This window comes from Hyperolius riggenbachi, chromosome 8 (assembly GCF_040937935.1).
Source record: "Hyperolius riggenbachi isolate aHypRig1 chromosome 8, aHypRig1.pri, whole genome shotgun sequence".
Lineage (NCBI taxonomy): Eukaryota > Metazoa > Chordata > Amphibia > Anura > Hyperoliidae > Hyperolius > Hyperolius riggenbachi.
In genome coordinates, this window is record NC_090653.1 from 32,546,550 (window position 1) to 32,611,258 (window position 64,709).

The 64,709-nt window shown below is 46.7% G+C and overlaps 2 protein-coding genes across 3 annotated transcripts; one reads left to right on the forward strand and one right to left on the reverse strand.

Moving 5' to 3' along the window:
• Positions 1-4,721: 4,721 nt before the first annotated feature.
• VPS52 (VPS52 subunit of GARP complex) lies at positions 4,722-44,335 on the reverse strand. Its single transcript, XM_068250177.1, has 20 exons — positions 44,230-44,335; positions 41,850-41,922; positions 40,782-40,834; positions 40,377-40,452; positions 39,026-39,093; positions 36,150-36,325; positions 34,521-34,671; positions 33,220-33,320; positions 31,145-31,277; positions 29,422-29,479; positions 26,899-27,032; positions 25,421-25,576; positions 25,212-25,330; positions 21,932-22,055; positions 17,277-17,372; positions 15,936-16,043; positions 15,783-15,848; positions 14,405-14,516; positions 7,678-7,796; positions 4,722-5,601 (listed from the first exon to the last, which is right to left on the reverse strand). The coding sequence occupies exons 1-20, from the start codon at positions 44,236-44,238 to the stop codon at positions 5,455-5,457; spliced, it is 2,079 nt and encodes a 692-aa protein (XP_068106278.1). The 5' UTR covers positions 44,239-44,335; the 3' UTR covers positions 4,722-5,454.
• Positions 44,327-57,544, forward strand: RPS18 (ribosomal protein S18). 2 transcript variants are annotated; one of them, XM_068250178.1, is made up of 6 exons: positions 44,336-44,422; positions 47,352-47,450; positions 49,620-49,706; positions 49,784-49,885; positions 52,108-52,199; positions 57,421-57,544. In XM_068250178.1, exons 1-6 carry the CDS (start codon positions 44,420-44,422, stop codon positions 57,494-57,496), a joined length of 459 nt encoding a protein of 152 aa, XP_068106279.1. In that variant the 5' UTR covers positions 44,336-44,419; the 3' UTR covers positions 57,497-57,544. The 2 variants fall into 2 exon arrangements, with proteins under 2 accessions (XP_068106281.1, XP_068106279.1); XM_068250180.1 differs by lacking the exon at positions 57,421-57,544 and having other exon boundaries at positions 44,327-44,422; positions 49,784-49,941; positions 52,108-52,195.
• Positions 57,545-64,709: the final 7,165 nt, after the last annotated feature.

Genomic DNA, 64,709 nt, shown 5'->3' on the forward strand with positions numbered 1-64,709 from the left:
CAGATTAGACCCCTATCTGCCCCTAGGGCACTCAATCACCCGCCCATACCCTCAGAATGCCCTCAGACCCCAGCCCTGATCACCTCGCCAGTGCATTGCTTGCATCTACTCCCCCCTCTAATCACACCTTGAGACACCCATCAATCACCACCTGTCACCCCTTAGCACACCTACCCATCAGATCAGGCCCTAATTTGCCCCGTGTGGGCTCCTGATCACTCGGACAAGCCCTCAGATCCCCCTCAGACCCCCTTCCGATCACCTCCCCAGTGCATTCATTGCATCTATTTTCCCCTCATACCACCCCCTGAGACACCCATCAATCACCTCCTGTCACCCCCTAGCACTCCTATCCATCAGATCAGGCCCAATACAACCTGTCATCTAAAAGGCCACCCTGCTTATGACCGGTTCCACAAAATTCGCCCCCTCATAGACCACCTGTCATCAAAATTTTCAGATGCTTATAGCCCTGAACAGTCATTTTGAGACATTTGGTTTCCAGACTACTCACGGTTTTGGGCCCGTAAAATGCCAGGGCGGTATAGGAACCCCACAAGTGACCCCATTTTAGAAAAAGACACCCCAAGGTATTCTGTTAGGTGTATGACGAGTTCATAGAAGATTTTATTTTTTGTCAAAAGTTAGCGGAAATTGATTTTTATTGTTTTTTTTTTTCACAAAGTGTCATTTTTCACTAACTTGTGACATAAAATGAAATCTTCTATGAACACACCATACTCCTAACGGAATACCTTGGGGTGTCTTCTTTCTAAAATGGGGTCACTTGTGGGGTTCCTATACTGCCCTGGCATTTTAGGGGCCCTAAACCGTGAGGAGTAGTCTACAAAACAAATGCCTCGAAATGACCTGTGAATAGGACGTTGGGCCCCTTAACGCACCTAGGCTGCAAAAAAGTGTCACACATGTGGTATCGCCGTACTCAGGACAAGTAGTATAATGTGTTTTGGGGTGTATTTTTACACATACCCATGCTGGGTGGGAGAAATCTCTCTGTAAATGGACAATTGTGTGTAAAAAAAAAAATCAAAAGATTGTCATTTACAGAGATATTTCTCCCACCCAGCATGGGTATGTGTAAAAATACACCACAAAACACATTATACTACTTCTCCTGAGTACGGCGGTACCACATGTGTGGCACTTTTTTTACACCCTAAGTGCGCTAAGGGGCCCAAAGTCCAATGAGTACCTTTAGGATTTCACAGGTCATTTTGCAACATTTGGTTTCAAGACTACTCCTCACGGTTTAGGGCCCCTAAAATGCCAGGGCAGTATAGGAACCCCACAAATGACCCCATTCTAGAAAGAAGACACCCCAAGGTATTCTGTTAGGTGTATGATGAGTTCATAGAAGATTTTATTTTTTGTCACAAGTTAGCGGAAAATGACACTTTGTGAAAAAAAAACAATTAAAATCAATTTCCGCTAACTTGTGACAAAAATAAAATCTTCTATGAACTCACCATACTCCTAACAGAATACCTTGGGGTGTCTTCTTTCTAAAATAGGGTCATTAGTGGGGTTCCTATACTGCCCTGGCATTTTAGGGGCCCTAAACCGCGAGGAGTAGTCTTGAAACAAAAATGACCTGTGAAAGCCTAAAGGTACTCATTGGACTTTGGGCCCCTTAGCGCAGTTAGGGTGCAAAAAAGTGCCACACATGTGGTATGGGGTGTTTTGGGGTGTATTTTTACACATACCCATGCTGGGTGGGAGAAATACCTCTGTAAATGACAATCTTTTGATTTTTTTACACACAATTGTCCATTTACAGAGATCTTTCTCCCACTCAGCATGGGTATGTGTAAAAATACACCCCGAAACACATTGTACTACTTCTACTGAGTAGGGCGATACCACATGTGTGACACTTTGGGCCCCTTAGCACAGTTAGGGTGCAAAAAAGTCCAATGAGTTTCTTTAGGATTTCACAGGTCATTTTGCGGCATTTGATTTCCAGACTACTCCTCATGGTTTAGGGCCCCTAAAATGCCAGGGCAGTATAGGAACCCCACAAATGACCCCATTTTAGAAAGAAGACACCCCAAGGTATTCCGTTAGGACTATGGTGAGTTCATAGAAGATTTTATTTTTTGTCACGTGATGTCGACCATCTGATCGGAGAGGGATCTGTTTCCCGCCCACACACTGCATAGTGATTTCTAATAGATTTCAGCAAGAAATCTATTGATAATCTAGCAAGTGCTGACGCCTGCTGAGCACCCCGCCCCGTGCAATATGGCCCCGCCTCCAGGGATGATGGTGTGTGGAAGCAGCCCACCTATCCGCTGCACTCCTCCTCTTGCATCTCCTCCGAATTGCCAGACAGGGTTGTGGGGTACAGGTGCCACTGAAGGAGGCCCACGGTGGATATTTGAGCTGTACACACACTTGGCATGGGCCCAGAAGGTGGGGGGGGGGGGATGGGTTGAGACTGGCCGCTGTCCATCGATTGTGGGAATATCAAACGCCGTCACCTCTGCGCACCCTTTTGAGTGAGGTCGGTGGTTTTATTCTTCATACAGGTATCATTCGGCCACGTTGGGGCATCTGTCTCTGCCAGATTCTATTATCAAATCGGCCTGGTAACTATGCTGCAAATCAAGTGTATCAAATGTCTAATCAATCAAGGAAAAAAAAAAAGGCATACTGTGTGGCTTGCGTTAGTCTGCTGCTCTGTATGGTTATTGCTTTACGGAGTCACAGTCACATCAGTTGTTCGCTGTCATGTTAACGATTTGTCTCTTTTTGACAATGAATAATAAGAAAAGATTTTGACCAGTGTGAGTTTTTTTTTTTTTTTTAATTCCGTGAGAATGTTTTGATTGAACTGGTTGTTAAAAGAAACATCAGCCAAAATAAGCTTCCCCCTAATCTACTTACCTGGGGCTTCCTCCAGCCCCTGGAAGCCGATATGTCCTACACCGCAACTCTGCTCTTAACCGCTGGCTCCCGGTCCCCTCTGCTGCAGAGGTCGTCCTCCACTGCGCCAGCGCGAGCACCGTTGTCAATCAAGACCACGTTGTCCGGAGTGTACTGCGCAGAAGCTAAGCTGCAGCGCCGGACGTATCGGCTGCCAGGGGCTGGAGGAAGCCCCGGGTAAGTGGATCGGGGGGAAGCTTATTTTGGCTGAGGTTTCCTTTAACAGAGAATATTAACAGCAGAAATTGATCAATAAGATCTTTACAGAGGAAATTCCCCCGTCACGGAGAAAACGTTAATCCCATCCGATCAGCTCCATAAACTGCAAGGATGCGGCATCAGTCATTTTGGTCGCATTCACAGCGCAACGTTGTGGAGCTGCATTATAAAGTCTTAGAATGCAGCTTACCACACTGCGATGCTAATCCTGACTGAAACGGCGTAACGCTCAGGAGGTTAAACGCAATGTCGCACTGTGAACGGGACGTTCACAGTGCGACATTGCGTTTAACCTCCTGAGCGTTACGCCGTTTAGGAGGTATTGTTACCTTTTGCCCGATTCTAAAAGTATTGTCCCAAAAGACTGTAACCCTTTAGCTAGTACTAGGCTAGCTAGTAAAGGTGTTGGGCACCCCCCTATCCCTGCCACTCCCCCGTTTATACATTACCCAGTCTGGATCCAGCGATCAGCGCAGCCTCAACGCACAGCTCTGGTCTTCACTATGAGGAGGATCGCACATGACGTTGTGTGCAAACCCAATCGTCCCCAGGGAGGCTGCGCGATCGCTGGATCCAGGGGGAGTAATGTATAAACGGGGGGATCGCAGGGGAGCGGCGGGTGCCCGACACTTGTACTAGATAGCCTAGTGCTAAATATAGGGTTTACAGTCATTTGGGACAATAATTTTACTATGGGGGACTCCTGGGGCCACAGAGCGGTAAGCCCGACACAGTGTCGGCATACCGCTAAGGAGGTTAAATGTTGTGTTATGGTAACTTGCTGCTTGCAGTGCGTAACCTCTAAGCGCAGACGTGTTGTGATTTTAATGTTGCATTAAAACGCAACGTCCCCCTGTGAATATGCCCTAAATCTTGCTAATACAGGTGAAACTCGAAAACATTAGAATATCATGCACAAGTCACCTTTTAAGTTGAATTACTGAAATAAATTTATTTCAATAATTCAACTTAAAAGGTGACACTAATATATGAAATAGACTCTACGTGCGAAGGAACATATTTTTAAGCCTGTATTTGTTAGAATAGTGATGATTATGGGAGGGAGAGGGGGAGGGAGATGTCAGCACCTCACAGCACTGAGGTCCTGACATCACACTGTGGGAGCCTTGTTGCATTGTGGGAAATAACAGCTGTTTCCAACTGCCAAAAATACAAGCAGAATCTCCTTCCAGTGACATCACCTGCCAGCAGTAAAAATGTCACCATGTGATAAATGTCAGAATGTAAATCAGGGAGAGGAAAGATTTTACAATGGGCAAACACTGACATTCATTTATACATAATTATTGTAAATGGTTATATGAGGGACTACCTAAATTATCTGTTCAAAGTATATTTTCTCACTTGACCTATCTCCTAGTTGTGGCAAAATTGTAACATTAGTGGCCAACTTCAGGATGATGTCACACAAGTTACTGCTGCTGTTGCTTTTATCTAATGTGATGACAAACATGACAAACTAGAGCAGCAGCAAGTCTGTGGTGAAATTTTGCATGTTTTTTGAGTCGGTGATTATTAATAAGTCAGGTCCGATGTCTCCATAAAGCGACTTTATTACAACTGAAGGACAGAACACAAGACACACAGCACAGATGAGATCCCCATTACAGCATGTTAGTGTAGACTTTACACACATCAGCAGTAGTCCAGCAGCCCCTCTGTAATGTTGTGGTCCCAGCCCCCTCATTACAAAAGGCTGCCATGCTGGAGAGTAGTCTCTTAGAGTTTGAAGTTTTTGACGCTGTGAACTGGTAAGAAGTTCTTTGGCCCAGCTCACAGCAAAAGCCCAATATTTTAATATATAAGAAATATCTGTACTGTACAAGTAACATGAATACAACAGACTCGGGTTCTCTGGGAGGTGCTGAGGCCACTTGTGCAGAGTGACAGATGCCAGGCCACACCTCTAAGAATCCAGTTAGCTTCTGTGTGACTTTGCAGGGTTAATGCTTTGCGGTGGAATAGATGCAATGATGTCATTTCCTGATCATTTCCCGGCAGTACCAGTATTTCACTGCTACTATAGTGGTGGCCACTAATGATCCAATGTTTTCATCCAATTTTACCATTTCTGTGTAGTAGAAGAGCAAACTGAGTGAATATATTGAATGGATAATTTAGGCAGTTCCCTTATATTACATAGAAATAGTAAGATTGGATCATTAGTGGCCACCCTAATGCAATAAAAGGGAGCATTAGATCCACCCCCATTGACGCTACCTAGAGTGTGATCATGTGTCCATTAGTGATGACATCATCGCCTGCTCCTCAGAAGTTGGGTTTGTGCTTCTTCAGCTCCACCATCAGGTGATGCAGGTTGATCAGCTCGGAACAGACGGGGAGGTTGCGGAGAGGAGGCTGGGAGAGGATCTTGTGGAATCGGTGGTAGTACTGGATCAGCTGTGTCAGCGCCCCCTGCAGGAACACAATGCATAGGATTACATAATGAACCATGGCACAAATGTGAACTGCTACTTGTCTTGTATCCACTTTAAAGGGTACCCGAAGTGACGTGACATGATGAGATAGACGTGTATGTACAGTGCCTAGCACACAAATAACTATGCTGTGTTCCTTTTTTTCTTTCTCTGTCTGAAAGAGTTAAATATCAGGTATGTAAGTGGCTGACTCAGTCCCAACTCAGACAGGAAGTGACTACAAAAGCCATTTTCTGCTAGGAAAGTGTTTTATATTTGGAATTTCTTATCAGTGAGGGTCACATTGTACTCACTTGATGTCAGAGTCAGGAATGAGTCAGTCACTTACATACCTGATATTTAACTATTTCAGGCAGAGAAAGAAAAAAAGGAACACAGCATAGTTATTTGTGTGCTAGGCACTGTACATACACGTCTATCTCATCATGTCACTTCGGGTGTCCTTTAACTTCTTTACACGGAACATCTGCCATTATAGGAGTACAATCAGTAACCTATCGTATAGCTGCCATGAGCAGAGAGCGCCATGGACAAGCTACTGTAACACAAATTGCTGAAAAATCCAATGCTGGCCACTAGCTAGAGCTGTCAATACGGATAATGGGGTAGATAAGATGGCTAATATGGAGCACAGGGGAGCATTTGAGGCAATGGGGAGGAGGGGGGAATAGCGTTCCGACTTACAAATTCAGCTTAAAGTGGAACTGTCGTGAAAATCTTAAAATTTAAAACCCATACAAATAAGAAGTACATTTCTTCCAGAGTAAAATGAGCCATAAATTACTTTCCTCCTACATTGCTGTCACTTACAGTAGGTAGTAGAAATTTGACAGAAGTGACAGGTTTTGGGCTAGCCTAGTCCATCTCTCCATAGGGGATTCTCAGAATGGCCTTTATTCTTTATAAAGACACTTCCTGAAAAATATTAATACAAAGATGCTGGCTAGCCTCCCTGCTCGCTGCACACTTTTTTTGGCAGTTGGGCTGAGCAATTACCATTCACTAAGTGCTTTTATAAATAAAACCCTGAGACCCCCATGAGAAGATGGGCTAGTCCAAAATCTGTTGGAAATGTCAGATTTCTACTTCTTATTATAAGTGACAGCAACATAGGAGAAAAGTAATTTATAGCACATTTTATTCTGGAAGAAACGTACTTATTTGTATATGTTTACATTTATTTTACATTTTAAGATTTTCACGACAGAGGTCCTTTAAGATCTTACATTTCCGGTCTATCTAATGGTGGGTACACATGGTGCGTTCCTGCACTCGATTCCCGCCGATTCCCGGCCGCTCGATTATTTTCGACATGTCCGATTCGCGTTTTGATGGATTGTTAGGTCGATTTGGTATACTGTACATGTGAATCGACCTAACAATAATCGAAAGGAGTTCGAAAATGCTCAGAAATAATCGAGTGGCCGGGAATCGAGCGGGGCATCGAGTGCGGGAACGCACCGTGTGTATCCAGCATAAGGCTACCTGTATATGGCATTAAAGAGATACTGAAGCAAAAAAAAATTATGATATTATGATTTGTATGTGTAGTACAGCTTAGAAATAAAACATTAAGATCAGATACATCAGTCTAATTGGTTCCAGTACAGGAAGATTTAAGAAACTCCAGTTGTTATCTCTATGCAAAAAAGCCATTAAGCTCTACGACTTTGAAAGTGGTGGAGAGGGCTGTTATCTGACTTTTATTATCTCAACTGTTTTCTTTTTCTCTGCCAGAGGAGAGGTCATTAGTTCACAGACTGCTCTGAAAGACTCATTTTGAATGCTGAGTGTTGTGTAATCTGCACATATTATAGAATGATGCAATGTTAGAAAAAACACTATATACCTGAAAATAAAAGTATGAGAATATTTTCTTTGCTGCTAATCTTCTAGTAATTATTCATAGTACACAACCAATTCACTATATCATATTTTTTTTTCCGCTTCAGTGTCTCTTTAAGTAGGTCCACTAAAAAAGGCAACCCATCCCTCCAATGCATCAGCATCTTACATTCTTACATTCTCCTATATTAGTATTTAATTCTCTTACCTGTATGATGCTGGTTCCGTTTTTGAAGTTTGTGAATGACCTCATGACATCTTGGCTGAGATTCTCTACAGCCTGTTTCCAAGTCGCGGAGAATCCTCGCACCAGCTGAGCCACTCGTGCTGCATAGAAAGGAGAGGTGAGCGCAAAATATACACAGGACACGCGTAACACTGCTGCACAGAGAGGAGTGCTAAATATACATAGGACACGCGTAACACTGCTGTACAGAGAGGAGAGGGGAGCACTAAATATACATAGGAACTGCTGTACAGAGAGAAGCGCTAAATATACATAGGACACGCGTGGCACTGCTGTACAGAGAGGAGAGCGCTAAATATACATAGGACACGCGTGGCACTGCTGTACAGAGAGGAGAGCGCTAAATATACATAGGACACGCGTGGCACTGCTGTACAGAGAGGAGAGCGCTAAATATACATAGGACACGCGTGGCACTGCTGTACAGAGAGGAGAGCGCTAAATATACATAGGACACCCATGGCACTGCTGTACAGAGAGGAGAGCGCTAAATATACATAGGACACCCATGGCACTGCTGTACAGAGAGGAGAGCGCTAAATATACATAGGACACGCATGGCACTGCTGTACAGAGAGGAGAGCGCTAAATATACATAGGACACGCATGGCACTGCTGTACAGAGAGGAGAGCGCTAAATATACATAGGACACGCATGGCACTGCTGTACAGAGAGGAGAGCGCTAAATATACATAGGACATGCGTGGCACTGCTGTACAGAGAGGAGAGCGCTAAATATACATAGGACATGCGTGGCACTGCTGTACAGAGGGGATTGCTAAACATACTTAGGACACACGTGGCACTGCTGTACAGAGGGGAGCACTAAATATACATAGGACACGCGTGGCACTGCTGTACAGAGAGGAGAGCGCTAAATATACATAGGACACGCGTGGCACTGCTGTACAGAGAGGAGAGCGCTAAATATACATAGGACATGCGTGGCACTGCTGTACAGAGAGGAGAGCGCTAAATATACATAGGGCACGCGTGGCAATGCTGAACAGAGGGGAGCACTAAATATACATAGGACACGCGTGGCACTGCTGTACAGAGAGGAGAGCGCTAAATATACATAGGACACCCATGGCACTGCTGTACAGAGAGGAGAGCGCTAAATATACATAGGACACCCATGGCACTGCTGTACAGAGAGGAGAGCGCTAAATATACATAGGACACGCATGGCACTGCTGTACAGAGAGGAGAGCGCTAAATATACATAGGACACGCATGGCACTGCTGTACAGAGAGGAGAGCGCTAAATATACATAGGACACGCATGGCACTGCTGTACAGAGAGGAGAGCGCTAAATATACATAGGACATGCGTGGCACTGCTGTACAGAGAGGAGAGCGCTAAATATACATAGGACATGCGTGGCACTGCTGTACAGAGAGGAGAGCGCTAAATATACATAGGACACGCGTGGCACTGCTGTACAGAGAGGAGAGCGCTAAATATACATAGGACACGCATGGCACTGCTGTACAGAGAGGAGAGCGCTAAATATACATAGGACATGCGTGGCACTGCTGTACAGAGAGGAGAGCGCTAAATATACATAGGACACGCGTGGCACTGCTGTACAGAGAGGAGAGCGCTAAATATACATAGGACACGCGTGGCACTGCTGTACAGAGAGGAGAGCGCTAAATATACATAGGACACCCATGGCACTGCTGTACAGAGAGGAGAGCGCTAAATATACATAGGACATGCGTGGCACTGCTGTACAGAGAGGAGAGCGCTAAATATACATAGGACATGCGTGGCACTGCTGTACAGAGAGGAGAGCGCTAAATATACATAGGACACGCGTGGCACTGCTGTACAGAGAGGAGAGCGCTAAATATACATAGGACACGCATGGCACTGCTGTACAGAGAGGAGAGCGCTAAATATACATAGGACACACGTCGCGTGGCACTGCTGTACAGAGAGGAGAGCGCTAAATATACATAGGACACGCATGGCACTGCTGTACAGAGAGGAGAGCGCTAAATATACATAGGACACGCATAGCACTGCTGTACAGAGAGGAGAGCGCTAAATATACATAGGACACGCGTGGCACTGCTGTACAGAGAGGAGAGCGCTAAATATACATAGGACATGCGTGGCACTGCTGTACAGAGAGGAGAGCGCTAAATATACATAGGACACGCGTGGCAATGCTGAACAGAGAGGAGAGCGCTAAATATACATAGGACACGCGTGGCACTGCTGTACAGAGAGGAGAGCGCTAAATATACATAGGACATGCGTGGCACTGCTGTACAGAGAGGAGAGCGCTAAATATACATAGGACACGCGTGGCACTGCTGTACAGAGAGGAGAGCGCTAAATATACATAGGACACCCATAGCACTGCTGTACAGAGAGGAGAGCGCTAAATATACATAGGACACGCGTGGCACTGCTGTACAGAGAGGAGAGCGCTAAATATACATAGGACACGCATGGCACTGCTGTACAGAGGGGATTGCTAAACATACTTAGGGCACACGTGGCACTGCTGTACAGAGGGGAGCGAGCGCTAAATATACATAGGACATGCGTGGCACTGCTGTACAAAGGGGAGCGCTAAATATACATAGGACACGCATGGCACTGCTGTACAGAGAGGAGAGCGCTAAATATACATAGGACACGCATAGCACTGCTGTACAGAGAGGAGAGCGCTAAATATACATAGGACACGCGTGGCACTGCTGTACAGAGAGGAGAGCGCTAAATATACATAGGACATGCGTGGCACTGCTGTACAGAGAGGAGAGCGCTAAATATACATAGGACACGCGTGGCAATGCTGAACAGAGAGGAGAGCGCTAAATATACATAGGACACGCGTGGCACTGCTGTACAGAGAGGAGAGCGCTAAATATACATAGGACATGCGTGGCACTGCTGTACAGAGAGGAGAGCGCTAAATATACATAGGACACGCGTGGCAATGCTGAACAGAGAGGAGAGCGCTAAATATACATAGGACACGCGTGGCACTGCTGTACAGAGAGGAGAGCGCTAAATATACATAGGACATGCGTGGCACTGCTGTACAGAGAGGAGAGCGCTAAATATACATAGGACACGCGTGGCACTGCTGTACAGAGAGGAGAGCGCTAAATATACATAGGACACGCGTGGCACTGCTGTACAGAGAGGAGAGCGCTAAATATACATAGGACATGCATGGCACTGCTGTACAGAGGGGATTGCTAAACATACTTAGGGCACACGTGGCACTGCTGTACAGAGGGGAGCGAGCGCTAAATATACATAGGACATGCGTGGCACTGCTGTACAAAGGGGAGCGCTAAATATACATAGGACACGCATGGCACTGCTGCACAGAGAGGAGAGCGCTAAATATACATAGGACACACGTAGCACTGCTGCACAGAGAGGAGCGCTAAATATATGTGGCACTGCTGTACAGATAGGAGTGCTAAATATACATAGGACACACGTCGCGTGGCACTGCTGCACAGAGAGGAGAGGGGAGCGCTAAATATACATAGGACACACGTCGCGTGGCACTGCTACACAGAGGGGAACACTAAATATACATAGGACACACGTCGCGTGGCACTGCTGCACAGAGAGGAGAGGGGAGCGCTAAATATACATAGGACGCGTGTGCCACTGCTGCACAGAGGGGAACACTAAATATACATAGGAAACGCGTGGTACTGCTGTACAGAGAGGAGCGCTAAACATACATAAGACACGCGTGGTACTACTGCTCAAAGGAGAGTGGAGCGCTAAATATACATAGGACACGTGTGGCACTGCTGCACAGAGAGGAGCGCTTAATATAGATAGGACACACGTGGCACTGCTGCAGAGAGGGGAGGGGCCTGCTAAATATATGTCACATGTAGCACTGCTGCACAGAGAGGGGAGGGGCCTGCTAAATATGCATAGGACACAAGTGGTACTGCTGCACAGAGAGGGGAGGAGCCCGCTAAATATACATATGTCACATGTGGCACTGCTGCAGAAAGGGGGAGGGGGCCTGCTAAATATACATATGTCACAAGTGGCACTGCTGGAGCCACACATGTATGCATATATTACAGTCACATGAGTCACGCTCATGCATGTATATATGATGGACACGTGGGTGCAGTGGGGAGAGGGAAGAGGTCTGCACACTGCTGGAGTAACTCTCATGTATGTATATATGATGGACACGTCAGTGCAGTACGGGGAGGGAAGAGGTCTGCACACTGCTGGAGTAACTCTCATGTATGTATATATGATGGACACGTCAGTGCAGTACGGGGAGGGAAGAGGTCTGCACACTGCTGCAGTAACGCTCATGTATGTATATGTGATGGACACGTGGGTGCAGTAGGGAGAAGGAAGAGGTCTGCACACTGATGCAGTAACACTCATGTATGTATATATGATGGACACGTGGGTGCAGTGGGGAGAGGGAAGAGGTCTGCACACTGCTGCAGTAACTCTCATGCATGTATGTATGATGGACACGTGGGTGCAGTAGGGAGAAGGAAGAGGTCTGCACACTGATGCAGTAACACTCATGTATGTATATATGATGGACACGTCAGTGCAGTAGGGAGAGGGAAGAGGTCTGCACACTGCTGCAGTAACGCTCATGTATGTATATATGATGGACACGTGGGTGCAGTAGGGAGAGGGAAGAGGGCTGCACACTGCTGCAGTAACGCTCATGTATGTATATATGATGGACACGTGGGTGCATTAGGGAGAGGGAAGAGGTCTGCACACTGCTGCAGTAACGCTGATGCATGTATATATGATGGACACGTGGGTGCAGTAGGGAGAGGGAAGAGGTCTGCACACTGCTGCAGTAACGCTCATGTATGTATATATGATGGACACGTGGGTGCAGTAGGGAGAGGGAAGAGGGCTGCACACTGCTGCAGTAACGCTCATGTATGTATATATGATGGACACGTGGGTGCAGTAGGGAGAGGGAAGAAGTCTGCACACTGCTGCAGTAACGCTCATGTATGTATATATGATGGACACGTGGGTGCATTAGGGAGAGGGAAGAGGTCTGCACACTGCTGCAGTAACGCTGATGCATGTATATATGATGGACACGTGGGTGCAGTGGGGAGAGGGAAGAGGTCTGCACACTGCTGCAGTAACTCATGTATGTATATATGATGGACACGTCAGTGCAGTAGGGAGAGGGAAGAGGTCTGCACACTGCTGCAGTAACTCTCATGTATGTATATATGATGGACACGTCAGTGCAGTAGGGAGAGGGAAGAGGTCTGCACACTGCTGCAGTAACTCTCATGTATGTATATATGATGGACACGTGGGTGCAGTGGAGAGAGGGAAGAGGGCTGCACACTGCTGTAGTAACACTCATGTATGTATATATGATGGACACACGGGTGCAGTGGGGAGAGGGAAGAGGTCTGCACACTGCTGCAGTAACTCTCATGTATGTATATATGATAGACACGTGGGTGCAGTGGAGAGAGGGAAGAGGTCTGCACACTGCTGCAGTAACACTCATGTATGTATATATGATGGACACGTGGGTGCAGTGGGGGAGAGGGAAGAGGACACTGCTGCAGTAACGCTCATGTATGTATATATGATGGACACGTGGGTGCAGTGGGGGAGGGAAGAGGGCTGCACACTGCTGCAGTAACACTCATGTATGTATATATGATGGACACGTGGGTGCAGTAAGGAGAGGGAAGAGGTCTGCACACTGATGCAGTAACACTCATGTATGTATATATGATGGACACGTGGGTGCAGTAGGGAGAGGGAAGAGGGCTGCACACTGCTGCAGTAACGCTCATGTATGTATATATGATGGACACGTGGGTGCAGTAGGGAGAGGGAAGAAGTCTGCACACTGCTGCAGTAACGCTCATGTATGTATATATGATGGACACGTGGGTGCATTAGGGAGAGGGAAGAGGTCTGCACACTGCTGCAGTAACGCTGATGCATGTATATATGATGGACACGTGGGTGCAGTGGGGAGAGGGAAGAGGTCTGCACACTGCTGCAGTAACTCATGTATGTATATATGATGGACACGTCAGTGCAGTAGGGAGAGGGAAGAGGTCTGCACACTGCTGCAGTAACTCTCATGTATGTATATATGATGGACACGTGGGTGCAGTGGAGAGAGGGAAGAGGGCTGCACACTGCTGTAGTAACACTCATGTATGTATATATGATGGACACACGGGTGCAGTGGGGAGAGGGAAGAGGTCTGCACACTGCTGCAGTAACTCTCATGTATGTATATATGATGGACACGTGGGTGCAGTGGAGAGAGGGAAGAGGTCTGCACACTGCTGCAGTAACACTCATGTATGTATATATGATGGACACGTGGGTGCAGTGGGGGAGAGGGAAGAGGACACTGCTGCAGTAACGCTCATGTATGTATATATGATGGACACGTGGGTGCAGTGGGGGAGGGAAGAGGGCTGCACACTGCTGCAGTAACACTCATGTATGTATATATGATGGACACGTGGGTGCAGTGGAGAGAGGGAAGAGGGCTGCACACTGCTGCAGTAACGCTCATGTATGTATATATGATGGACACGTGGGTGCAGTGGGGGAGGGAAGAGGGCTGCACACTGCTGCAGTAACGCTCATGTATGTATATATGACAGAGCTGTGCCAGTGTCAGTGCTGCTCACCTTCCTCGCTCTTCAGGCGATCCTGCTGCCCCTTCTCAATGAGAGATTCCGATTCCTTCACAAAGGAGATCATCCCACCAAAGGACGGAGCCAGGATCTCTTCTATAAACTCCTAGATGAGGATCAGAGAAGGCAGAGAGTGATGCTGGGGCTATGGACGGGATAACCAGGCTACAGCCATACAAGAGACATTCATCACTCCAGATAGAGAGATTTAAAGTGAACCTGAACTCAGAACTTCCTCTCTGCTCTAAAAACTAAGCAACAGCGTAATAAATCATGGAAGCAGACTTAAAGAGGAACTGTAACTAAAAAAATCCCGTGGGGGGTTCTCACCTCGGGTGGGGGAAGCCTCCGGATCCTAGTGAGGCTTCCCCCGTCCTCCTGTGACCCACGGCGGCGGAGAAAATCCCCTCTGGAACAGCGAGGATGTAAATATTTATCTCCCGGGCTCCAGCGCAGGCGCAGTATCGGCTCTCCGCACGGAGATAGGCGGAAATAGCCGATCTCCGTCGGGCCGCTATACTGCGCTGGCGCAAGTCTCCTGCGCAGTAGAGCAGACCCGACTGAGATTGGCTATTTCCGCCTATCTCCGTCAGAAGAGCCGCAACAGCGCCCCCGCTGGAGACAGGAAAGGTAAATATTGAGCAGGCTGTCGGGTCCATCGGGCCGCTGTTCAGAGGGCTGCAGCGAGACCCCCGTGGGACAGAGGAGGACGGGGGAAGCCTCATTAGGATCCGGAGACTTCCCCCTCCCGAGGTGAGTACCCCCCAGGGGCCGTTTTTATTGTTACAGTGTCTATTTAAGGGTGGAGTATATTATTGTGTCCACCTCTCGCATCACCTGATCACTTGCAAGGCTCCAGGACTTGTCCAGAGCAGCCCCTACTTTATGGAACTCCCTTTCTCACCTATCAGGCTCACCCCCACCTTCAAGTCATTCAAGCAGGCCTTAAAGGATACCTTAGCGCAAAATTAAATTAAAAACGGGGGCATGTTTAGTGGGCTCTCCTCATGCCCACTGCTCCCCCGTCCTACTCTGTCCCCCATTAGTACTGCCTACTGACCCCCCCGAACTTACTTCCTGGTCCAGGTGGTCGCGGCTGACTGCGCAGGTGCTGCCCGGCCCTGCGCTGCTGATCTATTTAGCTGCAGTAGTGTCTGAATAACACCAGAAACGTGCATGCAGCTAATCTTATCAGATGTGACAATAATGTCAGAAACACCTGATCTGCTGCATGCTTGTTCATGGTCTATGGCTAGAAGTATAAGAGGCAGAGGATCTGCAGTATAGTCAGGAAACTGGTATTGCTGAAAAGGAAATAAATATGGCCGCCTCCATATCCCTCCCACTTCAGTAATAATTATTAGGCACTGACCTGTGTGCGAGCGGTGAGCAGCTGTTGGAAGCTCTCCACCTCCTTGCTGTCTGATGACGCTCGCTCCTGGGAGGAAGGACGATACAGAGAGTGAATAATGGCGTTCTGCAGGACGCACACAGCAGCAAACCGTGCTAACCCCGCAGCACTCACCATGAGGACACCCAGCATCATGTCGTAGTTATTAATCAGGAAAATCAGCTGCTCCTTCCGTGACGAGAACTCTGCCGCCATTCTTAAGACAAAATTCTCCACCTCCACCTAAACACGAGACACCAAAAACACAGTGACTCCCTGCTGTCTGGCTGCTGAGACGTTGTTATCACACAGAGGGCCAGTTCACCACCAGTGCAACAGCTAAAGAGGAACTCTGCCCTTTGGGAAGATAAATTTACCCGTACCGCATTTATTAGCAACTGCATAGGATGGCAATAGCAGCACAAGTACAAACTTTTTTGTATGGCATTAGTCTGATGGAAACATGACAGGCTCCAGAAATGATCTTACACTGCACATACACAACAGGCCCAGAAATGACGTTACATTGCACACACGACAGGTCCGGAAATGATGTTATATTGCACATGCACAACAGGGCCGGAAATGACGTTACATTGCACACACGACAGGTCCGGAAATTACGTTACATTGCACACGTGACAGGTCCGGAAATGATGTTATATTGCACACACATGCCAGGTCCGGAAATTACGTTACATTGCACACACGACAGGTCCGGAAATTATGTTACATTGCACACACGACAGGTCTGGAAATGACGTTACATTGCACACACGACAGGTCTGGAAATGACGTTACATTGCGCACACGACAGGTCCGGAAATTATGTTACATTGCACACACGACAGGTCTGGAAATGACGTTACATTGCACACACGACAGGTCCGGAAATTATGTTACATTGCACACACGACAGGTCCGGAAATTATGTTACATTGCACACACGACAGGTCTGGAAATGACGTTACATTGCACACACGACAGGTCCGGAAATTATGTTACATTGCACACACGACAGGTCCGGAAATTATGTTACATTGCACACACGACAGGTCCGGAAATTATGTTACATTGCACACACGACAGGTCCGGAAATTATGTTACATTGCACACACGACAGGTCTGGAAATGATGTTACATTGCACACAAGACAGGTCCGGAAATGACATTACATTGGACAACACAGGTCCGGAAATGACGTTACATCACACACACACGACAGGTCCCGAATGATGTTACACTGCACACACGACAGGTCTGAAAATGACGTTACTTTGCTCACACAGCAGTTCTGGACATGACATTACTTTGCCCACATGACAGGTCTGGAAATGACATTACTTTGCCCACATGACAGGTCCGGAAAGGACATTACTTTGCCCACATGACAGGTCCGGAAATGACATTACTTTGCCCACATGACAGGTCCGGAAAGGACGTTACATTGCACACACAACAGTAGCACACAGTTACCTGCAGCTGTCCCAGGAGCACGTTGGTCTTCTCGTTTGGGAATGTTTGATTAATGCTAACGATGGCTGATGAAAACTCTGCATAACGACGCGTTATCTGTGAAGAGAAACATGACATACGTTACATACAGTCTGTACAGAAACACATCTGTATGTGTAAAACTTCAGTCAATTATTTAATCAATGAGATCACCAGTGCTGACAGCAGACAGGTTCCTGATGTACATAATGACTAATAGACCAGCACCATGCTTAGGTTCCTGATGTACGTCATGCTAGAGCAGGCTTTCTCAACCAGGGTTCCTTGAGTGCTCTGCAGGGGTTCCTTGGCATTTTCCCCCATCGTGGGAGAAGGATAACAGAGCACATGGTAATGGGGTACTGTAAAAATAAGCACTAACTTGGGGGTCAGAATAATAATGAGCTCATTAATAAAAAGCACTATGATAAGGAGTGCAGTATAATGAGTGGCAGTGTAATGAGGGTAGGGAAAGAAAGAGCCGCGCCTACTTTTACAGACCACGCCTCCTGCTAAATAAATGCAGGGATTCCTCGAGATCAAAAAATTGTTTGCAAGGTTCCTCCAGGTTACAAAAGTTGAGAAAGGCTGAGCTAGACTATAATTCTCTAAAGTAAACTCGAGGTTAAAATAAACTGAGATAAACAATTGTATTTATGCTTCTACTCCTAAAAAATACTTTTTTTTCGAGGTCCCATGGTTTTATTTTATATTCAAACATTTACACAGTAGATTAAAGCGGATCCGAGATGGAAAACTAACTATAACAAGTAACTTGTGTATATATCTTATCTAAGGTTTAGATGGTTTACACAGCATATCTATCTGCAAACAGCTTCAAATGTTTATGATTATTTATTCCTGTGATACAATGAGGGCAGCCATGTTCTGTTTGTCACATTGTAACAGGCTGAGGGCTGGAGATGCTATCAGCTTGCCTGTGTGTAAATTCAGTCCCCTCTCCTCCTCCCTCCTCCCCTCTGCCACTGAAATCAATGGCTAGTAACCTCCTCCTCCTCCTGCCCAGACTGAGCTCCCATAAGCCCTTGCTACATGAGTCTGAGAGTGCCAAGGCTCTCTGGAGAAGCTGTGGGCGAGGCTTGTTTAGTTTATAGGGAATTAAAGTATTAAAAAAAAATTATTTGGCTTGAGGAATCCCCTATAAACGATATGAAAGGAACACAATTATGCAATGAGTAAAAGTTTATCTCGGATCCACTTTAAATGGTTTGTTGCTTCAATACCAGACTAATAAGTGCCCCAGAGTTAGAAAAAGGTTAAAATCTCATGTATTTTATCTCCCTTTGCAATCAGAAGTTGTATTATGCCAGGAAAACTTTTATGGCTGTACTTTGCTTATCAGTGACGTTAACTATATTCCTGACACACAAGTTGAGACTTCCATGCCTAGAAATTAACTCTTTCAGGCAGCAGAATAGAGAAAGTAAAACAGCCTGTTTGTTAATATGTTTTGCACTGTACATACACGTTTATCTCATCATGTCACATGTCGCCTCGGATACACCTTTAAGTCTAATTATACTCAAATCTGAACAAGGGAATATTTACTAACAAGGAGGTTGATAAGTGAACATAAACATTTTACACAAGAAAAAAGTAGTGGACAGAATTCATATTTCATGGGCTAAATGTGCTGCCACTGCAAAACAGCTTACTTTCTCTCCTCTTTCGATTTAGCTGGTTTACAGGTCAATCAGGTGTGACCATGTGACACCTAAAGTAATAAGAACAAAACAAAGGTTGCCAGATTACATTTCCCATGAGCATAAGGAAGTGGGATATGTAGTCACAGGAAGTATGTGCTGAGCCATTGTAAGACCTCAGTTTGGTAACAGGAAGCGGGAGGTATGAGAGGTCCTAAGTCTGTATGGATAGGCACACAGCTATAGGCAAGCAGAGCTACACTGGGCAGAAGGAAAACAGAGAGAATTTAGCCTAATTCCCCCTCATCTGCGTCTAATCACGTTTTAATATGATTACTCAGCTGTGTCAGCTGACTGCCATTGCAAAGCAGCTAATTGGTAAACACAGGATGTTAACAATATATCCGCTTCCATGAAAGCAAGAAGTAGACACACAGCAGATTTATTGCAGGATTTGTATCAGCTGTAAGAAAAAAATGTTTTTCTTTAAAGGGACACTATGGCGAAATATTGTACATTTTAAAATATGTGCAAACATAGACAAATAAGAAGTACGATTTTTCCAGAGTAAAATGAGCCATAAATTACTTTTCTCCTATGTTGCTGTCACTTACAGTAGGTAGTAGAAATCTGACAGAAGTGACAGGTTTTGGACTAGTCCATCTCTTCATAGGCTTTTATTCCTTATAAAGATATTTCCTAAAAAGGATTTAAACAATGGTGCTGGCCAGCTTGCCTGCTCACTACACAGTTTTTTGACAGCTGGACAGAGCACCATTCACTAAGAGCTTTTGAAAATAAATAAATCCCTGAGAATTCCCTATGAAGAGATGGACTAGTCCAAATCTGTCACTTCTGTCAGATTTCTACTACCTACTGTAAGTGACAGCGACATAAGAGAAAAGTAATTTACAGGGAGTGCAGAATTATTAGGCAAGTTGTATTTTTGAGGAATAATTGTATTATTGAACAACAACCATGTTCTCAATGAACCCAAAAAACTCATTAATATCAAAGCTGAATATTGTTGAAAGTAGTTTTTAGTTTGTATTTAGTTTTAGCTATTTTAGGGGGATATCTGTGTGTGCAGGTGACTATTACTGTGCATAATTATTAGGCAACTTAACACAAAACAAATATATACCCATTTCAATTATTTATTTTTACCAGTGAAACCAATATAACATCTCAACATTCACAAATATACATTTCTGACATTCAAAAACAAAACAAAAACAAATCAGTGACCAATATAGCCACCTTTCTTTGCAAGTACACTCAAAAGCCTGCCATCCATGGATTCTGTCAGTGTTTTGATCTGTTCACCATCAACATTGCGTGCAGCAGCAACCACAGCCTCCCAGACACTGTTCAGAAAGGTGTACTGTTTTCCCTCCTTGTAAATCTCACATTTTATGATGGACCACAGGTTCTCAATGGGGTTCAGATCTGGTGAACAAGAAGGCCATGTCATTAGTTTTTCTTCTTTTATACCCTTTCTTGCCAGCCACGCTATGGAGTACTTGGACGCGTGTGATGGAGCATTGTCCTGCATGAAAATCATGTTTTTCTTGAACGATGCAGACTTCTTCCTGTACCACTGCTTGCTATAACTGAATTGCTGTTGTTTATCCCCTGCTTATTGCCTGAAGAAGTGGGCTGTGCCCGCGAAACGCGTTGCATCTTTGGGGTATTTTCAATAAATGTGTATATCTGTATATTTACAGTCCTTGGTGTCTGCTTTAACGGAGGTGAGTCCACCACTTCCTCCCAGCAATTTTTTAAAAATTTTATGTACTTTTATCCTTCTGGCGCCTCTGTTCACCTACCACTGCTTGAAGAAGGTGTCTTCCAGAAACTGGCAGTAGGACTGGGAGTTGAGCTTGACTCCATCCTCAACCCGAAAAGGCCCCACAAGCTCATCTTTGATGATACCAGCCCGAACCAGTACTCCACCTCCACCTTGCTGGCATCTGAGTCGGACTGGAGCTCTCTGCCCTTTACCAATCCAGCCACGGGCCCATCCATCTGGCCCATCAAGACTCAATCTCATTTCATCAGTCCATAAAACCTTAGAAAAATCAGTCTTGAGATATTTCTTGGCCCAGTCTTGACGTTTCAGCTTGTGTGTCTTGTTCAGTGGTGGTTGTCTTTCAGCCTTTCTCACCTTGGCCATGTCTCTGAGTATTGCACACCTTGTGCTTTTGGGCACTCCAGTGATGTTGCAGCTCTGAAATATGGCCAAACTGGTGGCAAGTGGCATCTTGGCAGCTGCACGCTTGACTTTTCTCAGTTCATGGGCAGTTATTTTGCGCCTTGGTTTTTCCACACGCTTCTTGCAACCCTACTGACTATTTTGAATGAAACGCTTGATTGTTCGACGATCACGCTTCTGAAGCTTTGCAATTTTAAGAGTGCTGCATCCCTCTGCAAGATATCTCACTATTTTTGACTTTTCTGAGCCTGTCAAGTCCTTCTTTTGACCCATTTTGCCAAAGGAAAGGAAGTTGCCGAATAATTACTCACACCTGATATAGGGTGTTGATGTCATTAGACCACACCCCTTCTCATTACAGAGATGCACATCACCTAACATGCTTAATCCGTAGTAGGCTTTCGAGCCTATACAGCTTGGAGTAAGACAACGTGCATAAAGAGGATGATGTGGTCAAAATACTCATTTGCCTAATAATTCTGCACTCCCTGTATAGCTCATTTTACTCTGGAAAAAACTTACTTCTTATTTGGATATGTTTACACATATATTAAATTTTACAATTTTTTGCCATAGTGCCCCTTTAAATGATATTATTCTGTTGCACATCTTTTAGAGCAGAGAGGACATTCTGAGTTCAGGTCCGCTTTAAAATGTTCATGTCCTAAAATAATTTACACCTATTAACATGATTGGTATTAGAAGCAACATTTCAGTAGTTTAATTGGGAGTTTAATTAAAGTACATGAGCTCCTTACATAGTGCGGCCTCGTGTCCAGGTTGCCCAGCCTCTGCGGATCTGTGTTGCGGATACTCTGAATATTTAACTCCAGGATATACTGGAAGCGCGGCCACAGCATGTCCAGCAGAGCTTCCCAATACCTGCGCGTCACAAACACATACAAGAATCACCATCTGCCACCCCATGAAGGTGAGTATATAATAGCCACTTCTACTACTGTATATAACATACACATCACAGACTTCAAAGGGAAACTGTAGTGGAAACAACATAATAAATAAAATAACTTTTTTATTTATAAATAAATGATTTAGTCAGTGCTTGTGCATTGTAAAATCTTTCCTCACCCTGCTTTACATTCTGAGATTTATCACTGGTGGTGACATCTTTAGTCCTGTCAGGCGCATCTCTGTGGAATGTTTGTTTACTGAGTGTTCCGAAGCCAGTGAAAATAATGCCTAGTCTCCCAGAATACTCTGGAAGGAGAATTCCACATAGCTACACAGACTGGGCTAAGCATTACTGAGTAGGCGGGGCTACATACCAATATACAGCAATATATAGATATAGGAAGGGTTTCTAATGCTGAAACCAGATTATTGAACGTAAAAATGGGTATCCTGAATAATTTACTGCTTTCCGCTATATGTCACTACAGCACCTCTTTAAACTCTAGCCATCACTTCTACAGACTGTCCTTTGTAATAATAATCTCTTATGGTGAAACTGCAATTGTGAAGTGAGACTTGAAGGAAACCAGAGACGCCATAAAAGAAAGATTTGATACTCACTCGGGGCTTCCTCCAGCCCCGTAAGCGCCGCCGAGTCCCTCGCCGTCCTCCAGAGTGCGTCCGTTAATCCGCAATCAGCCCCGGTAACTGGCTAAGTTGCGTCATTCGGGACTTCGGCACATGTGCGGACCTCCATGCATGAGCAGAAGACCACGACTGACGCGACTGAGCCAGTTACTGGGGCTCAATGCGGCTGAACAGAGCCACTTGGAAGGACAGCGAGGGACTCGGAGGTGCTTATGGGGCTGGAGGAAGCCCCGGGTGAGTATCGAATCTTTCTTTTATGGCGTCACTGGTACACTGTAAGGCTGGGCGGTAAATTGTGCCTGTCACTTCCTGCTGCACTAAGGCCCCTTTCAGACAGGAGACTAAACTGCGCACTTGTCGAGCAATTGAGGCCCCTTTTACACTTGAATTGCAAGTGTGTGTTGTGCTACCCTATTTTACCGCAGGGTAACGCAACAACAATGAAAGGCAATGTGGCCTAGTACACTTACTCAGCTGTTGCTAGCAGGGCTGTCGGAGTCGAGGAGTCGGAGCAATTTTGAGGACCTGGAGTCGGAGTCGGTGGTTTCAATAAACTGAGGAGTTGTATTTTTGTACCAAATCCATAGCCTTTGCAAAAATTAGACTAAGGAGTCAGACTAGAGGAGTCGGAGCAATTTTGGTACCTGGAGTCGTAATGGGATGCACCATCTCCACCAGGAGTCGGTACAAAAATCTTCCGACTCTGTCTCCCGACTCCGACTCCTCCTTTTCTGAAACCACGACTCCAACTCCGAGTACCCAAAATTGCTCAGACTCTGACTCCTTGACTCCGACTCCTTAGTCTAATACTTAACAGGGCTGTGGATTTTGTACAAAAATCATGCGACTCCGACTCCCGACTCTGACTCCTCAGTTTCTGAAACCACGACTCCGACTCCGGGTGCCCAAAATTGCCCCGACTCCGACTCCACAGCCCTGATCTCCACAGCCCTGGTTGCTAGGGGCGATGTGCCTATTCAGCAGAGGGAGGGGGCGGAGTGAAGACACAAACACAGGGAGATTGCTGATGACCAGAGATAAGCAAGCTTCTACTGCTCTCTGCAGTGAAAATAAAGGATTTTACTCAAAGGGGATGCTTGGAAATGCTTTTAACCACTTCACCCCCTAGTTGTTTTTACCCTAACGGACAAGAGCGATTTTCACCTTTCAGTGCTCATCCCTTTCATTTGCCAATAGCTTAATCACTACTAATCACAATGAAATGATCTGTATCTTGTTTTTTTCACCACCAATTGGGCTTTTTGGGGTTGATATTTGTTGTCAGTAATTACTTTATTTTCCATGCATTTTAAAGAGAAGAACAAGGAAAAAATGAAAAAAATACACTATTTCTCCAATTTCATCCCCTATACTTTTAATATAAATACTGCTACTGTACATAAAACCCACACATTTTATCTGCATATTTGTCCTGGGTATCACAACATTTTAATTATGTCCCTAGTACAAAGTATGGTGACAATATAGTATTTGGAAATAAAGGTGTATTTTTTCTTTGGTGTTTTTTTCTTCTCACTATTTTCATGTGCACAGGAATGCACGTGCACCCGCGGGAGCGCACACGTGCACGCGCACAGCGGCAGCAGCACTGTCTGACTTATAAAAACGTCCTGGAGCCATTAAGAGGCTCTAGCAGGACGTTTTTATAAGTCAGCTTGTCATTAAGTGGTTAAAGAGACACTGAAGAGAAAAAAAATATATGATATAATGATTTGTATGTGTAGTAAAGCTAAGAAATAAAATATTAACAGCAGAGACATAAGTCTAATATTGTTTCCAGTACAGGAAGAGTTAAGAAACTCCAGTTGTTATCTATGCAAAAGAGCCATTGAGCTCCACGACTTTCTAAGTCGCAGAGAGCTCTGTCTTTTGAAGCTTATTATCTCAAGTGTCTGGCACTGTATTTTCTTTTTCTCTGCAGAGAACAGTTCAAGAGTTCAGTAGCCTGCTCTGTAAAACTATTTAAAATGCTGAGTGCAGGGTGTAAACTGCAAATATATTAGAGAATAATGCAATGTTATAAAAAAAAACCGATATAACTGAAAATAAAATTATGAGAATATTTTCTGTGCTCCTAATGTTCTAGTAATTATCCGTACTACACAACCAATTAATTATATCATATATTTTTTTTCGCTTCAGTGTCTCTTTAAATGTTCTTTTATGTAACTAAGAGTAGTTACTGAAATGTTAACTTTGGGAGTATAATCCCACTTTATCTTATTTTGCACATCCATAATACAGGTTTGTGTTAAAATATAAGTGGATTTACAAAGTAAGCTTGCCTGTTCTCCAGATGTGAAATTATTACGTGCAGAGAACTGTAACTAAACACAAACTAGCCAAGTGAACGACACATTTTGATTGGTTGGCGGAGATCCTGTAATCTGCACACGACTCTCTATCCTGCAGAGTAAGCCCATTGGTCAGACATGACATACAACATGGTAGACTCACTTGTCTATGGCGGGGATGTCTCTCCTCTGGGCGATGCCTCTGAAGCGCAGCACGATATGTATACACAGGAAGATGGCGATGCTGTCATAGCAGTCCGACACGTAGGAGTCAATGTGCTTCTGTCAGGTGCAGAAACAAAGGCTGTTAGTAATCTGGAACTCAGAGCGGACCTGTCACCTTGTCCCCCCAACCCTACCCCCAGGTCTCACCAGGAACATGGATAAGGTTTTCCCCATCACCGTGTTGAAGAGGTCCTGGGCCGCCGATCCACTCACTAAGAAGAATTCCGACAGGAAGAGGAACTCTCGGCAGCTGTTATCCAGGAGGGCGTAGTGCTGGCTGCGGAACAGGGACTCAAACGGGTACTGCAGAGAGGACGGGGCGGTGAGATGAGGGAAGATCAGCAATCATCATCAGTTATCAAACACCTTTCACAAACACAAATAAGAAATACACCATCCGCCACCAGATTCCAGGAAAACACCAATAACACAATAGCCATGGTATCAATTAAGGCGGATCCGAGATGAAAAACTAACTATAACAAGTAACTTGTCTATATATCATAGAATATGATTATTTCTTCCTGTGATACAATGACAGCAGCCATGTTGTTTGTAAACATTACACAGAGACAGGCTTATCTGCATTTTCAGCACTCAGCGTGTGAAAAAAACCTAATCCCCCTCCTCCTTCCTCCTCCCCTCTGCCTCTGAAATCTCTGGCTAGTAATACCTCCTCCTCCTCCTGCCCAGACTGAACCCTTGCTAATGTCTGAAAGTGCCTTGGCTCTCTGAAAACCTGTGGGCGTGGCTTGTTTAGTTTATAGGAAATTAGAGTATTAAAACAAAAACAAAAAAGTATTTGGCTTGAGGAATGCCCTATAAACAATAGGAAAGGAACACAATCATGCAATGAGTAAAAGTTCATCTCGGATCCACTTTAAGCCTTTAATTGTACTATAAAATTTATGCACAACCTATTTTTAGTTAGAAAAAAAATACATAAATAAAATGAAAGAAATCACCATTTAATCCATTGATGTGTTCCATAGATAATGTACCGTCTTTTATCCACAGGCCAGAAAACACCTGCATTAGTCTTAATATTACATCATGAAATGCATGCACAGTTTCCTGTCAGAGTCTGTGAGGGGGAGGGCCCACGGTCAGCCAACCAGGCTTTAGAAAGTTGGACACAGCGGTCTACATTTATTAAAAGCAGGCTGTTGACTTATCAGTTACCTGTTGTTCTGCCCTCTCCTACTAGCCAGGGGATTTATTCATATTTAATTGTGTAGCTACAAAGTCAAAAAGAAGATCAAATAGAAAGCGGTCTTTAAAGCGGATCAGAGATGAAAAACTAACTATAACAAGTAACTTGTCTATATATCTTATCTAAAAAGTTTAAATAGTTTACACAGCAAATCTAGCTGCAAATAGCTTCAACCGTTTATGATTATTTATTCCTGTGATACAATGAGAGCAGCCATATTCTGTTTGTAACATAACACACAGGCAAGGTGATAGCATCTCCAGCTATCACCTTGCATCTCCAGCTGAGAATTATTCTCTCCTACAAATCTTAACTTTAGCACAGTTGGAACGTTTTCTAATAATACTAAGTTTATTGATTGGTACTACTTGAAGACACAACCGATGCCCCGCCCATGAGGAACTGCTCTTACCCTGACATCGCTCTTCTGTGCTGTGTGTGGCACCAGGATTGGACCCTCCAGCTCTGTTGGGCTGATGATGGCAGCTCTGTTCCCCACAGTAAACACGGTGTTCTTACTGCGTAACGTCGGCTTCGAGAAGAAGCGTGTCCAGGTTAAGGAGAACATGAACATTCACGTGAAGAGAGTTGTGCCAGCTCCAGAAGCACAATATATTCATTTGTAAATACGGTAGCTACTGTACAAAAAAATTATGAGAGCAATAGATAAAACTAAAAAAACAAGGTAGGGGCCCTTATTCTTCCTGCTTTGAGAATCACATTCTCAAGGCCCAATAATCTGTCCAGCAGCTGCATTCATGGAGAAGAGTAAGCAAGCTGCAGTGGAGTTTCCCACCCATAGTTGCTTCGTGAAAAGGTATTCTGTCCAGGTCTTTGCTTCTGTGTTTACATTCATATATATATATAGCTAATCTCTAAAAGAATTTGCTGCGGTCAGTTTCAAATTTAAATGACCATCATGTTGGATAAAAAGTACAACATCATGTCCGACACAACAGCAGCTCAGGATGTAGAGTTGGTCGCTGAGAATAAACCTGCATTACCCTTTTTACCACAAGGGGCCGCTAAAGCAATGGAGCCTTGCACACTTTTTGGGCTGCAGGGTTTTACCGCAGGCACTGCACTTACCACACGGGGTAATGCAAGTCTATGGTCGACTGATGAAGTGCAAGCGATGGAGTGCGCCTGCATAGACCGACAGTGATCCCAGTGATGCACTTCCTGCTGTAACGATCGGTGTAACACAGAGAGGATCTGATTACCGGTGATCTGCAGTATCACCGAGAATACAGATATATACCCGATTATTAATGATCTGCAGTATCACCGATAATCAGATATATCTCTAACCTCTGGACACCTGAGTAATATGAGTGTTTGGTGCAACAGTAATACTTTGAGGAGAGCACCCGTGTCGAGGGTGCCAGGCAGTAAGAGATACTGCCCAAGAACAAGCTCCTTCCAATGGCCTGAGGCTCCCCAAGGGGAGGAGTCAGGCTTAGAGTGGGAAGGACCAGAGTGTGAGTGACACCAATGGTGAAGTGTCACTGACAGATCTGTGAACTATCTCTAAACAGGGGAGATAGTTCTCGAGGTCGGACAGGCCAGGTCGGCAACAGACAGACAGATCAGATACAGAGACAGGAGACAGATGCGGAATCCAAAGACAAGCAGAGTTCAGCAACAGAGTATCAGATATAGCGAAGTACCAAATCAGAGATCAAGAGAGTGGTCAGGAAAGCAGGAAGTCATAACAGATAATAACAATGCCTAGTCCTAGGTGTGAGCTCCGTGATCATCAACACCCTGGAACTACCGTAGTCTGATATATAACAGAGTGGTAATACAGTTCCCTAGTCTTGGGTGTGAGTTCCTTGATCATCAACACCCTGGAACTAGTCTGAAGTATAACAGAATGGTAATACAGTTCCCTAGTCTTGGGTGTGAGTTCATTGATCATCAACACCCTGGAACAAGTCTGAAGTATAACAGAATGGTAATACAGTTCCCTAGTCTTGGGTGTGAGCTCCTTGATCATCAACACCCTGGAACTAGTCTGAAGTATAACAGAATAACAATACACAGATACTGACAAAAAGGTCTGAGTGCTACCACGTAGTGATCGCAACGGCAGACACCAGAGAAATGACCAGCACCCAGTATATATACTATAGTGCTCTCCAGCGCCTCCCCTAAGTGCTGGACCAATCAGAAATGGTTGAATTGTCAGCTGACCGGCTTGGTCAGCTGACACCCTTCTGGCTGTCATAAAAGTTTTGCCTCTCTACGCGCGCGCATCCTTCTGAATCTGTGTGGACTATCAGTCCCAGCCACACCAGACATGTGTTGCAATGTATCCGCTGTGCAGGGCGCGGAACCAGCTGCACCGCTATCTGAGCATGTGGCGGTTTCTCCGCGTTCAGCCATGCTGACAGATGTAGGCCTATGCGTGCAAACCGCCGCGTCAGATGCGGAATCCGCCGCATTGGACGCGGAAACAGCCGCCTTGCTCTGAGCACCCGCGGCGGCTTTTCCGCGTTTTCTCACACCTGCCCAGCAGGTAGTACATCACTGAACAGGGGGCGGCGCTATGCATATGACCCTGTCACCGCACTCTGCCGCAGATTCATATGATTGTCGGTAGGATTGGATGCGATAGGATGCGGCAGAAGCATCGCAAAAAAGAAAATGTAAACGGGGCCTTCAAGTTCGGCTTGCATGTGCATTTAATGCAGGTTATTTGAAGCTTGGAACTGACAAAATTCCGAGCTGCATACAATTTGCAACTAAATTTACATGCATGCTAAAATTCGTTAGCATCTCACTGACCGTCTCTGCCCTCCATATTCTTATGATTTCCCTGCACATGGGCATAAATTCTGTCTAGACTAGAGAGTGATGAACTAGTAGGCCGTATACAGGTTCAGAAAACACACAAGCAGGCTGCAGACTCTATGCAGAAATGTCAGGATATCTTTCTTGGCAGTGTCTTCAATCCCCATTAAGTCATCTTTCTCTGCTACTTCTTCATACTAGAATAGAATGGAAAAGAAGGAAGAGGATAGACATGAGGCAACAATAACGGTGATGAAAATAACAACAAAAAATACAAGGGGTCAAGTAAGGAAGAAAGTCACTGGCGGAGTGATGCTTTACTCTCCATGCTGTAGGAAGCTGGAGCTGATACAGGAAGTTACAGAACTGCAGGCTGTGAATAATGGTGTCACTCTCTGGCTATGCAGAGTAACAGGAGCAGATGACCCACATGGTGGTCTAAAGAATTACAAATTCTACTACTGCATGTAAAATACTCCTGTTTACAACACTTTAGCTGTTTCTCTTCCCACACCTGACTCTAATCTGCATCTGTCAGTCATTTCCCACACTCTGCTCTCACCTGCACCTGTCAGTCATTTCCCACATCCCGCTCTCACCTGCACCCATCAATAATTTCCCACACTCCACTCTCATCTGTCTGCAACTGTCAGCGATTTCCCACACCCCACTTTCACCTCCACCTGTCAACCATTTACCACACCCAGCTTGCACCTGTCATTCATTTCCAACACTCTTCTTTTACCAGCACCTGTCAGCAATTTCACACACTCCGCTCTCATCTGCACCTGTCAGCAATTTCTCACACATTCTGCTCACACCTGCACCTGTCATTTCCCACCCCTCACCCACATCCATCAGTCATTTTCCCACCCTGACTGCATCAGTCAGTCATTTCCCACACTCCGCTCTCACCTGTACCTGTCAGTCATTTCCGACACCCTGCCATCACATGCACCCAACAGTCATTTCCCACACCCTTTCTCACCTGACTCTAACCTGCATCTGTCAGTCATTTCCCACACTCTGCTCTCACTTGCACCTGTCAGTCATTTCCCACATCCCACTCTCACCTGCACCCATCAATAATTTCCCACACTCCACTCTCATCTGTCTGCAACTGTCAGCCATTTCCCACACCCCACTTTCACCTCCACCTGTCAACCATTTACCACACCCAGCTTGCACCTGTCATTCATTTCCAACACTCTTCTTTTACCAGCACCTGTCAGCAATTTCACACACTCCGCTCTCATCTGCACCTGTCAGCAATTTCTCACACATTCTGCTCACACCTGCACCTGTCATTTCCCAACCCTCACCCACATCCATCAGTCATTTCCCACCCTGACTGCATCAGTCAGTCATTTCCCACACTCCGCTCTCACCTGTACCTGTCAGTCATTTCCGACACCCTGCCATCACATGGACCCAACAGTCATTTCCCACACCCTTTCTCACCTGCCCCAGTCAGTAATTTCCTGCACTTTGCTCTCACCTGCCAGTCATTTCCCATATTCCGCTCTCATCTGCACCTGCCAGTCATTTCCCATACTCTGCTCTCATCTGCACCTGTCAGTAATTTCCCATACTCCACTCTCAACTGCACCTGTCAGTCATTTCCCATCCTTTGCCCTCATCTGCACCTGTCAGTCATTTCCCATACTCTGCTCTCATCTGCACCTGTCAGTCATTTCCCATACCCTGTTCACATCAGGACCCATCAGTCATTTCCCACACCCCCGCTCTCACCTGCACCTGTCAACCATTTCCCACACCCCGCTCTCACCAGAACCCATCAGTCATTTGCTGGCACCCCCTTCTCCCTGGCACATCGGCCATTTACTGACACCCCCTCTCACCTGCACCTTCATGAGCCGGCTGGTGTAGGACTTGAAGTAGGACAGGTAGACCTTACTCATGGTCTCCACATACTCATCCTGAATTTCCTGAGCCACCGACCTCTCATTGCCCAGCAGGAACTGGTAGAAGAACCTGCATTTGGAGATATGTGTAACAATTGCTTACAAGAACCACCAAAGTGAAGATATTGTATTTATACACCCCTATAGTTACTCATGTGATACCAGCAGACAGAGACGTTGCTAGCCCCAAAGATCAGTGGCACGTGCCCTGGATCTATTCTGGGGTGCCCCGGATGTCCCCCAGGCAGAGTCAGCTGTGGTGCCTCAATGGTGGGCATGCTGGGAGCTGTGGTGCCTCAATGAGAAGCAGATTAGCCCGCCTAGCAGAAAGCCAGCCAGCCAGCACAGAAGCCAGGGAAATAAAGAGAACCCGAGATGAAGCACCCTCTTGTATTTTACCTTATAAATCAGTGGGAACATGACAGTAAACACCTAATCTGTTCTTTGTTTCATTGCTCCCTGTTTAATCTGATTGTTATCACCTCTGTTAAGAATCCCCGACTGAGCACTCAGTCTAGCTTTGCTACGGAAAGATTATAGCTGAGTCTGTCTTCTCTGGTGTCTTTTCAAGCCCAAGCCTGCCCCCTTGTGGCTCTGCTATGACTCAGCTATAATTATTCCCTGCAAAGCCAGACTGAATGCTCAGTCCGGGATTCTTATCACAGCTGATAACAGACACTTTTAGCAGTGAGGATGAAACAGAGAGCAGGGTAGGTGTTTTCTCTAATGTTCTTACTGATATATATGGTAACATACACAAGGGTGCTTCATCTCTGGTTCCCTTTAAGTGACTCTGCCTATTTATGTTATATGCTACCATTTTTTTTGTATTAATGGAGAGGGGGCTTCATTCAACATTTTGCTGGGCAGGTCTTCTTAGACCGCTATTAAGTGCATGTAAATGTGGCTCCACCCATAACCACACACACATTTTGGTTCAGGGCCACATCCATATTCCATCTGGAGTGCCCCGGATCTCTTAAGAGCCTAGCAACGCCCCTGCCAGCAGAACTAAATCCATAACAAATGCCTTGGAAATGTCACTTTTCATTACCTGACAGATCAATCAGCAAAACTGCAGGAGAGGGTCTGTTTGCTGACTAACTGACTAACTGACTAAAGCTTGCATTGCACCATACAATTTTAATTGTATAATCTTACCATGTTTATGTAGTTGCTATGGTCAGATACTGAAGATAGCATCTGTGGGATGCGGCCAGCCAATACAAGAAGTGGCCATCTGAGGAAGAAAATTCTAGAAGCACTTACTTCTGTTGATTAACGTACTTCTTTTATTTAAAGAGACACTGAAGCGAGAATAAATCTCGCTTCAGAGCTTATATTCAGCAAAGGCATGTGTGCCCCTGCTAAAACGCCGCTATCCCGCGGCTGAACGGGGGTCCCTTCACCCCCAAACCCACCCCTGCAAAATCTACGACCAACTTGGTCGTAGATTTTGCTGCTGGTGAGGCAGGGCTAACGGCTGCAGCCCTGCCTCTCAGCGTCGTCTATCAGCAGCGCATCGCCGCCTCTCCCCCGCCCCTCTCAGCAAAGGAAGACTGAGAGGGGCGGGGGAGAGGCGGAGATACGAGCTGACAGACGCGCATGAGGCAGGGCTGCGGCCATTAGCCATGCCTCAATCCGGAAGTGATCCCCCGCTGCACGGAGAGGATTTGGGAGGTAAGGGACCCCCGTTTAGCCGCGGGATAGCGGCGTTTTAGCAGGGGCACACATGCCCCTGCTAAATATAAGCACTGAAGCGAGATTTATTCTCGCTTCAGTGTCTCTTTAACATAGTTGCGATACTACACAACAACGGCCGTTATTTAAAGGAGCGCATGTTACTATGCAAGCAACACGTGTAACTAAGGAAGGCACGCTACACTGCACGACCACGCGTAGTGTGCCTCCCTGAATTTAGCTTGCGGTGCTTTCATGTAGCTTCATGAAGAATCAGCCCTGTTGTGTAAGTTTGGGATTCAAAGAAGCAGAACCTAAGAAATGAGACTGACCTGTGTTTGAGCAGTGCATTCTGGGGGATCTGATAATTAGTCATGGGTTTGCGGAATGAGTAGATCTTCTGCAGGATGAACTCCCGAACCTTCGCCACAGCCTGTAACACCAGAAATGAGGGTTACACAAGCCCAGAGCAAGAGATTTACAATGATGGTACTTTCTGAAGATGTTTCTACACCTCCTGATAAAGATGAACAACTTCTACCAGGTAGAATAAAATTATGCTCCTTTTACACTTGGAGTATCCTGAAAAAAATGATCTACAGCACAGGGGCCTGTGGTCACTACTATTGTGTTTGAAACAAGGAAACCAGAGACCACCTAAAAGAAAAAATGTATACATGCCTGAGGCTTCCTCCAGCCCCGTTCAGGCTGATTACTCCCTCACCGTCCTCCCAACCCGCCTGGATCATCCGCTAGGCCTGGTAATTCCGGCAGTTGGGGGCCTACTGTGCAGACGCAGAACACTCGCGGGAGTGCGACTGGGGAGCACACGGGGCCGGACTGCCCCCCTGTGCTGACTGGCGGAATTACAGGGCCTCCTAATAGAGGATCTACGCAGACTGGGAAGACAATGGGGAACCAATCAGCCTGAAGGGGGTGGAGGAAGCCCCAGGTATGTATAATTTTTTTTTTAGGTGGCCTCAGGTACATAAGGGATATGGAGGCGGCCATATTTATAATTTTTAAACAATACCAATTGCCCGGCAGTCTTGCTAATCTTTATGGCATCACACACCTGAAACAAGCTCGTGGCCAATCTAGTAAGACATCAGTCAGAGCACCTGATCTGCTGCATGCTTGTTCAGGGTCTATGGCCAAAAGAATTAGAGGCAAAAGATAAGCAGGACGGCCAGGCAATGTGCATTGTTCAAAAGGAAATAAACATGTCAGCTTCCATATTCCGCTCACTTCAGGTCCTCTTTAAGTTACAAAGTTTGTAATTGCCTTCTGGATGATGCACAGCTAAATCACAGAGGGAGCTGAACCTCAACCCAACCCTCATTCACCCTCCCCCCGCCAACAAAGATGAAGTGGGCGATTGGAGAGAGACAGAGAGAGAGAAAGAGAGAGAAAGAGAGAGAGAGAAAGAGAGAGAGGAAGAGTCTCACTCCCTTATCATTTGTGTTTATCAGTGTGTGATGGGCAGCACAGTGGGTTTATTGGGGTGATTTATTGCTGAGTTGGGACAATCTGACACATATTTCTTCTGCCATTTGAATTTGCTGCAGAATGGAAATTGAAAATAAAAGTCTCTATATTTCTGCCCAGGGAACTGGATTTATTAATTGTGAACCTTAATCTTCAGCTTCTGCAGCGTGTCCTGGACATCAGCACAGGCCCGCGTGTCCCGGAAGGCCTGCTCCTTCACATAATTTATCTTGTTGTTGAGTTCTTGTAGCTGCTCCACAAACTGCTGATCTGTGACAGGAACCTCTAGAATTACACTGAAACACAGAGAAACATGGGGTCAGAGGTCACAACCAGCCCTAGGGCCAGGGTCAGAGGTCACAACCAGCCCTATGGCCGGGGTCAGAGGTCACAGCCAGCACTATGGCCAGGGTCAGAGGTCACAACCAGCACTATGGCCACGGTCAGAGGTGACAGCCAGCCCTATGGCCAGGGTCAGAGGTGACAACCAGCACTATGGCCAAGGTCAGAGGTCACAACAAGCACTATGACCAGGGTTAGAGGTCACAGCCAGCACTATGACCAGGGTCAGAGGTCACAACCAGAACTATGGCCAGGGTCAGAGGTCACAACCAGCACTATGGCCAGGGTCAGAGGTGACAACCAGCACTATGGCCAGGGTCAGAGGTGACAACCAGCACTATGGCCAGGGTCAGAGGTGACAACCAGCACTATGAACAGGGTCAGAGGTGACAACCAACACTATGGCCAGGGTCAGAGGTCACAACCAGCAATATGACCAAGGTCAGAGGTCACAGCCAGCACTATGAACAGGGTCAGAGGTCACAACCAGCACTATAGCCAGGGTCAGAGGTCACAGCCAGCCTTATGGCCAGGGTCAGAGGTCACAGCCAGAACTATGGCCAGTGTCAGAAGTCACAACCAGCCCTATGGCCAGGGTCAGAGGTGACAACCAGCACTATGACCAGGGTCAGAGGTGACAACCAGCACTATGGCCAGCATCAGAGGTGACAACCAGCACTATGACCAGGGTCAGAGGTGACAACCAGCACTATGGCCAGGGTCAGAGGTCACAACCAGCACTATGACCACGGTCAGAGGTGTCAACCAGCACTATGGCCAGGGTCAGAGGTCACAACCAGCACTATGAACAGGGTCAGAGGTCACAACAAGCACTATGACCAGGGTCAGAGGTCACAGCCAGCACTATGACCAGGGTCAGAGGTCACAACCAGAACTATGGCCAGGGTCAGAGGTCACAACCAGCACTATGGCCAGGGTCAGAGGTGACAACCAGCACTATGGCCAGGGTCAGAGGTGACAACCAGCACTATGGCCAGGGTCAGAGGTCACAACCAGCAATATGACCAAGGTCAGAGGTCACAGCCAGCACTATGAACAGGGTCAGAGGTCACAACCAGCACTATAGCCAGGGTCAGAGGTCACAGCCAGCCTTATGGCCAGGGTCAGAGGTCACAACCAGAACTATGGCCAGTGTCAGAAGTCACAACCAGCCCCATGGCCAGGGTCGGAGGTCACCACCAGCACTATGGCCAGTGTCAGAGGTCACAACCAGCACTATGGCCAGGGTCAGAGGTCACAACCAGCACTATGGCCAGGGTCAGAGGTCACAACCAGCACTATGGCCAGGGTCAGAGGTCACAACCAGCACTATGGCCAACTGAGACCATCACATGACCTCACAAAGGAGGTGGGGAACATTAGTTTTACTTCCTGGTTTCCCACTTTCCCCCTTTCTGATTGGCTTCCTCACCTGATCATGTTGTTGGGAATGATGAGCTCATCGACCAGCTCACTCAGCTCGCTCCTCACGGTCTGACGGTTCTTCAGCTTGATGTTCATGGCCAGAGACATCTCCTGCAATGACTGGATCTCCGAGCTGATGGAGCTGAGGTCCGACTGGAAGCCGCCCAGCATCTGACCCATCCTCTGCAAAGGTAGAGCAGAAAGCCATGATGCACACAATAACAGTGCTTCAGAAGTAATATCAGATGTTGGGACCCATCTGTAAACATCCCTATTCAGGTTGGTTGAAGTTTGCTTTAAAACATTTAAAATCACATTTTATTGTACCTTATTTAAAGCGCAGCTGAAGTGACATGTGACACTAGATAAACATATACATATATAGCACTAACCCTGCCCACCCTGTGTGTGTTTGGAGAGAAAAGCCTGTCTATTTCCCCCTGTAAGTAATCGCAAGTGTAATTTGAGCTCTCAGCTGTGTCAGCACAGAAATTCATCATGCTAATATGTAAACACAGAATGTTAACCCTTTGGAAGTAGACACACTACAGTGTTCTCCCCAGAAATATTTTCCAGCCGGGTGGCATGAAAAAGTAGCCGGGTGGGGAAGTAAGGTCACGCTGGGTGCTGCTGGGTGAGAAAGTAAGGAAACGCTGAACGGAGAGTGAGGGTCACACTGGGTGGGGTGGGAGTGGATCACGCTGGGTGGGGAGAGGTTGGCATAATGCTGGGTGCTGGTGGGGGGAGCAAGGTAACTTGTTCAAGAAACAAAAATCGCATTGCAAACGATCCCAAAATGCTGTATGCAGTGCATTTGATTTTACGCTGGGCCGATTTGCATAATTTTTTTTTTGTTACAAGCAGCTAGCACTTTGCTAGCTGCTTGTAACTTGCGATCGCCGCCGATTCGCCGCTACCCGCCGCGCCGAGCCGCCCCCCCCCCCCGCCCCCTGCGCAGCCTGGCCAATCAGTGCCAGGCAGCGCTAAGGGGCGGATCGGGGTTCCCTCTGACGTCACGACGTCCATGACGTCGGTGACGTCATCCCGCCCGGTCGCCATGGCGACCGGGGAAGCCCTGCAAGAAATCCCGTTCTCAACGGGATTTCTTGCATACTCTGATCGCCGAAGGCGATCGGAGTAGGTAGGGGGATGCCGCCGCTCAGCGGCTATCATGTAGCGAGCCCTTGGCTCGCTACATGATTTAAAAAAAAAAAAAAAGGAAAGTGCGGCGCTGCCTCCTTGCCGGATTTTTTAGACCGGCAAGGAGGTTAAAGAAAACCTGTAATGGAAAAAAAACCTCCCCTGGGGGGTACTCGCCTCGGGTGAGGGAAGCCTCCGGATCCTATTGAGGCTTCCCCCATCCTCCTCTGTCCCACGGCAGTGGCGATAACACTCCCCTAACAGCGAGGATGTGAATATTTACCTTCCCGGCTCCAGCGCAGGCGCAGTATCGGCTCTCCGCTCGGAGATAGGCGGAAATAGCCAATCGCTGTCGGGCCGCTCTACTGCGCAGGCGCAAGTCTCCTGCGCAGTAGAGCGGACCTGACAGAGATTGGCTATTTTTGCCTATCTTCGTGCGGAGAACCGCAACAGCGCCTCCGCTGGAGGTAGGAAAGGTAAATCAATGCTTGTCGAGGGAGGATTCCGGGACACTTCAGGGGATCCAGCGCTGGACTGCCTGTAGCTACAAGGGAGGGGGAAGCCTCATTGGGACCCTGAGGCTTCCCCCACCTACTGAGGTGAGTACCCCCCAGGGGAACTTTTTTTTGTTAGCTGATCACACAGGCAGGCAACAGAGTGGTGAGGATTCCAGAGGAGACTTTGCAAAAAACATGCTAGTTCAAAGCACAGCGATATGAGACATACAAGTATTCTGGCTGAACTTAATGGACTTATGGCTTTTTTTCCACCTAAACTACTGTAACTGCTGAGATAAGACAGGCTGAACTGAACTTTTTGCCATTCATATTTGCCCATACTAAAAACTGGATATCACAGTGATTTTACAATCACTGACACAAAAGATGTCAGTCTGGCATGAAGTGCAAGGACACAGGGGACAGAGTGAATGCTGCACTAGGTTCATATTACAGCCCTGTAAACCACTCAGATCTCTCTTCACACTGAATGACCAGCGTGGTGATATGTTAATGAGCCACACTTATCTGAGTATTCCGACATTCCTGTGAATGGAAGGAGCTGGGAAGGGGCTTTGTATCTGCTGCACAGATAGAGGAGGAGGAGAGCTTCTGTGTCCACTGCTGGGAAAGATCGGGTGACCACCAAAAGGAATAGCAATAGAGCCGTACACTCTATTCTATGGTCGGCTCCAGCAAAGTTCCCGAGGTCTGACTCATCTGTGCTAGGAGCTTCCCCCGCCCCTCGCTGCGGATAGGAAGGAGAAGCTGAGGAGGAGGGCGGAGATGTGTCTCTGCACTCAGCGCTGCCTGAATTAAAACTACGAGCAGAGGAAAGTGTCTCTGCTTTAGACTCGGAGGCTAATCAAATCAGCCGGGCGGGAACAGAGACCCAGGTGGGCGCTCCGCCCGGGTAATAGGCTCTGGGGAGAACACTGCACTATTCTGTAAATGTTTTTCTTTAAAGGTTATTATGCTATTGCTTATAATTTACAGCAGAGAGGAAGTGCTAAGTTCAGGTCCGCTTTAAACCAAAGGGAATCTCTACCCAGCCCGTTAACTGCTATAAACAAAAATGCTGCATTTAAAATATTACAAAATAGCCTTATGTGCGATGAACTTGTGATTGTATGCAGAATGCTGTATAGGTGAAGCCATGGAGGCCCCTGAGATATGGCCACCTAGGGATGGGGAAGGGCGGTAGGATGACAGAGGGAGGGTAGTAGAGCATCTGGGATAGGCTTACCTCCAGGATGGCGTCACAGGCGATGATCTGGTTATGGAGGGAGGCGATGTTCTGGCTTTGTTCTATATCTGCAGCACATTGAGGAAAAGCAGAAACGCTAGGAAAACTGATATAGAGAAAATTTTATCACACATTCATACCCAGCAGACATACCAGGGATCAAATGACCTCAAACCACACACATACATCATTTCCAAGCCATTGTGTGTGTGTGTGTGTGTGTGTGTGTGTGTGTGTGTGTGTGTGTGTGTGTGTGTGTGTGTGTGCGCGTGCGTGCGTGCGGGTGTGTGTGTGTCCGTCAGCAACAGATACGCCCCCTCCTGCCTCGCCCCGCTGTGATTGGACGCTGCACTGATGAAATGGCGTGTGCGTCAGGATGACGTGTATCTGTGTGTGGCGGGATGGTGAGCACGACATCCAGAGAGATGGCACACACTCTCCTGCCCTGAGAAATGTGGTGAACGCCACCAGCTAATACACAAATAAGAAACTGGTTTACTATATCTCTCAGTGTATAGATAAATTCATGCATCTTTATTAAAGTGGAATTTATTCATTCAAATTTATGGAAATCCCCCCAAAAAACTGTAGTTATAACTTGGCTTAACTTTTCAGGGAGCACTGAAAGTGTTAAGATTACCTGTATTAGGAGAGCTGCTGAGGCAGAGCTCTCCTGCAGTCTATTCACAGCAGCTGATAAGAACTTAATTAGACACTTTGATCAAACACAGAACAAAGAGAAGTGAATTTCTTCAGCAACTATATGTGGACTTGAGACTTATCATTGTGAGCTGTGCGAGAGTTCGGGTCCACCTTAAAGCCCCATCTACTGTACCTGATACAATTCTTTGTGCGATTCAATTATGATTGTATTTACAATCCGATTAAATCCAACATGTCCGATCGGGATTCGATTCAATTCGATTTGCCATTGTTTTGCAATGGCAAATCGCATTGAATCGAATCGAATCCCGATCGGACATGTCGGATTTAATCGGATCGTAAATAACATCCTAATCAAATCGCACAAAGAATCATATCGTGTAGATTGGGCTTGATGGAAACATCCGGGGTTCTTAAAAAAAGCAGATCTACTTACCTGGGGCTTCCTTCCACTTGCCTTATTATCATCAACCAGAAATGATCAACAGGATGCAAATAGATCAGAGTTGATACAGGATTATGCAAATGTATGCAGCTCTGAAAATGGACCAATCGAATTTCATTAGGATTTGATGGGTGCATTTTGTAGCTGCATGCATTTGCATACAAAAGTTGCATAATCTTGCATCAACTGAGAATTATCTGCATCACATCGACCTCAATTCTTGAGGAGGTGGAGAAAGGATACAGTCTTTGATGGACACGTGTTCAATCTGCTGCAGCTCCATCTCCACTTGCTTGGAGTATTGCCTGAGATCTACACCCTGAGGAAGGAAATCAGGATAATGAGGGGTCCACAGAACTGTCACAAGTGCAACCAATGCAGAATGAGGAGAAAACATGGGCAGGGAGAAGAGGAGAAGGGAAAAAAGTCAAAGAATAACTATAAAATAAAAGGTATTTCAGCTTCATATGAGCCAGACGTAACCCCCATAATTTTCCCTGACATAAAGTGAGTTGCAAGTTAGACTCTACAATGCTGCTATGTGTTCACAGCCAAAACAGTGTATAGAGAAAAGTTAGCACAACCCAGGGTGCTGCTGTGTGTGATGGGTCCAGCAACCCTGCCACACACCCCTTGCACCAAACTCACCGTCTTTAGGGCTTCCTGGACCAGAGCATCCTCCAGATTCTCCTGAATGTGAACTGAGAACAGAGAGACATCAGCAAAAGAGAACTGTGATACAAAGACCAGAGATGGGCAATGAGATGCTAGCGTTGCTGACTTGCAGACTAAATGCAATTGTATACAGCTTGTAACCGGGTAATACAAATTGCCAGGATACGGATTTGATAAGCCCAATTCCAAGCTGAATATAATGTACATACTATTTGACTGCAAGGTAAAATTATTAGCATAACACCGACCACCTCTATAAGGTATGCACAAAGAGATCTCGGAGAGGTTCTTTCAATTATCCACAGTTATAATTACTAGGTAATTCTCGGGAGAGTTGATCCAGGGACTTATCCGACTGCCATATGGAGACAGGAAGGAAGTTTTCCCTTTTCAGGCCAATTGGCCCAAGCTTTGTAAGGATTTTCGCCTTCCCCTGGATCAACTGGGATATGTGCGGGTTCAGGATGTTTTTTTTTTGTTTTTCCCCTTCTGGTTGAACTTGATGGACAACCAAACTAACTATCTTACTATGAAGTAGCAGCATCTAACACAATATACTGTTTGCATTGCTTGACTGATTTTAATTTGAGTCCAGAAAAAAACAAAACGATTGAAGCACTAACATTGTATTGTTGATTGAAGTATAATGTTATAGGGCCATCAAAATGATACCTACCCACTCATTCGTACAGAGACCTCCCAAAATGTCCAATCACAATTTCAATTGATTAACTGCCCAAAATCTTGTTTGAGGAAACAGATCAAAGTGATTGAACTGTCTGGACGATCGCGTGGCTTATGGCCACAGAATGCACTGGTCATAGGCCAGTTGTAATGTGAACAATAAAAGTAACATAATTTTATCCTAGAACAGGTATCCACACCAAACAGTAATTATAGTATTAATTATAACCTCACCAATAAGAATTTCAGCTAAATTTCAACTAAATACATTAACATTTTTTTTTTAACTAAACATGAAGAGGGGAGACAGGCTTGCAAACAGTGGTGTCAACCCAGCTTAAATAATAAGATATTTACTGCCGACGGAGTCCAGCGTGAGGTCATCAGAGGTGATGTCCAGGTCCCCGAGGTTCAGCGCTAGGTCATCCATCTGCAATGAAGAACACACATTAATATCCTATTTCATGATTTCTGTTGCTTCTAGCTCCTCCTGCCCCCTTACTTAACATAAAAATATACCAAATCTTTTCCATACTTGTCTACCACTGTTCTCAACTCTAGTGGTCATATGATCCCACCCCATGAGCGGACAACATTGTCCCATTGCCGCCACCTCCCACATCCTTCAGGACAATCACATTCCACTGCTGGAGTTCTCATCAGTTTTACATAACAAGGAATGTAACAAGCCCTACAGGAAAGCCCTAATGAGTATCCTGCACTGATCTGCTGAGAATATCAGGGGCCAGGCTGCGGTGAGCAGGGCCAACTTTCCAGCCCCTTGCATTCTGTTATCTGGAAAATCTATACAGTGCTGGGCTTCCGGGATAGTGTACAAGCCTCAGTTCACCAGGAATGTGTAAATTGCAAAAAATTATCAGAACTTTCATCAAAAACGGCAAAATCTGACGTTTATCGGATGTTTCAAACAACTCTTATCTTGCATGTGTGCAAAGCTTAAAGGACGGATCAGTTAACTGTGGCGCAGCACCGATCGTTTGGGTGCCGCCATAGGCCGTATTGAAAATTACTAAGCGACAAATTTGGCCCTTTTCTGCAAGATGGCAGGGCTACATGCAGTGGCGTAGCTAAGGAGTGATGGACCCCGATGCAAGTTTCACATTGGGGCCCCCCAAGCACTCTATACATAACAATTGATACGGCGCACCAAAACCTGCCAATGGCAACTACAGTGTCAGAGGTGCAAGAAGGGAATGGGGAACAGTGTGTTATTGATCACCACTATTCAAAGTATCTATAGAAGTGATTATTATGAGCACAGGACCAATAGAGAGGTAGTACTGTAGTTGAGGTAGGGCCCTTTGGGGCCCCTCTGGCCCCAGTGCGGTCGCAACCTCTGCAACTCTGAAACCCAGCAGATATGGGGCTCAGTTGAAACTTATTATACAGATGACATGCTGGGGCGTTCATGTTGGCAATTACAGGCCGGGATGGCTGGTAGGATAGTGTCAGCTGCCTGGCCAGGAGCTTTTTTGTTCCCAAAAGCAGATGCTTTTAAATAGTTTAAATATAGGTTTACAATTCCTAAGCTTTGGTAGCAATTAAATGCCTTTTATGTTACATACTTTCAATCAACAAGATTGTTACTGTATATGCAAAGTAAGAGTTGGAGTCGGATGTTCTTTGTATCCAGTCCACAGCCCTGTGTAGATGTGGAGGGTTTTAACCATGAAGTTATGAAACAGAAAAAAATATACTAAAACATCTGCGACTGCTGGGAAGATACTTAGAAGCCGCTCTTATCTTGCGTCAGACAGGCTAAGGTTACAGGACCTGGTACCAGCGAAACAGAAGAGTGAGGACAGCAGCGTCGGAGCGATCTGTGCGCGCGGGGCTGGAGGAAGCCCCAGGTATGTATAAAACTTTTATTATAGATCATCTCTGGTTTCCTTTAAAGACCGCTCCAGCAAAAAAGTAAGCAGTTAAAATTGGACAGAACACAGGTTTTGGACTAGTCAATCTCCTCATGGGGGATTCTTAGGGTTTTCTTTGTTTTCAACAGCATTTCCTGAACGGCAGTTACAAAGTCTAACTGCCAAAATAGTGCGCAAGTGAGTAGGGATGCTGGCTGGTATCTTACTGTTTTGGCAGTTAAACTGCCATTCAGGAAATACTTTTAAAGAAAAGAACACTGGGAATCCCCATGAGGAGATGGAGTAGTCCAAAACCTGTTGGTTCTGTCAGATTTTAACTGCTTATTTTTATCACTAGAGTGGTCCTTTAAAAACTAAAGTGTCAACTGTAATAAACCAACCTTACAAGTCTGTTTTGGGTGACAATGACTTATGGGACAGATCTCTGTAATGACCTGCAGAGAAACAGCCAGTGCTATACAAATATAGAATAATAATATGTGGGCTGGACAGCTTTTATTATTGCTTGTTACATTTCTTTCTTTGTAGCCATAGATCAGATGTGAAGAAAACTGAGCAGAAGTGCAGCAGCTGCTGAAAGCAACCAATCAGGATTCAGCTGCAGAATGGAACAAACCTTCTGATTGGCTACTCTGAACTGGTGCTTCACCCGTGCTCCAGGTTTCCTCGCAGCTTCATAAATCAGCCCTAATATATCATACATATCACTGTATGTAAAGGACACAGCAGCCCAGACAGGTCCTCTTTGTATGGAAAGCGGTGGGAGGACATGCTGTATGGATACAGGAGAGGCATCAGACACAGGAATAATAATAATAAAGTACAAGGACTACCCCTCTCACCTCAGACATCTCTGACACCTCAGTGGTCCCCTTTACACATCAGGTACTCAGCTTCCGCCTCTACTTCCGGGTTCTGGACTACAGTTCCCAGAATCCAACCTTACCGGAAGTGAAGTCAGGGAGGGCCGGCTCGAAATAAAGCCAAGGGGCGTCACTTCCGTTTTCTCTCTCTTTCCCTGCAGACGCCGCCATGGTGAGTGAGATTGAGGGAAAGAGAAGGGGGAACTGGCAATCTATCGCCATCCGGGCTGGGGAGAGACCGGAGGCTGCTATGGAGGGGATCTGTGTGTGAAGGAGCGGCTGCTGAGGACAGCCGGGGGGGATATTGGGGGCTCCTGTCTCCTGACCAGGCTGGGAGGAAGGAGGGTTCCTCTGAGTGATCCCCGGCCAGGGCAGGATTGCTGAGTGCTGTTACTGGAGGAGAGTTGAAGGCAGATCTTTATGGGTACCTCTGGCCCAGGGCTGTGCAGGGTGGTGGCATTGTTGGGGTGCACACATACACACATCCAATTATGATTGGCCAATTGCTGACCAAGTTTGCCACTTCCATCTAGTAGTAGTGCTGTATATGGGTTGTTTAGGTAAACCCTCATACTACACAGAGGTGGAAAAGTTTGGTGTATGCCAGGATTTAGGTTGTCAGCATGGAGTAATGCTAGCCTAGTGGGTTCAGTGCAGGCTGAGAGCACAGATGGGTTGCACATTCCCCATGTGGCTGAGTTACACATGATAGTTATTTGTAAGCAGTGCCCTAGCTGGGGTCATAGAGGGGTGCCTTGTGCCATGTCGTGCCTGGCAGGAGTTCTGTACAAGCTGGGGGCATAAGTTACATATCAGCCCTTGTTTGGCAGGAGTAATACTTTCCTGGTACTACTTGGCATAGATTTGAGATAGCAAGGTGACAAATGCTGGGGCAGCACCTTTCTGGTAGTGTTGGCATAGGAGTAACTGGTATCCTATGTTTCATCTGATTGGGGTAGTAGGCTGGTGGTGGTTAGTGCTTTGGTCATGGGTAGAGAGAGTGAAAACAGCCCCCATGCCTGGGCTATATTTGTCTGATGGTAATAAGTGAGCTTTTGTAACCTATCACCTATGTCTTAACTAACATGCAGTAGTTATCAGTGGGTTATGCAGGCTTGTCTGACTGTGGAAGTGTTGAGCTTGTATGGTTTAGGTGACCCAGGGAGAAACCTTAAAGTGTATCATGGACTGGACCCCCCCAATAAAATATACATATCAGGGGCCCCCTCCAGCCTGATTGCTCCCACTGCATCATCTCCTCTCTCTGGCTGGTACTGGCTCAATAAAATCCATCAGTCGGAGCATGTGCAGTCCGGCCAGGCGCGCTCCCCTGTATTGCTCCCGTCGCCGGGAACGTTCTGCGCCTGTGCAGTAGTACTGCGCACGGAATGCTCCAGGTGACGTGAACACTTTTTACAGGGACAGACTGCATAGTGGACAGCTATGTTGTGAAATGCAAGTATCTCACTTCAGGTGTCCTTAAAAGGAAATGTAAAGTCTACTTTAAAAAAATGAGTTGAGCTTACCTAGGGCTTCTTGCAGACCCCTTGAGACCTCCTGTGCCCACAACACCATTCCAACTCCCTCTGGCCAGCATTTCTCCTCCCCCTAACACACGCCAACCACCTTCCCATCATGCCCCCACAGTCAGGAGCGCGATCGGAGTGTCTGCGGCTTAGGACCGTGCATGTGCTGTAGCCGCTGACTGGCGGCGACTCGGCCAGCATTTAGGCCAACATTTAGTGGGGGTCGCTGCTGCAGGTCAGAGGGACTTGGACTCAGTACATTTGAAATCGGTGCCGGTAGACTTGGGTGCAGGATACAGCCGGTATATGGCTGATCCTGCTTCTGCGCAAATCCGGTCCGTTTTAATTACTCTTCCCCCTCCAGGCCGCCATGGATAGTGGGGGAATGAAATAATTCGGCTTCCAGCGATTGCTGGAGGCCGAATTATTGTGGTTTTTAAGCAACTTTGGCTCCGTCTTCTGACGGAGCCGACGATACTCACTGAGCGCCGCTATAGACTGATTCCCATTATAGTCTATGGCGGCGCTGGCTGTGCCCAAATCTAGCAGCGCTGAAAAGCACTGCTCCGCTTGGACTGGCTTTGAGGGCACAGGAGGACTCCAGGGGGCTGCATGAAGCCCCAGGTAATTTCAACTCCTATTTTATTTAGACTTAAGTCTCCCTTTATGTCCTGCCCACCTACTATCATAAGGTGGACTTCCACTGATTTGAATGAAAAAAAGACTTGGGCCGATATGCTATTAACTTTTTGTCCTAGGAGGGTGGTTTTTTTGTCGTTTATTTATATTGGTTGGCAAGAATGGGTTATCTAAACCATTTTGTTCTGCAATCTCTTATATGAAGGGCTAGCTATACTCCCTGATGAATTATCGTTCCCATCTGAAAATGAGATCCACCACAACGGACAATCTTCATACATACATCCAGGCTGAGCACATTATAAGGCAGCTTTTATAGAGTCCTCACTTAGGCCTCGATTCATAAAGCATTCCCGCATTCGGAAATGCAAAAAAACGCTCACTTTACCGACCACACACCAAAATATGCATTCATAAAGGCTTTTTCCGCATGAAAAGCCGACATTTGCGAGCAGAGTGATCAATCACCGCCTTCCGCGGTGATTATCACAGCAACAGTAACAAATGTCAATTCATAAAGATTAGAGGTAGCGGTATGCGGACGGGTATTACCGCTACCTCTGATGTGGCGAGAAGCGTGCGGAATCCGTTGCAGTGAATGGGACAGACCTCCCAAGCAGCTGCAGAGAGAACACCGCACGGAGGGATTCCGCCTGCTTCCCCTGTTTCCGCACGTCTCCCGACAGCCTAACGCCTGCCTACAGCGGAGTATCTCCGCACGTATATCACAAGTAGCTAAATTTTTATGAATTACCACCCTGAAGGCGGAAATACCGACAGCGGTGTTTCCCCGCTCGACTTTCCCCGCTCGCAGGCAGTTTTATGAATCGAGGCCTTAGTGTTCCCCACTGGTCAGACTTAGAGAAGTGTAGTAAATTTGGCTGTTTTATACGCTTTCTGAAGTAGGGCTAATTTATTGACTTGTTGCCTCCGCAGTCTCTTGTCATTCCGGAGAAGTTTCAGCACATTCTTCGTGTCTTGAACACGAACATCGATGGGCGCAGGAAGATCGCCTTCGCTATCACCGCCATTAAGGTAAGCTGCCTCTTCCATGGTGAATTCTGTGCTTAGAGCCAGGCAGGGCGGTACAGTACACAAATTTGACGTATTTACAGAAAGATTTAAAGAGACTTTATTTCAAAAACCTCTAACATCACTGCCTTAACTAAAACGCCGCATCCCCACAGCTGGACACTACCTAAATCCCCCCCCCAAACTCCCCGGGGCACACTGCGGGGAGCCCTTCTGTGAGAGGCAGAGCTTTCAGCTGCACGTCTGCCTCTCCATGCATCTATCAGCGCGGATCGCTGCCTCTGCCCGCCCCTCTGTCTTCCTTCACTGAGAGGGGCGGGGGAGAGGCAGAGATGCGCGCTGATTGACGCTTAAAGAGACACTGAAGCGAAAAAAAAATATGATATAGTGAATTGGTTGTGTACTATGAATAATTACTAGAAGATTGGCAGCAAAGAAAATATTCTCACTTTTATTTTCAGGTATATAGTGTTTTTTCTAACATTGCATCATTCTATAATATGTGCAGATTACACAACATTCAGCATTCAAAATGAGTCTTTCAGAGCAGTCTGTGCACTAATGACCTCTCCTCTGGCAGAGAAAAAGAAAACAGTTGAGATAATAAGTCAGATAACAGCCCTCTCCATGACTAAACTTAGTCTGAGAGTTAATGGCTTGTTTGCATAGAGATAACAACTGGAGTTTCTCAACTCTTCCTGTACTGGAAACAATTACACTGATGTATCTGCTCTTAATGTTTTATTTCTTAGCTGTGCTGCACATACAAATCATAATATCATCATTTTTTTTTTTCGCTTCAGTGTCTCTTTAAGGAAGCAGAGCTGTGGCTGAAAGCTCTGCCTCCTCCAGCAGCAAAATCCACGACCACGAAAGTCATGGATTTTGCGGGGGAGAGTTAGGGGGGATTTAGTTAGATTTCAGCCACGGGGATGCAGCGTTTTAGTTAGGGCAATAATGTTAGAGGTTTTTGAAATAAAAAGCTGATTTTTAGGACACTTCAGTGTTTCTTTAAAGTAAACTCCATGTGAGTGATATGGAGGCTGCCATATTTATTTCCTTTTTAAGCAATAGCAGTGCCTGGCAGCCCTGCTGATCTATTGGCTGCAGTATTGTCTGAGTTACACACCCTAAAATAAGCATGTGGCTAATCCAATCAGACTTCTGTCAAAAAATCTCATCTGCGTGCTTGTTCAGGTGCTGGGGCAACAGCCAGACAACTTCCTTTGTGTAACCTTCCTGGCGGTAAGCCCGAGCTGAGCTCGGGCTATGCTGCGCAGGAGGATATCTCAGCCCCTGGTGGGGCGATTCGCCCCATTCAAAGTGCTGTACGCGCAGCTAGCACTTTGCTAGCCGCATGTACAACTTGATCGCCGCCGCTCTGGGGCGATCGCACGCAGCGGTGGAAGAGGGGCGCCCCCCGCCAGAGCCCTGCGCTGCCCGGACCAATGAGTTCCAGGCAGCGCTATGGGCTGGATCGGAGGCGGCTGACGTCATTCCGATCGTCGCCATGGTGACATGAGAAGCCAAACAGGGGAACGTGTTATATATACGCGCTCCCCTGTTTGCTATTGATGCCGGCGACTATCGCACTAGAGGGACAAATGCGCCCTCTAGTGGTGTTTCATGTAGCTACCACTCTGGTAGCTTTACATGAAACAAAAAAAAAATTGATTTCTGCATAATTGGCAGAAAAAAATTAACCGCCAGGAGGGTTAAAGCGGACCTGAACTCAGACCTACTCTGTCTTAAAAGATACACAATAGCATAATCTTTAAACAAAAAACATTTCTGTGTTACAGCTGCTACAAATCCTAAAATCTGCAGTGTTTCTACTTCCTGATTCATGGAAGCAGACATATTGTCTACAGCCTGTGCTTTCAAATGGGTTTATCTGCCATAGGCAGTCATGTGACACACGGGGGAGATCAAATTACAACTTGTGATTAGGCACAATTAAGGGGGGATTAGACAGGCTAAACTCTTAAAATACATACAGGGTGCATTTATCGGTTTTCCTTGTGTCCTGTGCAAGAGTTCAGGTCCACTTTTACACTTTTAAAGGAAATATATATGGCAGTCTCCATATGCCTCACCTTGGGTTCCCTTTCAGCAAGTTTTGGAATCAAGTCTGTGTTTTGCATTAACCATTGAATGCTTATCTTGTTGCAGGGTGTTGGCAGACGTTACGCTCATGTAGTCCTGCGCAAGGCTGATATTGATCTGACAAAGCGTGCAGGAGAGCTGACTGAGGATGAGGTGAGTATACGCAGCAAGTGATGTAAGTCTTGTGTGGCGCAGCCTCTGTGTTCAGATCTAACTAGATCTCTCGGCAGGTGGAGCGTGTGGTCACAATCATGCAGAATCCTCGTCAGTACAAGATCCCAGACTGGTTCCTCAACAGACAAAAGGACATCAAAGATGGCAAATACAGCCAGGTGAGACTGGGGTTGGAGCCTAGAGGGTTACACACAAAGATGGCAAATACAGCCAGGTGAGACTGGGGTTGGAGCCTAGAGGGTTACACACAAGGATGGCAAATACAGCTAGGTGAGACTGGGGGCGGAGCCTAGAGGGTTACACACAAGGATGGCAAATACAGCTAGGTGAGACTGGGGGCGGAGCCTAAAGGGTTACACACAAAGATGGCAAATACAGCCAGTTGTGACTGGGGCGGAGCATAAAGGGCTGCACGCAAGGATGGCAAATACAGCCAGGTGAGACTGGGGGTGGAGCCTAAAGGGTTGCACAGCATGTCATTGGATTGAACAGGCAGTAAGTGTCCTTCCCAGAAATCTTTTCCGTCTGGCATGAAAAAGTAGAAGTCGGGTGAAAGTTGGAACTGGGGAAACTAGTTGCCGAGGAAAATAAATGTGCACTATTTTATTAGCGTAAAATATCCCCATATGTAATTAGGCACTGGCAGAGGTACTGTGTATTAATTATACATGCAGGAAACCGTGGTAGAGTATAGTACAAGTTGCTGGCTAACACATGAGTGTTGCCTAACTCTAACACCATAATGAGGTGAACAAATGAATTGACCCTTAAAGGGAAGGTTCACGCAGGAGCTGTAAAAAATAGAAATCCAAATCCACTTACCTGGGGCTTTCTCCAGCCCGTGGCAGGCAGGAGGTGCCCTCGGGGCTGCACCGCAGGCTCCCGGTGGTCTCCGGTGGCGATCCCGACCTGGCCAGGCTGGCTGCCAGGTCGGGCTGCTTCTGCGCTCCAAGTTGCGTGTCACTTGTGCGCGCTGACGTCATCGGACGTCCTCCGGGCTGTACTGCGCAGGCGCAGGCGTCATCGGACGTCCTCCGGGCTGTACTGCGCAGGCGCAGAAGTTCTGCGCCTGCGCAGTACAGCCCGGAGGACGTCCGATGACGTCAGCGCGCACAAGTGACACGCAACTTGGAGCGCAGAAGCAGCCCGACCTGGCAGCCAGCCTGGCCAGGTCGGGATCGCCACCGGAGACCACCGGGAGCCTGCGGTGCAGCCCCGAGGGCACCTCCTGCCTGCCACGGGCTGGAGGAAACCCCAGGTAAGTGGATTTGGATTTCTATTTTTTACAGCTCCTGCGTGAACCTTCCCTTTAAAGAGACACTGAAGCGAGACTAAATCTCGCTTCAGCTCTCACATATAGCAGGGGCACGTGTGCCCCTGCTAAAACGCCGCTGTCCCGCGGCTTAACGGGGGTCCCTTCTCCCCCAACCCACCCCCCGCAAACCTTGGTCGCAGACTTGGTCGCTTTTTTTTCCTTCCTGGAGGCAGGGCTAACGGCTGCAGCCCTGCCTCCCAGCGCGTCTATCAGACGCGCATCACCGCCTCTCCCCCGCCCCTCTCAGTGAAGGAAGACTGAGAGGGGCGGGGGAGAGGCGGAGATACGCGTCTGACAGGGCTGCAGCGGTTAGCCCTGCCCCAATGCGGAAGCGCTCCCCCACATTACGGAGGGGATTTGGGGGGACGGACCCCCGTTAAGCCGCGGGATAGCAGCGGTTTAGCAGGGGCACACATGCCCCTGCTATCTATGAGGTCTGAAGCGAGATCTATTCTCGCTTCAGACCCTCTTTAAGTACTCATTGGATAAAGAGTAAACGGTTTTACCCTGTAGTGGCGAGAAAGCAGACACGGTGAATGACAAAGGACCACACAGCTTTACTTGGGGTCTCTCCCAGCCCCTAAAAGTCTGTTTCCCTTGCCATAGTTCCACTGTGCACTAAAGGCCTGCTGTCAGTCTCCAGTAGAGTTGGGCGAACTGTTAGTTGAACTGCAGCCGAACTGTTCGGCTGCCCAACCTGTCATGTCGCTGTGGCTCTTACTACTTCCGGGTCGCAATGACCCGGAGTAGTACGTCTGCGCTGGCCCGGCGGAGCGCGTCCTAGATCGCGCTCCCGTTGCCAGGCACTCTCTGCGCATGTGTGTGACGTCATAAACCGCTGCTATCCCGCGGCTTAACGGGGGTCCGTCCCCCCAAATCCCCTCCGTAATGTGGGGGAGCGCTTCCGCATTGGGGCAGGGCTAACCGCTGCAGCCCTGTCAGACGCGTATCTCCGCCTCTCCCCCGCCCCTCTCAGTCTTCCTTCACTGAGAGGGGCGGGGGAGATCCTGCATAAGTGAATGTATGGAAGCTGTACCATTCTTATCACGGTCTTGTTACTTTCAGGTATTGGCTAACGGTCTGGATAACAAACTCCGTGAAGATCTGGAGAGGCTGAAGAAGATCAAGGCGCACAGAGGCCTGCGTCACTTCTGGGGGTGAGTGGCAGGGTCATGTGATGTCCACTGTCAGGGAGAGCTATGACTTCAGGCCTGTGCAATGGTCAGACACTAAACTGGACCTGTCACTTTGGGAGGGTGCTATTGGATTGTCAAAGGATAACAAGCCTATTCCTTCTGTTCAGAATGCAAGGGGGCTGGGCACAGATTGATTCTAAGTAGTTTGCAACACAGACCAATAGTGTGCTCACAATGCAAATTTTTATTTAGTTTACATCTATTTTTGGTAGCCACTTTCTCAACGATTGTGGAATTTGCTAGCTGCCTATAATTTGCAACATCATTGAATTGACCTTTCATTGGTCATTACTAGAGATGTGGCGAATATCTCCAAATCCCTGGAGCTCTTACTACTTCCGGGTCGCACTGACCCGGAGTAGTACGCCTGCGCTGCCCGGCTGAGCGCGTTCTAGATCGCGCTCCTGTTGCCGGGCACTTTCCGCGCATGTGCGTGACGTCATGAATGATGTCACTCTCATGCGCAGAGTGCCCGGCAACAGGAGCGCGATCTAGAACGCGCTCAGCCGGGCAGCGCAGGCGTACTACTCCGGGTCAGTGCGACCCGGAAGTAGTAAGAGCTCCAGAGATGTTTGCCACATCTCTAGTCATTACTGCTTACCTGTTTATGCAGAATGTTAGCACTGGGTCAAGTGGCTTGCTACCAGTGCTTTACTTATATCTGTGCTGTGTTGGTGGGTCAGGGTGTTGGGTGTACGTGGTGTAGAATCTGGAGGAAGTCCACTGCTTGGGTGCTTAACGTGGGGCAGCTGGTTGTCTTTGGTAGACCTGGCAACTTTTATGAGCCGCTAGCTGGATTAGAGGGTTACACTGTAAATGTAACTTACCACTCTCCTGTAGCAGTACTACTGCTGAATAGTGACGGTCATGTCTAGGAGAACTCTGGGAGAAGCATGTGATTTGTTTGATCAGTTCATAGGTTTGCATAGCTTTGATTTGCTGTGATCACATCCTGCTTTAGCAAATGCTCATGATTAGCAAATCAGGGACTTAAAGAGAACCAGAGACGAAGCACCCTCATGTATTTTACCATATATATCAGTGGGAACATTAGAGAAAACGCCTACCCTGCTCTGTTTCATTATTTACTGCACAGCCTGCTTCTTATCAGCCCAGATAAAATCCCTGACTGAGCATTCAGTCTGGCTTTGTTCAGGAATTTTTATAACTCAGTCTGTCTTCTGTGCTGTCTTTTCAAGCCCAAGACTGCCACCTTGTGGCTCTGCTCAGGAATCATTATAGCTGAGTCATTATAGCAAAGCCAGACTGAATGCTCAATCAGGGATTTTATCTGGGCTGATGAGAACAATCTGACCAGTAAATAATGAAACAGCATGATGTGTTTTCTCTAATGTTCCCACTGATCTATATGGTAAAATACATGAGGGTGCTTTGTCTCTGGCGTCTAGTTCACATTAAGCCTCGTACACGTGCTTGACTAAAAACTCTGCTGAGGCGGCCAATATCTACCTCTTGTGAGCTGTCTAGTGGGGGGGCATTGTGGGGTATTACCCAGGGCTTTGGATTTGGAGTCGTTGATTTCATAAACTGAGGAGTCTGAGTCAGATGATTTTTGTACAAAGTCAACAGCCCTGTTAAAGATAACCTGAGGTGGGATCTAAGAACGCTAAACACACGCACACACACACCGCTCTGCTTACCCCCATAAATCATACGCCGAGCTGTTGACACGCAGCCGGCTGTTTACCTTGCATCTGTCACTCTCGGTGCTCCCCCACCTCCATAGCTCAGGTCCCCGCCCGCATCCCTTCCCTCCAATCAGCGGGGAGGGAGGTGGGCACCGGCGCTATGGAGGCGGTGGAGTGGTGAGTGACAGATGCAAGGTAAACAGCCGGCTGCGTGTCAACAGCTTGGCGTATGATTTATGGGGGCAAGCAGAGCGCAGGGGGGCCTGTGAAGGGGGATCAGTATAGCAACAGAGGCTGGGCAGTATATGCAGACCCAGACTCTGTGTGCAATTGGCGTTCTTAGAACCCACTTTAGGTTATCTTTTAAGTATTTGACTAAGGACGGAGTCTGAGCCATTTTGGGGAGTCGGAGTCGTAGTTTCATAAACAGGAGTCGGAAGATTTTTGTACAGATTCCACAGCCCTCGTATTACCATGTGATACCGTGCATAGGAACAGCAGACGGTACATTACATTTCCCAGCATCCCTGCATTAAAGTAGAATGTTTCCTCAGGAGATTAACTTAATAGTTCACAGGAAGAACAGTGGGTGTTGATGTATTGTAGGATCATAGTATGCTTATGGAAAGCTATGCATAGGATAGTCCTTTCCATATGATACAAATACTCAAATGAGTTTTTGGACTAGTTCAGTTTCAAAGGCAATTTATTTGATGTACACAGATTGAGTAGACTCTCGTTATAGTAAACTTAGATATAGGTTCAGTCCTCACATCCCAGCAAATGCATCTGTATAAATATACAATGTATAGCCATTTCTGATATAGTAAACTTCTGATCTAGTAAACTACTTATCCTAGTCTCTTGGAGTTTACTAGTAAAAATGTTTCTGTACTATGTTGGCCAAACAAATTATGTAGGTAGAAAAAGTCTCTTGTAAAAGTAGTACATTTTTAATGGCTAACTGATAAAGCTAAATTATGCAAGCTTTTGGGGATCTACTATACAGGAGTTATCTGCTATACTGGAGTTTACTATACAGGGATTCGACTGTATTTTTTGATCATCTTAGGTGGGCTTAGAATCAGGGCTGTGAAATTGGAGTCTGAGTCGTAGCAATTTTGGGTAGTTGGAGTCAGTTGGTTTCCTAAACTGGGTCAGAGTTGAAGTCTAGTGATTTATGTACCGACTAAACAGCCCTGCTTAGAATATATAGAGGCAAGCATGTTCAGTGCAGCAGAAACAAGCCTGTACATGGACTATAGTGGTTCCCTCTCGTAGTACTGATATTGGTAGAGAACACACCCCTACCTACTTATAATTTCTAGCACCTAGAACAGCGCGGAGGCCTTGCATGTTAGTCTGTGAATAGGATGTATGGAATGTACTTCTGAAGGTGGCCATACACTTAGGGCCCATTTTCGCTAAATGTGAAATCGCAATGTGATACATCGCATGGAAACTGAAACCAATGCATGTCAATCGAGTCGTTTCCACCAAATGCAAACTTTTAAATGTGATGCAGCAAAAAATGGATTGCATGCTGAAGATTTCTGCACCACACATCCGTTCCATTTCCCATGTAATGGTTGCAGCATACGAAAAGTTATATTACAATGTGCATAAAGGTGGAGATACAGAAACTTGTGCAAAATGTTGTATGCTAGTGGAAATGGACCCTTATACAGTAGATGGCCACCAGATTTGACTATCTGGTAGATTCCTCTCTGTTTCGAAATCTGATCAGAGCGGGCTCTACTGCCCAGGGCTTGGGAGTCTGTACAAAAATCATCCGACTCCTCAGTTTATGCAACTACCGACTCCGGGTACCCAAAATTACTCCAACTGACTCCACAGACCTGCTACTGCCACATTGCACAGAGTTTCAGTAGACTTCATCATGAAATCTACTGAAGAATCTGTGGATCCTCCACCAGCTGCCTGGCTCCCTGGTCTTCATCTAATGTTCTCCCCTGGGTGTGCAGCATGTTGGTAGAGGTGTTTACGCTCGCATGTCTGCTGGTGCGCTCTTCCTCTATTGCCACTGGGGCGCTTGTGACTCAGTGGCGAATGTCACGTGACCACGTATATTATTCAACAAGCAAAAGAGCTGGCACATCCAATGCCAATCTTTATTGGTTCCATGTTAAAGAAATGGCCAACGTTTCGGAGCCATGCACGACCCCTTTGTCAAGGCAATGTTTGCTCGGAGACAAAAGTTCCTGCAAAGGAAGTGGGAGTCTGGCTTCTCTAAACACTCGCAGAGAGCGATGTGTAGTGTCTGGGATCAGCACAGAGGGCATCATCCCTCTTTTCAGCTGTTGCACTCCCTTTAAAGGGAACCTTAACTGAGAGCGATATTGATGTTTCCTTATAAACCATACCAGTTGCCTGCCTGTCCTGCTGATCTCTTTGGGGCAGTAGTGGCTGAATCACACACCTGAAACAAGCATGCAGCTAATCCAGGCTGACTTCAGTCAGAGCACCTGATCTGCATGCTTGTTGACGGGCTGTGGCTAAAAGTATTAGAGACACGGGATCAGCAGGAGAGTCAGGCAACTGGTATTTTAAAAGGAAAAATCCATATCCTCCTCAGTTTGGGTTCCCTTTAAAGACTATGGGTTTGATCCTTCAGTGAGTGTGAGCCAATACTACCAATGTGACCACATACATACCATTGGGTCAGTGGCCACAGGCACCCCAGGGGCAATGGAGAAAAGACAGGAGGAAGCACGCTGGGTAGAAAGGTGAGCGACTCTGCACAGCCCAGGGGGAGGAGCACATTTCAGTCAGTCCCGAAATTAGACACTGCACCCCGACCACCCCTTTTCGAGTGAGAGCTATCCAGCTTGCACAGTCGATAGTTTTTGAAATTGCTATCAGTTTGCTGCATTTATTTCTGGCAGATTTAATCATGATTGAAACTGCCAGGAAAATCAAGCAAGAGTATGGTCACCTTAAAGAGACTGTAACAAAATTTTTAGCCTTATTTCTTCTATCCTATAAGTTCCTATACCTGTTCTAATGTGGTCTGGCTTACTGCAGCCTTTCCTAGTTGCAAAGTGGCTGTATTATCTCAGTTATATAATCTAATCTTCTTTCCTCTGACAGCTTTGTGGGCTCAGGCAGGAATGTGCAGGGCTGCTTGTGATAGGATAGAAGCTATACACACCCTCTCTAGGCCCCCTGCAGGCTCTGTATGAGTCACAGACTGAGCTCCTCTCAGCCTATCACACTCTGGTTAGCAGCCATGTCTTTTGTTTGTAAACACTGCCTAGAACTGGCAATTACAAGCCAGGATTGCAGCAGGGAGTGGCAGAAACAGCACAGAGGGGCCCAGGAGAACATAATGAATAGAATGGTACGCTTTTTATTGTAAGAATTTTAGAGTACAGATTCTCTTTAAGTTGTGACACCAGATCTTGTACTGAACTGCGATACTCTCATGTGGATCTTCATTGTATGTTGCTTGTAATTGGGCATCAACCATTATTTTTTTCAGTCAGTTTGATACAATCTTCTTTCTCTTACAGTCTGCGTGTGAGAGGACAACACACAAAGACCACTGGTCGTCGTGGACGCACTGTGGGTGTGTCCAAGAAGAAGTAAAATGTCTGGGTCTGTTATTTGTCAATAAAGTTCTATGTAAAATACAAATGGTGTCTGAAATTGATTTTATAGTGTCTGAATACATTCATTTTTTTAAAAAAAAAGGCGAACTCGGGGCTCTTAAAGAGGAGCTACAGTGAAAATAATGTGATAAAAAGTGCTTTATTTTTACTTTAATTATGTATAAATGATTTAGTCAGTGTTTGCTTGTTGTGATTTCTTTTAAATCCCTGATTTACATTCTGACATTTATTATACATGGTGACATTTTTACTGTTGGCAGGTGATGTAGCCGCTGCTTACTTTTTTGGCAGTTGGAAACAGCTGTAAACAGCTATTTCCCACGATGCAACAAGGTTCACAGACAGGAAACTGGCAGGAGTACCACGGTCCTCAGTTTCTTGTAGGAGGGGTTTCACCACATCAGTCATACAGCGCCCCCTGATGGTCTGTTTGTGAAAAGGAATTGATTTCCCATGTAAAAGGGGTATCAGCTACTGATTGGGATAAAGTTCAATTCTTGGTCGGAGTTTCTCTTCAAAGAACAAGTGACACCCATGCTAACCTAGAAATAAAAAACACATATATTACATAACAGATGTATTGTGCTATCCACGTACTGATTACTGTGAATTGTATAAAGGAAAAGCAGAAAATCCTATTCTAGGCAGTGGCCATCTTGCTAAGGTAACACTGACATCCTATCCTCCCTGACTCTTGTTTTCTCCCCTCCCTTCTCTTGCTCATTGTGTATTCATTAGCTGCCCTCCTCCCAGAGTGTTCAGACACTCCCACCGAGGTGTATACTAGGAACTGCACTGTCTTATCCTCCAATCGCTGAGTCACCTCAGCCTTGCTTGTAAACACAAGTAATCAGAGGGTGTCTCTGATAAGCAGCTAGATAGGGAAATCAATGGAAGAGGAGGAACATATTAAAGATTAAAAGAACTCCCAGCTGTCAACTCTTTGGCACAAGGGCCAGTGCTCCTAAAGTATGTGATAACTACAAACCATAACAGCAGAAAAGGTTTTGAATGCAGAATTAGCATCTTTATCACTTAATACACTCAGACCAGTTGCTGTTGAAATTTGATTTTTATGGTGACAATACCGCTTTAAGGATTTCCCAATACACATTCCTGGTATTCTGAAAGGGAACCCAAGCTGAGAGGGATATGGAGGCTGCCATATTTAATCCCTTGTAAACAATGCCAGTTGCTTGTTGCCCTGTTGATCTTTTGGCATAAGTAGTGTCTGAGGCAAATCTCTGGAATAAGCATATCACCAATTCAATTAAATCTCAGCGTACCTGATCTGCTGCATGCTTGTTCAGGGTATATGTTTAAGTTTTAGAGGCAGAGCATCAGGAGGAACAGCCAAGTAACTTGTAATGTTTAAATGGAAATATGGCAGCCTCCACATCCCTCATCTTCATTGGTGCAAAAATATATTTTTTTTTCCAAGCATCTGATTTTGACCACCACTCCCTCATGTGCTGAATCATCCATCCTGGTGTCTAAGAATAACCTTCCACATACTCACCTACGTTGGCCTGCGAGTATGCAGAACAAGTTGACTGAAGCCTGCACCTAAGATGCACCCCATGCCAGCTGTTCTAAAGCTCATGCCAAAAATCACTATTAAGCCCGCCTTTGGGGAATGTCACTATTAGTACACACATTACACAGTGTGCTCAGTGACTCGTGTACAAGTCGACCCCTATACTTTTGTAAAGGGATTCCGACCTAAATTTGTAGACTTATACTTGAGTCTGTGTGCCAAATGTTTCTGTTGTAAAGGTAGAAGTGGTGTGTCGCATGCAAAGCATCTGCAAACATTGGCAAGTCAATCTCCTGCCACGGACCACAGCCCAATGGATGCCAGGACTATGTATGTATGTCCTAGAATCCATTGGGCTGTGGTCCGTGGCAGGAGGTTGACTTGACTTGCCAATGTTTCTGCCTTTTGCAGATGCTTTGCATGCGACACGCCGCTTCTACCTTTACAACAGAAACATTTGGCACACAGACTCAAGTATAAGTCTACAAATTTAGGTAGGAATCCCTTTACAAAAGTGTAAGGGTCAACTTGTACACGAGTCACTGAGCATACTGTGTAATGTGTATACTAATAGTGGCATTCCCATTTGCAGTAATTTACCCCGTGGTGACACTTACCTGATAAAGAAATGCCAAGAAAACACAGGTCTGAAAGTCCTGGCCACAATTAACAAAGAAAGGGGGGGAGAGGATACTGTGCTGCATAAAAGGGAGTCAATAATTGCTGCATTCGGCGGCCTGGAGGAGGTGTTGGCTGCACTTAACCTCCCTGGTGGTAACCCTGACCTGAACTCGGGGTAGAAAAAAATGCTGCGAGCGGTTACCCTGAGCTCAAGTCGGGGTATCGAAATCAGCAGTTTACCTTGACTTGTGGAGCCCCACGTGCGATCAGTGCTGCGCAGCGGGACTCCAGCCTTCCCTAGTTGCTGCGGGCATTGTCCGGCCACCGGGATTCCCATAGCCCCGCTCTTCTTCCGGGGACCTGGCCGCCAATCAAATGAGCGGAGTGGAGGTGTCGGTGGTGCGGCGTGATGTCATGGGGGAGGTGTGGGAAATTTAAAAGTGAAAGGCTCTGGCCCTAATTCTGCATGTATTGGATACAAATGTATCCAATGCATTGTAGCCATTTGCTTCCCTGCTTGTGAGCTCATTGCTTTTTGTGATCTGCTGCTTCTGATTACCTGTACCGATTTTTTTTTTTTATTTTTTTTTTGCCTGGATTTTGATTACTCTTTGCCTACTGACCTCTGCCTGGATTATGACTACTCTATTTGCCTTCCGCCGCTGCCTGGATTTGATTTCTCTCTGCCTGTCACCTGCTATGGCGTTGGTCTCAAGCCGTCTCACACCGGAAGTGCTGATGTTGTTCGAGGACAGCGATTGTGATTTGCAGTCGGTGGCGGACTCCACTGACAGTGACTCACCTGGTAGGCTGTCGTCGTCTGACTCGGAGAGTGACAGTAACGCCATCACCACCGACACTGAGGTTAGTGATGCACAGGTGTGGTGCCCAATAGACGCTACCCAGGCTTTGCCACCACCCCCACAGTTCCCTTTTACTTGGTAACCCAGCCAGAAGGTTGTGTGTGATCACAGCTCTATGACGTACTTGCAGCTATTTTTCAATGACTCTGTCATTGAGAAAATTGTGGTGGAGACGAACCACTACGCCTCGCAAGAACTGGCTGCTTCACAAGGGCCCTTTTCAAGGAGTAGGATGTGGGAGCCGATCACCAAGGAGGACCTGTGGCTGTTCCTTGGACTAATTATTCTGCGGGGGGTAGTGGGGAAGCCCCTGCAGAAGTAGTATTGGTCTACAAACAAGATCATTGCAACCCTTTCTTTGGCACTGTAATGTAGAAACGATTTTGGACTGATATTGAAATATCTGCACTTTGCAGACAACACCAACTTGGAGTCCACCCACCCTGTGCCAAAGCTGAAAAAAATTTGGGAGGTTTATCAGCTGATGGTGGGAAAACTTTAGGAACACTTATGTACCCCAGCGGGACATAAGTGTGGCTGAAAGCCTGATGGCCTACAAGGGCAGACTGTCCAGGTTGCAGTATACTGCATCAGAGGACCAGCTTTCAAGTCAAGTCCTATATGCTTTGCGAGGCATCAACTTTGATACATTTGGAATAGCGCTCTGTATACCGGAAAAGGGACAATATTTAACCCTGCTTTCAAAAGCTACGGACTGGCGACTTCATCTGTGCTGACTTTGCTTTGATGAACAAAAAAGTGTGACCACAGACAACTTCTATAGTTCGCCTGAACTTTTTGACATCTTGATCAGAAACAAAACTAATACCTACGGAACTGTTTGGCCTAACCGGCGAGAAATGCCAACAGCCTTCGCCAAGTAAAAACTAGTGACGTGGCTTGGCAGAAGGGAAAAATGTCACTCCACTGGCGTGACAAGGACGTTTGTGTGCTCAGCACTGTCCATGATGCATAATCTGTTACCACTAGAACATGAGGAGGTAAAGTCCTTGACAAGCCTCAAGTTATCCTGGACTATAACCACACAATGGGTGGGGTGGATAGAGCTGACCAAGCAATGACTTCTATCCTGCAATCCACAAACAGCAGAAGAAATATTACAAGAAAATACTTTGTCATCTGTTGGAACAGAGTATTTGGAATGCTTTCATATTATGCAAAAAATGCAGTGACAGGCCAGTTACACATGCAGATTTTATTTGGAAAATGTGCGACTGCATCTGCATGAAGTACCAAACGACAACAGCAGATGTGAGGGTTGGGTGCCGTGCATCCGTAATTTGTAATTCCTGAGCACCTCACTTTACGGAGCACATACCTACCACTCCAAAAAAAAAAAAAAAAGCTACACCGAGGATGTGTGTTGTATGCTGCAGCAAGACTGATAGCAAGGGCAAGAAAATCCGGAAAGAAACCAGATTCTACTGCCCGGATTGTAATGTCGCCCTGTGTGCCATTCCTTGTTTTAAAATCTACCACACACGGTGTACTAGGTATATGCTGTACTGTATAAATAATCTGCTGCCTTATTTGGACAGTTTTGCTATTTCAGTTAATTGATACATTCAATTATTTCAGCAAATTTGTGTTCCAGTCTTTTATTTATATGCAGAATGTCTACCAGGCCTTTATTCTGATATATTTTGGTGAGTCATGACTTAAAGGACTTACGAGGCGAAATTGCTAAAAAAAAGTAAATTACCTGCCTCATCTTTTATGGCACGGAGGACACCGTCCGCGCCCTCCGTGCCGATCCGCCGGGTCCCCCCGCTCATTAGCCCCCTGGGCCGGCTGCCGACCCCACGGCCCGGGTCGGGCTCTCCTGGCTCTCATGAGGCAGGTAATTTACTTGTTTTTTAGCAATTTCGCCTCGTAAGTCCTTTAAGAATTGGAGTTTTAAAATTCTTTTTAAAAAAGTACCGCTTTTGACACATTGCAGACAGAAGTGCACCACCAGGGAGGTTAAGGGACAGGAGGGGTTAATGGCTGTAATACTGTATGCAGTGTAGTCATTAACCCCTCCTGAGCGCCAAGTGTAGCGATTTACTTTGTTGCGTAGATTATGCTTGAGTCAATAAAAAAAAAATATCAGTTGTACAATTTCTGCCTCCCGGACGCGAAGCTCACGTCCGGGCGGTTGCTCTGCTGCGGTGCCGTACTTCGGCACGCTCCCATGCCCCCGTGCTGTCCCCCGGTAGCCCTGGGATCAGTGTACGGGAACATGGTTCCCGATCACCGATCCGTGTCCCCAGCAGAAAAACCGAAGCATTCTTACTAGAGGCTTCAGTCTTTCTGCATGTAAAATTTTCTGCGTCCCCCTTGTGCTTCCGGTTATTGAGAAGCACAAGGAACTGGAAGCACAAGGAGGAAAAAAAACTCAAGAAATAATTTGAGGGACAGTTAGTGACTGTACATACTCTAAAGCATTGCGGAAGATGTTCAGAATCAGAATCTTTTATTTTGCCAAGTACAACGGGGGGTTGTACCCGGAATTATTTTTGGCTCATACAGGGTCGGTGATGGTACAAACACATACATGCGAACTACAATACATACAATCATATACAGTATAGTACAAAGTAAACGTATACCTATGTGTACATACGGCACATAACTATAGTGAAGGATGCGTGGGGAAGTCTGGAGTGCTATGTGAGGGGAGCAGCCTGCCGACTACCGACGGCGCTCGCACAGCTCTGCAGCAGTTCCAGATGCCCCGCAGTGTGTCCTGGAAAAGAGTGGATAGAGAAAGAGAGCAAGAAGGGATAGCTAAGAGAGAATGAGGAAAGAGAGAACCAAAGCAAGAGGTGAAAGAGAGAGGCAGAGAGGCCCTTAGGGCTGCCGATCGAGATCACGCCTGAATACAGCCAACAAACAGTCCCAATCAGTCCGATGGTGGTTGCAGGCAGAGGGGACCCGGTGCTTCAGGGAGCAAAAAAGAGCCTGTGGCCGCAGAGGCCGATGGAGCTGGTGGCTGAACTGGTGGAGGAGGGACTGGCAGCCGAGTGGCCTGGCCACTAGGAGCCCAGTAAGTGGATGGCTAATCCTTTCCAGGAGACAGAGATGGGGGCACAGCGAGGATATCAGGCTCACCTGGGTAGGGCAGCGGTGATGTGCCACCAGGGATTAATGAGATATCCCCTGCGGCCTGGACAGATGTGAAGGAGTCCTGCATGTGCCCGAGTGGCTTCCTGGCAGCTGCGGTGGTGGATCGGGGGCAGGGTGAAGTAGAGCAGTGCTTGGGCCTATGGTTCCTCCACGTGAGTGGCGGCGGCCGCTCAGCTGCTGGTGCAATCACGCCTTGCAAGTCAGGCATGTGCACGATCCCCAGTGCCTTCCTTTTTCACCACTGACCGCCTCATCTCAAAAACAGTCCATCAGAGGTGCACCAATCCCCTCTGGGCCACGGCGGTGGAGCGGTCCGCATGTCCCTGCGATGGTGCCTGGCAGCGGCAGTGTAGCGTCCTCTCGATAAGCAGCTCCAAGTCCTCAGAGGGCGGCAGGGCAGCCGCATGTCTCCGGCGGCGTCTGGTTGCTCCGGAGCCGTAGTGTGGGTCAGGCAGCCTACGAGTCCCTCGATCACGGCAGAGCATCCGCATGTTTCTGGCTGGCTGGCTTGCTGCCCCGGCAGCAGAGTTGTGGCTGCACCAATGTGGGTCTCCGTTCCTTCCAGACAAAGCGGCAGCGTGAGGAGCAGCCAGCTGATGGGAGAGCACAAGGGCCTGAACAGCTGATCTCATGATCAGCTGGAGGCTCGCAACTCAGACCCAGGAGCTCTGTGCCTGGATCAGCACGTCTCCGATTGTCTCCCACGGCATCCCCGCATCCTCCGCTTTAGATTAGGGGGGGGATTAGGCAGTAAAAATCTTAGTAAAGTGATAGTAAAGAGAAGAAGAGGCCGGAGCCCTGTGGCCATGGCTGCCTATGCAGCGCCATCTTGTGATTAGTTGGCGCTATATAAATAACTAGGCGACCTAAGCCTGTTTAAAAATGGGCTCTAGGTTTGTCACCGCCACCACCGCAGCATTACAGCGAGCATGTGTGTGTCTGCACACGCCCGGTCTGCCCCCTCGCCTGTCCTGCATCCTGTCCTAACCGCTGTCAGTGCAGGACATGCGCAGTAGCCCAAAAGCACTGACACGGACATG

Excerpts from the sequence above, each read along its gene's own strand:
- VPS52 (XM_068250177.1), bottom strand. Across the intron at positions 36,326-39,025 it reads CCTGTGACGCCATCCTGGAG|AGGATGGGTCAGATGCTGGG; the intron begins GTAAGCCTATCC and ends CTACCTTTGCAG. Across the intron at positions 7,797-14,404 it reads TCGCCTGAAGAGCGAGGAAG|CACGAGTGGCTCAGCTGGTG; the intron begins GTGAGCAGCACT and ends CTTTCTATGCAG.
- RPS18 (XM_068250178.1), top strand. Across the intron at positions 47,451-49,619 it reads TCGCTATCACCGCCATTAAG|GGTGTTGGCAGACGTTACGC; the intron begins GTAAGCTGCCTC and ends ATCTTGTTGCAG. Across the intron at positions 52,200-57,420 it reads GGCCTGCGTCACTTCTGGGG|TCTGCGTGTGAGAGGACAAC; the intron begins GTGAGTGGCAGG and ends TTTCTCTTACAG.